The sequence below is a fragment of the Elephas maximus genome, chromosome 16, assembly GCF_024166365.1.
Source record: "Elephas maximus indicus isolate mEleMax1 chromosome 16, mEleMax1 primary haplotype, whole genome shotgun sequence".
In the NCBI taxonomy this organism is placed as follows: Eukaryota; Metazoa; Chordata; class Mammalia; order Proboscidea; family Elephantidae; genus Elephas; species Elephas maximus.
The window spans coordinates 26,488,235-26,560,323 of NC_064834.1; positions in this window are offsets into that span (position 1 = coordinate 26,488,235).

The following is a 72,089-nucleotide window of genomic DNA, read 5'->3' on the forward strand; positions in this document are numbered from 1 at the left end:
ATACTTTGGCTCTCGTGGACTTGTTCTAATTATCTTCAACTTCAACTAGCATATGTGCAATTGATGATCTATTCCACAGTCAGCCTCCAGCCTTATTCTGACTGATGATATTGGGTTTTCCATCTCTTTCCACAGAGGTAGTTGGTTTGATCCCTGTCTACTCCAACTGGCAAGGTCCACGTGTGTAGTCACCATTTATGTTGGTTAAAACAGCCCTTCGCAATGAAGAATTTATTGGTCTTGCAAAATTCTATCCCGTCATCTATACAAAGCCAGCAGCCAACATCATTCTAAATGGAGAGAGCCTGAAAGCATTTCCCTTGAGAACGGGAACCAGACAAGGATGCCCTTTATCACCGCTCTTATTCAACATTGTGCTAGAGGGCCTAGCCAGAACAATTAGGCTAGACAATGAAATAAAGGGCATCCGGATTGGCAAGGAAGAAGTAAAATTATCTCTATTTGCAGATGACATGATCTTATACACAGAAAACCCTAAGGAATCCTCCAGAAAACTGCTGAAACTAATAGAAGAGTTCCGCAGAGTCTCAGATTATAAGATAAACATACAAAAATCACTTGGATTCCTCTACATCAACAAAATGAATATCAAACAGGAAATCACCAAATCAGTACCATTCACAGTAGCCCCCAAGAAGATAAAATACTTAGGAATAAATCTTACCAAAGATGTAAAAGACCTATACAAAGAAAACTACAAAGTACTAGTGCAAGAAACTAAAAGGAACCTACATAAGTGGAAAAACATACCTTGTTCATGGATAGGAAGACTTAACATAGTAAAAATGTCTATTCTACCAAAAGCCATCTATACATACAATGCACTTCTGATCCAAATTCCAATGACATTTTTTAATGTGATGGAGAAACAAATCACCAACTTCATATGGAAGGGAAAGAAGCCTTGGATAAGTAAGCATTACTGAAAAAGAAAAAGAAAGTGGGAGACCTCACTCTACCTGATTTTAGAACCTATTATACAGCCACGGTAGTCAAAACAGCCTGGTACTGGTACAACAACAGGCACATAGACCAATGGAACAGAACTGAGAACCCAGATATAAATCCATCCACATATGAGCAGCTGATATTTGACAAAGGACCAGTGTCAGTTAATTGGGGAAAAGAGAGTCTTTTTAACAAATGGTGCTGGCATAACTGGATATCCATTTGCAAAAAAATGAAACAGGACCCATACCTCACACCAAGCACAAAAACTAACTCCAAGTGGATCAAAGACCTAAACATAAAGACTAAAGATCATGGAAGAAAAAATAGGGACAATGTTAGGAGCCCTAATACAAGGCATAAACAGAATATAAAACATTACTAAAAATGATGAAGAGAAACCAGATAACTGGGAGCTCCTAAAAATCAAATACCTATGCTCATCTAAAAACTTCACCAAAAGAGTAAAAAGACCACCTACAGATTGGGAAAAAATTTTCAGGTATGACATCTCCGACCAGCGCCTGATGTCTAAAATCTGTATGATTCTGTTAAAACTCAACCACAAAAAGACAAACAACCCAATCAAAAATTGGGAAAAGGATATGAAGACGCACTTCACTAAAGAAGATATTCAGGCAGCTAACAGATACATGAGAAAATGCTCTCGATCATTAGCCATTAGAGAAATGCTAATTAAAACTACGATGAGATTCCATCTCACTCCAACAAGGCTGGCATTAATCCAAAAAACACAAAATAATAAATGTTGGAGAGGCTGCGGAGAGATTGGAACTCCTATACACTGCTGGTGGAAATGTAAAATGGTACAACCACTTTGGAAATCTATCTGGCGTTTTCTTAAAAATTTAGAAATAGAACTACCATACAACCCAGAAATCCCACTCCTCGGAATATACCCTAGAGAAATAAGAGCCTTTACACAAACAGATATATGCACGCCCATGTTTATTTCAGCACTGTTTGCAATAGCAAAAAGCTGGAAGCAACCAAGGTGTGCATCAATGGATGAATGGTTAAATAAATTATAGTATATTCACACAATGGAATACTATGCATTAGTAAAGAATAGTGAGGAATCTGTGAAACATTTCATAACATGGAGGAACCTGGAAGGCATTATGCTGAGTGAAATTAGTCAGATGCAAAAGGACAAATATTGTATAAGACCACTATTATAAGATCTTGAGAAATAGTACAAACTGAAAAGAAAACATTCTTTTGTGGTTACGAGAGTGGGGGAGGGAGGGTGGGAGAGGGTTATTTACTGATTAGATAGTAGATAAGAAGTACTTTAGGTGAAGGGAAGGACAATACTCAATACAGGGAAGGCCAGCTCAACTGGACTGGACCAAAAGCAAAGAAGTTTCTGGGCTAAACTGAATGCTTTGAAGGTCAGCGGAGCAAGGGCGGGGGTTTAGGGACTATGGCTTAAGGGGACTTCTAAGTCAATTGGCAAAATAAATTCTATTAAGAAAACATTTTGCATCCCGCTTTGAAGTGTGGTGTCTGGGGTCTTAAATGCTAATAAGCGGCCTCTAAGATGCATCAATTGGTCTCAACCCACCTGGATCAAAGGAGAATGAAGAACACCAAGGTCACACGATAACTATGAGCCCAAGAGACAGAAAGGGCCACATGAACCAGAGACTTACATCATCCTGAGACCAGAAGAACTAGATGGTGCCCAGCCACAACTGATGACTGCCCTGACAGGGAGCACAACAGAGAACCCCTGAGGGAGCAAGAGAACAGTGGGATGCAGACCCCAAATTCTCATGAAAAGACCAGACTTAATGGTCTGACTGAGACTAGAAGAATCCCGGCGGTCATGGTCCCCAAACCTTCTGTTGGCCCGGGACAGGAACCATTCCCGAAGACAACTCATCAGACACGGAAGGGACTGGACAATGGGTTGGAGAGAGATGCTGATGAAGAGTGAGCTACTTGTATCAGGTGGACACTTGAGACTGTGTTGGCATCTCCTGTCTGGAGGGGAGATGGGAGGGTAGAGAGGGTTAGAAACTGGCAAAACGGTCATGAAAGAAGACTGGAAAGAGGGAGTGGACTGACTCACTAGGGGGAGAGTAAATGGGAGTATGTAATAAGGTGTATACAAGTTTATATGTGATAGACTGACTTGATTTGTAAACTTTCACTTAAAGCACAATAAAAATTACTTAAAAAAAAAAATTCTATCCTGTGATCTCGGCATGGTTTTTATCTCTAAGGCCATATTTTCCTTCTACTGATCCTTCTTTGTTTCCAACTTTTGTATCCCAATTGCCAGTGATTATCAATGCACACTGATTCCATGTTCAATCAATTTCAGACTGCAGAAGTTGGTAAAAATCTTCAATTTCTTCAACTTTGACATTAGTGGGTGGTGTGTAAATTTGAATCATAGTCACATTAATTGGTCTTCCTGGTAGGCATATGGATATTTTCCTATCATTGACAGCATTGTACTTCAGGATAGATCTTGAAATGTTCTTTTTTGATGATGAATGCAACACCATTCCTTCTAGTTATCATTCCTGGCATAGTAGACCATATGATTTTCAGATTCAAAATGGCCTGTACCAGTCCATTTCAGCTCACTAATGCCTAAGATATTGATGTTTGTGCACTCTACTTCATGTTTGACAATTCCCAATTTTCCTAGATTCATACTTCATATATTCCACATTCCCATTATTAATGGGTGTTTGCAGCTGTTTCTTCTCATTTTGAGTCATGCCACGTCAGCAAATTAAAGTCCTGAAAGCTTGACTCCATCCATTTCATTAAGGTGAACTCTACTTTTTTTTCTACTTTGAGGAGGCAGCTCTTCCCTAGTCGATATTTTGAGTGCCTACTAACTTGAGGGGCTCATCTTCTGGCACTATATCAGACAATGTTCCACTGCTATTCATAAGGTTTTCACTTGCTAATTCTTTTCTGAAGTAGGCTGATGGTTTCTTCTTCCTAGTCTGTCTTAGTCTGGAAGCTCAGCTGAAATCTGTCACTATAGGTGACCCTGCTGGCATTTGAATACTGGTAGCAGCAATACCAAGCCCCACAGTATGACAGACTGACAAATCCTCGGGGGAGAAACGACTAGAAATTTTCAAATATCCATCAATAGGGGATCAGTTGAATAAACTATTGTACAGCTGTAAAATAGAATGAGAAATATCTTTCAATATTCTTATAGAGCAATCTCCAGGATATATAGATAAGTGCAAAAATAGTGTGGTAAAATATGTTAATGTTTATCTAAGAAAGAGGAGACATGGACATTTATTGATAAAATCATGAAAATACAGCCATAAAGAAAAAGCTTACCTATAGTGGGAGGGAGAGAATAAGATGGAGACAAATAGACTTCTTTAAATATAACTTGTGTTATGGATTAAATTTTGTCCCTCCCCCCCAAAAAATGTGTACTGGAATCCTACTATTTATTCTTGAAGATGCAATCCTGTTTGGATTGAGGCCACGCCAGTGTAGGGTATGTCCTAAACCTAACCACTTCTGAGTTATTAAGAAAAAAAAAAGCAGATTAGGCACAGGGAAAAGCACATACTGAGGAAGAGAGATGCCATGTAAGGATTGCCAAGAAACAAGGAATGCCCAGGGGTACTGATATGGAAGGAATCAACATAGCCAAGACCCTGATTTGGACTTTTAGCCTCCAGAACTGTGAGAAAATAAAGTTCTGTTCTTTAAGAGACCGTTTGTAGTATTTGTATTACAGCAGCACTAGCTATCTTGTTTTGGAGATTTGACTTTGGAACCTTAAAATTTTTACATTTTTATAAAAGAAAATTAAATAAGAAAGCAATCTTACTTTTAGATCTTCGATCCATTTTGAGTTAGTGTTTGTAAATGGTGTGAGATATGGATCCAGGTTTACTATTTTGCTTATGGAAATCTAGTTGTTCCAGCACCACTTAGTAAAGATACTGTTCTTTCCCTGTTGAATGGACTAAACAATAAAACTCTTAGAAGAAAGTATAGAGGTAATGCTTAGGGACCTAATTCTTTTTTTTTTTTTAACTTTTCAGATAGTACATGTTTTATATATATTCTTTTTTTTTAGTATTGTGTTTTAGGTGAAAGTTTACAGCTCGTGTTAATTTCTTGTTCAAAATGTAGACACATATGATTTTGTGACATTAGTTGCAATCCCCACAATGTGACAGCACACTCCCCCTTTCCACCCCAGGTTCCCTGTGTCCATTCGACCAGTTCATGTCCCTTCCTGTCTTCTCATCCTGCTTTTGGACAGGAGCTGCCTATCTGGTCTCAAATATCTGATTGAACTAAGAAGCACGTTTCTCGTGTGTATTTTTTTTTTTTTTTATAGTCCAGTCGAATCTTTGTTTGAAGAGCGGACTTCAAGAATGATTTCAGTTCTGGGTTAACAGTGCATCTAGGGGCCATAGCTTTGGGGATTCCAGTCTCAATCAGACCATTAAGCCTGGTCTTTTTACATTAATTGAGTCCTGTTCTACATTTTTCTCCTGCTCTGTTTGGGATTCTCTGTTGTATACCGTCAGGGTGGTCACTGGTTGTAGCCGGGCACCATCTAGTTCTTCTGGCCTCAGGCTGGTGGAGTCTCTGGTTCAGTTGGTCCTTTAGTCCTTTAGGCTAGTATTTTCCTTGTGGTCTTTGGTTTTCTTCATTTTCCTTTGCTCCAAGTGGCATGGGACCAATTGATGCATTTTAGATGACTGCTCCCAAGCTTTTAAGACCCCAAACTCCGCTCACCAAAGTGGGATGTAGAACATTTTCTCTATAAACTATGTTATGCCAATTGACCTAAATATCCCTGAAACTATGGTTTAGGGACCCAGTTTTTTTTTTTTTTTTTTTTTAGGTTTTCTTTCTTTTTTTTTTTAATTGTACTTTAGATGAAGGTTTAAAGAACAAACTAATTTCTCATTAAACAGTTAGTACACATATTGTTTTATGACATTGGTTAACTACCCCACGACATGTCAACACTCTCCCATCTAGATCTTGGGTTTCCTTTTACCAGCTTTCCTGTTCCCTCCTGTCTTCTAGTCCTTGCCCCTGGGCTGGTGTGCCCTTTTAGTCTTGTTTTGTTTTATGGGCCTGTCCAATCTTTGGCTGAAGGGTAAATCTCAGGAATGACTTCATTACTGAGCTAAAATGGTGTCTGGGAGCCATAGTCTTGGGGTTTCTACAATCTGTCAGGCCAGTATGTCTTGTCTTTTTTTGTGAGTTAGAATTTAGTTCTACATTTTCCTCCAGCTCTGTCTGGGACCCTCTGTTGTGATCCCTGTCAGAGTAGTTGGTGGTGGTAGCCAGGCACCATCTAGTTAGCCAGGCACCATCTAGCTGTGTTGGACTCAGTCTTGTGGAGGCCATGGTAGATGTGGTCCATTAGTCCTTTGAACTAATTGTTCGCTCGTATCTTTAGTTTTCTTCATTCTCCTTTGCTTCCAAAGTTGTAAGACCAGTGTTGTATCTTAGATGGCCACTCACAGGCTTTTAAGACCCCAGACACTACTCACCAAAGTAGAATGTAGAACATTTTCTTAATAAACTATGTTATGCAAGTTGAGCTAGATGTTCCCTGAGACCATGGTCCCCATAGCCCTCAGCCCAGCAATTTGGTCCCTCAGGGAGTCTGGATGTGCCTATGGAGCTTCCATGACCTTGCCTTGTACAAGTTGTGCTGGCTTTAGGGACCTAAGTTTTGACAATGGAATTTCAGATATGACACTGAAAGCACAATATAGATAAATGGGACCTAATCAAAATAATAAATAAATAAAACTTTTGTTCATCAAAGAACATTATCAAAAAAGTGAAGAGACAACTTACCAATTGAAAGAAAAATTTTGGAAACCATATATCGAATAATGGTTTAATATGCAGAGTATGATAAAGAATACTTACTACTTAACAACAAAAGGACAAACAACCTAACTAAAAAAATGGGCAAAGGACTTAAATGTTTCACCAAAGAAGTAATTCAAATGGCTGATAAACTCATGAAAAGATGTTCACCATTATTAATCATTAGGTAAATGCAAATGAAAATCACAATGAGGTATCAATTCATAACCAATAGGGTGGCAATGATTTTAAAAAACAGAGAACAGCAGGTGTTGGCAAGGATGTGGAGAAATGGGAACCCTCATTGATTGCTGGTGGGATTGTAAAATGGTGCAGCTGCTATAGAAGACAATTTGGTAGTTCCTCAAACAGTTAAATATAGAATTGCCACCGTATGATCCAGCAATTCCACTTCTAGATGATTTGGGGTATTTTTGGACAAAACAATGAAAGTACAACCATTAAAAAAAAAAAAAACTTATCTATAGTGGGAGGGAGAGAAAAGAATAGAGGGGGACAACTAGATGCTTTTAAATATACCTTGTGTTATAGACTGAATTTTGCTCCCCCTCCCCAAATATGTATGGAATCCTAATACTTATTCCTGTACATGGAATCATGTTTGGAATTAAGGCTTGGAATATACAAAAGAATTAAAAACATGAACACAAACAGATACTTGTACACCAATGTTCGTTGCAGCACTGATTCACAATAGCCAAAAGGTGGAAACAGCCTAAATATGTAGCTACAGATGAATGGAGAAACAAAATGTGGGACATAAATACAGTGGAATATTACTCAGCTACAAAGAGAAATGAAGTCCTGATGTTACAATATGGATAAACCTTGAAAGCATTATGTTGAGTAAAATAAGTCACAAAAGGACAAATATTGTATGATCCTATTTATATGAAATATCTAGAACAGGCAAGTGTATCAGGTTCAAAGTTTATTAATCATTACCAGGGGTGGGCAGGAAGGAGGGGTGAAGGAAAACACAGTACTTAGGGGGACACTGAGCTTCTGCTCAAACCTAAAAAAGAAAAAAAAAAAAACCAAACCCGTTGACACTGAGTTGATTCTGACTCATAGCGACCCTACAGGACAGAGTAGAATTGCTCTGTAGGACTTCCAAGGAGCGGCTGGTGGGTTTGAACTGCCAACCTTTTGGTTAGCAGCTGAGCTCTTAATCACTGCACCACTGAGGCTAAAACTCAGTAACTTGACTATATATTATTGAGTAGGCTACACCCTAAGGAGAAAATGAACTGCAAAAATATTTTTAAACTCTTTTAAACAATCACATTGCTGTTAGTAGTGGTACTACAGTTTTCTGAGACCATTTTATGTATGGAGTGAGATAAAGTGAATAAGTAAATATTCATTTCATTGGCTGATTTTTTGGAAGTAGATTGCCAGGCCTTTCTTCCTAGTTTGTCTTAGTGTGAAAGCTCCACTGTAAACTGCTCAGCATCATAATAATATGCAAGCTTCCATTGACAGATGGAAAGTGGCTTTTTTTTTGAGGTATATTGGCTGAGAATCAAACCCAGGTCTCTTTCATGGAAGGCAAGAATTGTACTACTGAACTTCATAACCAGAAAACTCTAAAACCATTGCCGTTGAGTCGATTCTGACTCATAGCTGAACTTCATACTTACTGTCAAATTCCCCTGAGAAGTTGCATGGATTTCTACCCCTCCCAGCAGTATACAGTTCTAAATCTATTGCCATTGGGTCGATTCCGACTCATAGTGACCCCACAGGGTTTTCAAGGCTGTAAATCTCTACAGAAGCAGACTGCCACATCTTTCTCCTGTGGAGCTGCTGGTGGTTTCAAACCACAGACTTTTCAGTTAGCAGTCAATCAAACTCGCCATCTTTGCCAATTTGATATATGAGAAAGTGTCATCTCATTCTTGTATTAATTTGCACTTATTAAATTACAAGCAATTATATATGAACTTTTTTTTTTTACAGGTGTATTGGTGATTTGTAGTTCTTCATTTGCACATTTATTCACGTCCTTGGTCCATTTTTCTTTCAGGAAGATCTTTTTTTTTCATTTATTCAATATTAATTCTCTATCACATATGTTGCAAATATTTCTCAGTCATTTGTCTCAGGATATTTTGGCTGAAATTTTTCTGTCTTCAAACCTGTCAATCTTTTTATGTGGTTTCTACCTTTATATCATGTGAGAAAGTCATTCACCAAAATAGGTTGTACAAACATTCATCAATATTTTCTATTGTATTACTTTCATGGTCTCATTTTTAACATTTAAATATTTAATCCATATAGAATTAATTTTGGTATAAAATGTGAAATAAGGATACAATTTGATTGTTTTCCCAAATGGTTAGCCAATTAGAACAACGCATCAAATACACAAGCAATTCTTTGTTCGTTAACATGATTTTCCAACTTTATTATGCAAAAATAATTTCTTGATTACACATGTAAAGCATTCTTAGAAATGTGTAAAACATCAGAATGTCCAGATTGAATAATAAAGGTATATATTAAAAGGGAGAAGCACTGGCAGCCCAGTGGTTAAGAGCTCGGCTGTTAACCAAAAAGTCAGCAGTTCAAATCTACCAGCCACTCCTTAGAAACCCTACTGGGCAGTTCTACTCTGTCCTATAGGGTCACTATGAGTCAGAATCAACTCGATGGCAACGGGTTTGGTTTTTTGGTTTTATTAAAAGGGCAGTGATGATTCCTTAACAGAGATCTCAAAATAGTAGAAAATTCTAAATATGGTGCCTATGTCTAGTTTTTTCAAAACTTTGAGTGTTAGGCAATGTATATAAAATTGTTTTAACCCTAGATTAAAAGTGAAATTAAACCATAAAATTAAATTTTCAAAGTTTTTTCTTACCTCAAAATCGAGTTCAATTTACTTGAAATAATTTTCATGAAATAGAGGAAATTGGAAAGAAAATCTGCCAGTGTTAAGCTTGAGTGAGTAATTGTGTTTCTGACTTTAATGGCATCTTATTAACTACCTAGAAACATTAATCAAGAAAAGTTAAACATCAAAATTCTTCTCTTGATAAAGGAGTTCTCATTGTTGCTATTAGTAACTGCACAAACTTGAATTAATGGAAACATTTTTAACTTTTTATTAGGGAAATTTTCAAACACAAACAGAAGTAGAGAGAACGGTATAATAAACCAGATGCACACACCATCCACTTTCAACAATTCTTTAACTCCTGGTTAGAGCTCTTCGTTTACCATAAACACAAAACCATTATCGCTGTAACAGAATATAAAACGTTTTCCTAAAACCTTCAAGTACCCATCAATGTTCACATATCCCTAATTGCTTCTTTTTTTTTTTTTTTAAATTTACCTTTTGGATTGGCATTCAGATAAGATGTATATGTTGTGATTCATTGATATGTATTTTGTCTCTTTATAGAGTTTCCCTCAATATCCTGGATTTTTTCTCTTGCTGTCGTGGATTGAATCGTGTTCCCCCAAAATATCTGTCATCTTGGCTAGTTCGTGACTCCCAGTATTGTGTGATAGTCCACCATTTTGTAATCCGATGTGATTTTCCTATGCGTTGTAAATCCTACCTCTGCGGTGTTAATGAGGCAGGAATAGAGGTAGTTGCGTTAACGAGGCAGGACTCAAATCTATAAGATTAGGTTGTGTCTTAAATCAATCTGTTTTGAGATATAAAAGAGAGAAGCCAGCAGAGAGACAGGGGGACCTCATACCACCAAGAAGTAAGAGCCAGGAAAATAGCATGTCCTTTGGACCTAGGATCCCTGTGCTGAGAAGCTCTGGGGAAGATTGATCACAAGGAACTTCCAGAGCCGACAGAGAGAGAAAGCTTTCCCCTGGAGCTGGCACCCTGAATTCTGGCTCTCTGGCATCCTAGACTGTGAGAGAATAAATTTCTCTTTGTTAAAGCCATCCACTTGTGGTATTTCTGTTATAGCAGCATTAGATAACTAAGACATTTACATTTTTGTTATTGCTGTTATTGAACAACTCGTTTAGTTTAGTGTTTTGCTTTTAAATTTTCCCACAGTCTGGATTTTGTTGGTTGCATATCCATGATGAGACAAAAACAACAACAACAAAAAAATACAGAAGATTAATAAGATTCAATGTAATTTTTTTTTTTGTGGCACTACTTCTTGGGTAGTTTTGTGTATTTCCAACAGGTGAAGCGTTATATCTATTTTCTCTCATTTTGTATTATTAGTAGTCATTGATTATCAAGATCCACTAACTCAACACTGGTAATGTTCTAATTCTTCCATTTGTTTTTTCTTAGTTTATTAGCTGGAATAAACTAAGAGAAACTTGCCTTTGTCAGTCATTTGGATACTGTAAGATACTGGTCATACAGGAAAGCCAGGGTAAATACTTGGTTCTTTCCCCTTGGTTACTAGTTTTCGCAACCACCTGTATCTGTCAGCTTGTCTTACTGTGGTGGCTTGCATGTTGCTGTAATGCTGGAAGCTATACCACTGGTATTCCAAATACCAGCAGGGTCACGCATGGTGGGCAGGTTTCAGCAAAACTTCTAGACTAAGACAGACTAGGAAGAAAGGCCTGGCCATCTACTTCCAAAAGTTAGCCAGGTCGGATCCTGTTGTACACGGAGTCGCCATGAGTTCAGGCCAACTCACGGGCAGCTAAAAACAACAACATTAACAGCCTTAACACCTGTATAGCTTATAATGTGGCAAATTTTCCTCTAGGAATTTATTAAACAGTAACTAAGCAAGCAGAGAAACATTTAGCATAAATATTTATTGTAACATTCTGGATAATAGCAACATAAAAGCTGAAAGCAATCTGAAATCAAGGACAGGGTATTTGTTCATCCAATTAGATACACACAGTTCAGACATTAAAATGATGTTGAAGGAATGTCCTATTAACATAAAGATGGTGATAGGTATTGTTAGGGGAAAAGAGAAGGGTTCAGAGCAATGTATACTGTGTCATCCCGTTTTAAACATATATATTAATTTATTGGTATTTTATATAAGAAACATAACTTTTGTAATAAACAATTTTTTTTAAAGGCCTTATGTTTTCTATTTATACTTAAAAGTTTCTGATATGACCCTGTGTTGTCAAATATAACTATAGGAAAGACCATCCAGACATTGTAATGTTCGTTCTCATTGAGGCAGAGCGCCTGATGGGGCAGCTGTAGCCCCAGAGGCCAAGAAAAGAGTGGGCAGGAAACCGTAGGATATAAACTCACGTCTGCTTTTAAATGTCACAAAGAAAAGAAATACAATACTTTTTTTGTGTGTGGCTTTAAAGAAGTGGAACATGGATAGATTTTTAAGTCCAGAACACACACACACACACACGTATATATAAACCAAGTAAAAATTGCCTGCCAAGGAAGCTTGGGGCAGACAGTAAAGAAGGACTAATGCCTTCATATTGGTAAATACTAGCAGTTAATAATGAAGGGACTTGTAACTCAGTGCTGCACCAAGCCCAGAGGCACAATTGTTTTCCATGATCGGAAGTCTGTAAAATATCTAATATTTGAAATTGTTCCAGGAAAATACCACAGCTCAAATTAAGCAGATTCATTCATTCAATATTTATTAAGCACATGTTATATGCCAGGCCTCATTTCAGACTCTAGAATACTGCCTCTCATGAAGTTTACAGTAAAGATTATCAAACTGATCCTAGATAAATTATATTTTTGTAGAAAAAGCAATAAATACTTTTTTTTTTTAAACCAGGTCCCTAGTCATCTACACTCACTAAGGGTAGGTTCACAGGCAGTATATTTCATTAAACAAATAACACTACGACCTTAGCTCTCTTATAGCTCTGGTGGCTCAATGGTTAAGCATTAGCTTCTAACTAAAAGATCAAGGGTTCAAACCCACCAGCAGTATCTTGTGAGAAAAGACCTGGCAGTATACTTCTGTAAAGATTTCAGCCTAGGAAACCCTATGGGGCAGTTCTACTCTGTCTTACAGGGTCGCTATGAATCGGAATCAAGTCTACAGCACACAACAACAGTGTCTAGCAGAGACAAATAACCTCCAGACCAAGGCTTCTTAACACAGAGTGCCCTCGGCTTACTCTCTCCATTTTGCAAGTACAAAAAGAGAATCACACCCAGGTGCCCAGGTCACTTCCGTTTAGCTCATCCTCACATTTCTTAAAACCCGTCTTCCCCCACTTCCCCAATATCTAAAGAGTCACTAAATCCTGTTTATTGCAAATACTTCTTGAGCATGGGCCCATTTCTCACCATATACCCTGCTACTTCCCCCCCACCCCAACAAGTACTATCACGTTTTGCTGAGACCATTGCAATCTCTTCCTAACTGGTTTCACCACATTCCCTCCTATTCTGCTCTAATCCACAGTGTTGGTGTTGTTAGGTGCTGTCGAGTCAGTTCTGACTCATAGTGACCCTACGTGCCACAGAACGAAACATGCTCACAACTGCTGCTATCCTTGAGTACATTGTTGCAGCCACTGCGTCAATGCATCTCTTGAGGGTCTTCCTCTTTTCCGCTGACCCTGTACTTTACAAATCATGATATCCTTCTTCAGAGACTGATCCTTCCTGACAACATGTCCAAAGTATATAAGACGCAGTCCCACCATCCTTGCTTCTAAGGACCGTTCTGGTTGTACCTCTTCCAAGACAGATTTGTTCGTTCATGGCATAGCCAACATTCTTCACCAATACCACAATTCAAAAGCATCAATTCTTCTTCTGACTTCCTTATTCATTGTCCAGCTTTTGCCTGCATATAATGTGATTGAAAATTACATGACTTGGGTGAGGCGTACCTTAGTCTTTAAGGTGACATCTTTGCTTTTCAAAACCTTAAAGAGGTCCTTCGCAGCACATTTGCTCAGTGCAATACATCTTTTGATTTCCTGACTGCTGCTTCCATGGGTGTTGATTATAAACCCAAGTAAAATGAAATCCTTGAAAACTTCAATCTTTTCTCAGTTTATCATGATGTTGCTTATTGGTCCAGTTGTGAGGATTTTTGTTTACTTTACATTGAGGTTTAATCCATACTGAAGGCTGTGGTCTTTGATCTTCATCGATTAGTGCTTCAAGTCCTCTTCACCTTCAGCAAGCAGTGTTGTGTTATCTGCATATCACAGGTTGTTAATGAGTCTTCCTCCAATCCTAATGCTCTGTTCTTCTTCATATAGTCCAGCTCCTTGAATTATTTGCTCAGCATACAGGTTGAATAGGTATGGTAAAAGGATACAACCCTGACACACACCTTTCCTGACTTTAAACCATGAAGTATCCTCTTGTTCTGTCCAAACAACTGCCTCTTGAGCTATGTAAAGGTTCCTCATGAGCACAATTAAGTGTTCTGGAATTCCCATTCTTCACAATGTTATCCATAATTTGTTATGCTCCACACTGTCGAATGCCTTTGCATAGTCAATAAAATACAGGTAAACATCCTTCTGCTTTCAGCCAGAATCCATCTAACATCAGCAATGATACCCTTGGTTCCAAGTCCTCTTCTAAATCTGGCCTGAATATCTGGTAGTTCCCTGTTGATATACTGCTGCAGCCACTTTTGATGGTCTTCAGCAAAATTTTGCTTGCCTGTGATATTAATGATATTGTTCTATTATTTCCGCATTCATTTGGATCACGTTTCTTGGGAATGGACATAAATATGAATGTCTTCCAGTTGGTTGGCCAGGTAGGTGTCTTCCAAATTTCTTGGTATAGACCAGTGAGCACTTCCACTGCTGCATCCGTTTGTTGAAACATCTCAATTGATACTCCATCAATTCCTGGATTCTTGTTTTTCCCCAATGTCAGTACAGCTTGGACTTCTTCTTTCAGTACCATCAGTTCCTGATCATATGCTACTTCTTGAGATGGCTGAACACCAACCAATTCTTTGTAGTATATGACTCTGTGTATTACTTCCATCCCCCAAGTGTCTGTCAGTTTGTCATACTGTGGGGGCTTGTGTGTTCCTGTGATGCTGGAAGCTATGCCGCTGGAATTCAGATACCAGCAGGGTCACCCACGGAGGACAGGTTTCAGCTGAGCTTCCAGACTAAGACAGACTAGGAAGAAGGACCCGGCAGTCTACTTCTGAAAAGCATTAGCAAGTGAAAACCTTATGAATAGCAGCGGAACATTGTCTGATATATTGCTGGAAGATGAGCCTCCCAGGCTGGAAGGCACTCAAAAGATGGCTGGGGAAGAGCTTCCTCCTCAAAGTACAGTCGACCTTAAAGACATGATGGAGTCAAGCCTTCAGTACCTTCGTTTGCTGATGTGGCACAACTCAGAATGAGAAGAAACAGCTGCAAACATCCGTTAATAATTGGAACCTGGAAAGTACGAAGTATGAATCTTGGAAAATTAGAAATTGTCAAAAATGAAAGGGAACGCATAAACATCGATATCCTAGGCATTAGTGAACTGAAATGGACTGGTATTGGCCATTTTGAATAGGAGAATCATACAGTCTACTATGCCAGGAACGACAACTTGAAGAGGAATGGTGTTGCATTCATCATCAAAAAGAACATTTCAAGATCTATCCTGAAGTATAATGCTGTCAGTGATAGGATAATATCCATACACCTACAAGGAATACCAGTTAATACAACTATCATTCAAATATATGCACCAACCACTAGTGCCAAAGATGAAGAAATATAAGATTTTTATCAGCTGCTGCAGTCTGAAATTGATTGAACATGCCATCAAGGTGCATTGATAATAACTGGTGATTTTAATGGGAAAGTTGGAAGTAAAGATGGATCAGCAGTTGGAAAATATGGCCTTGGTGATAGAAACAATGCCTGAGACGGAATGATAGCATTTTGCAAGACCAACGACTTCTTCATTGCAAATACCTTCTTTCACCAACATAAATGGCGACTATACACAGGGACCTCGCCAGATGGAACACACAGAAATCAAATTGACTACATCTGTGGAAAGAGACGATGGAAAAGCTCAATATCATCAGTCAGAACAAGGCCAGTGGCTGACTGTGGAATGGACCATCAATTGCTCATATGCACGTTCAAGCTGAGACTGAAGAAAACCAGAGCAAGTCCACGAGAGCCAAAATATGACCTTGAGTATATGCCACCTGATTTTGGAGACCATTTGAAGAATAGATTTGACGCATTGAACACTGGTGACCAAAGACCAGACGAGTTGTGGAATGACATCAAGGACATCATACGTGAAGAAAGCAAGAGGTCATTGAAAAGACAGGAAAGAAAGAAAAGACCAAGATGGATGTCAGAGGAGACTCTGAAACTTGCTCTGGAATGTTGAGCAGCTCAAGCACAAGGAAGACTTGATGAAGTAAAAGAACTGAACAGAAGATTTCAAAGGGAGTCTCGAGAAGACAAAGTAGAGTATTATAATGTCATGTGCAAAGAGCTGGAAATGGAAAATTAAAAGGGGAGAACATGCTTGGTGTTTCTCAAGCTGAAAGAACTGAAGAAAAAATTCAAGCCTCGAGTTGCAATACTGAAGGATTCTATGGGGAAAATATTAAAGGATGCAGAAAGCATCAAAAGAAGATGGAAGGAATACACAGAGTCATTATACAAAAAAAAAAAAAATTAGTCAATATTCAACCATTTCAAGAGGTGGCATATGATCAGGAACCAATGGTGCTGAATGAAGAAGTCCAAGCTGCTCTGAAGGCACTGGCGAAAAACAAGGCTCCAGGAAATGATGGAATATCAATTGAGATGTTTCAACAAACAGATGCAGCGCTGGAGGTGCTCACTCATCTATGCCAAGAAATATGGAAGACAGCTTCCTGGCCAATTGACTGGAAGAGCTCCATATTTATGCCTATTCCCAAGAAAGGCGATCCAACCAAATGTGGAAATTATAGAACAATATCATTAATATCACACAAAAGCAAAATTCTGCTGAAGATCATTCAAAAACGGCTGGAGCAGTATATCAACAGGGAACTGCCAGAAATTTAGGCTGGTTTCAGAAGAGGATGTGGAACCAGGGATATCATTGCTGATGTCAGATGGATCCTGGCTGAAAGCAGAGAATACCAGAAGGGTGTTTACCTGTGTTTTATTGACCACACAGAGGCATTCGACTGTGCGGAGCATAACAAATTATGGATAACATTGTGAAGAATGGGAATTCCAAAATGCTTAATTGTGCTCATGAGGAACTTTTACATAGATCAAGAGGCAGTTGTTCGGACAGAACAAGGGGATACTGATCAGTTTAAAGTCAGGAAAGGTGTGCGCCAGGGTTGTATTCTTTCAACACACCTATTCAACTTGTATGCTAAGCAAATAATCCAAGAAGCTGGACTATATGAAGAACGGGGCATCAGGATTGGAGGAAGACTTATTAACAACCTGCATTATGCAGGTGACACAACCTTGCTTGCTGAAAGTGAAGAAGACTTGAAGCACTTACTAATGAATATCAAAGACCACAGCCTTCAGTATGGATTGCACCTGAACATAAAGAAAACAAAAATCCTCACACCTGGACCAATGAGCAACATCATGATAAATGGAGAAAAGATTGAAGTTGTCAAGGATTTCATTTTACTTGGATCCACAATCAACAGCCATGGAAGCAGCAGTCAAGAAATCAAAAGACACATTGCACTGGGTAAATCTGCTGCAAAGGACCTCTTTAAAGTGTTGAAGAGCAAAGATGTCACCTTGAAGACTAAGGTGCGCCTGACCCAAGCCATGGTATTTTGAATCGCATCATATGCACGTGAAAGCTGGACAATGAATAAGGAAGACCGAAGAAGAATTGATGCCTTTGAATTGTGGTGTTAGCGAAGAATATTGAATATACCATGGACTGCCAGAAGAACGAATAAATCTGTCTTAGAAGAAGTACAACCAGAATGCTCCTTAGAAGCAAGGATGGCGAGACTGTGTCTTACATACTTTGGACGTGTTGTCAGGAGGGATCAGTCTCTGGAGCAGGACATCACGCTAGGCAGAGTACAGGGTCAGCGGAAAAGAGGAAGACCCTCAATGAGGTGGACTGACACAGTGGCTGCAACGATGGGCTCAAGCATAGCAACGATTGTAAGGATGGCCCAGGACTGGGCAGTGTTTCGTTCTGTTGTGCATAAGGTCGCTATGAGTCGGAACCGACTCCACGGCACATAACAACAACAATTCCTTCCATCTTCTTTTGTTGCTTCCTGTGTCTAATACTTTCTCCATAGAATCCTTCACTATTGCAACTCAAGGCTTGAATTTTTTCTTCAGTTCTTTCAGCTTGAGAAATGCAGAACATGTTCTTCCCTTTTGGTATTCTACCTCCAGCTCTTTGCACACGTCATTATAGTACTTTATTTTCTCTTCTCGAGCTGCCCTTTGAAATCTGTTCAGCTCCTTTTGTTCGTCATGTCTTCCTTCTGCTTTAGCTGCTCAATGTTCAAGAGCAAGTTTCAGAGTCTCTTCTGACATCCATTTTGGTCTTTTCTTTCTTTCTGTCTTTGTAATGACCTCTTGCTTTCTTCATGGATGATGTCCCTGATGTCATTCCACAACTCGTCTGGTCTTCGGTCATTAGCGTTCTGCATGTCAAGTCTATTCTTGATATGGTCTCTAAATTCAGGTGGGATATGCTCAAGGTTATACTTTGGCTCTTGTGGACTTGTTCTAATTTTCTTCAGTTTCAGCTTGAACTTGCATATAAGCAGTTGATGGCCTATTCCACAGTTGGCCCCTGGCCTTATTCTGACTGATAATATCGAGCTTTTCCATCACGTTTTCCCACAGATGTAGTCGATTTGATTCCTGTGTATTCCATCTGGCAAGGTCCATGTATATAGTTGCCGTTTATGTTGGTGAAAAAGTGCTTGCGATGAATAAGTCGTTGGTCTTGCAAAATTCTATCATGCAATCTCCGGCATTGTTTCTATCACCAAGGCCATATTTTCTAGCTACCTATCCTTCTTCTTTGTTTCCAACTTTTGCATTCCAATCACCAGTAATAATCAATGCATCTTGATTGCATGTTTGATCAATTTCAGACTGCAGAATCTGGTAAAAATATTCAATTTCTTCACCTTTGGCCTTAGTGGTTGTTGCATAAATTTGAATAATAGTCATATTAACTGGTCTTTCTTGTAGGTGTATGGATATTATCCTATAACTGACAGCATTGTACATCAGGATAGATCTTGAAATGTTCTTTTTGGTGATGAGTGTAATGCCATTCCTCTTCAAGTCGTCATTCCCGGCATAGTAGACCATATGATAACCCGATTCAAAATGGCCAATACTGGTCCATTTCTGATCACTAATGCCTAGGATATCGATGTTTATGTATTCCATTTCATTTTTGATGATTTCCAATTTTCCTAGATTCATAGTTCATACATTCCACGTTCCAATTACTAATGGATGTTTGCAGCTGTTTTCTCCCATTTTGAGTCTTGCCACATCAGCAGACGAAGGTCCTGAAAGTTTGACTCCATCCACATCATTAAGGTTGACTCTACTTTGAGGAGGTAGGTCTTCCCCAGTCACTTTTGAGTGCCTTCCAACCTAGGGGCTCATCTTTTGACACTGTATCAGACAATGTTCTGCTGCTATTCATAAGGTTTTCATTGGCTAATTCTTTTCAGAACTAGACTGCCGGGTCCTTCTTCCTAGTCTGTCTATACTCTGTACTTGGGCTATTCAATATGCATTTCCACCACTAGCCACAAGGGGCAAATCCCAAATGAAACGGAGTGTAACTGTAAAATATATACCAGATTTCAAGCAGTTAGTATGAAAAAAGAATGCACAATATACCATTAATAATGGTTACATTGACTACATGTTGAAATGATATTTTGGATAATCTGAGTTAATTAAAATAAATTATTAAAACTAATATACCTATTTCTTTTTACTTTTTTGTCATGTAGCTACTAGAAAATTTAAAAGTGGATATGTGGCTCACATATTTCTGATGGACAGTGGTCCTCTATACTGTAATAAAATACCTAATAATTATGTCATCCCTCTGTTTAAAATGTTTCAATGTCTTCTTTTTACTCTTAGGACAAAGACCAAAATCTTCATCAAGGGCTATTAGTCCCAGAGGCATCTTCCTTCTGCCTGCCACCCCATTTCTACCACTTCCTATTCTTCCCCTGGATTTCAGAGTCCAGCCAGACACCTTACTCCAGGTCCTCCAGCACAACGACTGTCTAAATAGATTGGGAACTTATAGAGTGCCATGAAATACATATAGTGAAATAGGACCAGCAGTAAAAAAAAAAACGTAATAGAATAGAATAAAAAATATCAGAATGTATCACAAGCAAAAGAGTAAACATCATTTAATTAAAATGTTTGTGTGTGTGTGTGTGTATTTACTGGATTATGTTGTAAAATACATTTCTTACTGAACTAAGAAGTGTTTGAGAAACATTAGTCTAACACAGGCACTATTAGTATTTCAGTTGGATAATTCTATATTGTGGCACTACTATCCTGTGCATCGTAGGAGGTTTGGGAGCATCCTGGTCTGTACACACTAGAGCACCCTCTCCCCGCCCCCCAATTGTTGCAATCAAAAATATCCACAGACATTGCCAAATGCCCTCCCTAGACAACCATTGTTCTAACCCATAAAGTTTGATCTCACTGCAAAGCTTTTTCATAAGCTGTTCTCCCTTTCAGAAAGACACAGTCTATCTCTCCTTTCCTGAGTACCTTGTGCTCATCCTTCAGTTCTCAGCTCCATTTTCCCCACCTTGGAAAAATCTTTTCTGAGTCCTCCAGGTAGGTCTTATTCTTCTATTATGCTGTCATACAATCACGTGCCTCTACTTCAAGTACATGTCTACTTCAAGCACATTGGTATGATTATTTGATTAATATTTGTCTCCCCACTAGGCTATTAGTTCCATGATGTCAGAAATAGTGTCTGGTTTTTCTCACAATACACCATTAAACAAATATTTATTAAATGTCTATTATGTTTATATAACCCTATGCCTGTTGCCATCAAGTTGATTCCGACTCATAGCAACCCTATAGGACACAGTAGAACTGCCCCCTCCCATAGGGTTTCTGAAGTGTGGCTGGTGGATTTGAACTACCAATCTTTTGGTTAGCAGCCGAGCTCTTTACCACTGCGCCACCAGGGCTCCATATAACCCTGTACTAGGTGTTAAGTGTACATGGATAGCCAGATAACAGAAGTCCCAGGTGGTAGTCTTGAGTAGCTGACTGTCTTGTTGGGAAGAAGCAAAACACAGAAAGCAAATAGACCAATATTTAAGTACAAATTAGAAATGGAAATGGTGCTAAAATAAAGAATCATGTTTGAGGTTAGAGAGACCAATTTAGATAGAGTGGTCAGGGGAAAGAACTCACTGAGTATGTGAACATTAAGTAATATGGAAGGATACAGCCATATTAAAAGGAGGAAAAGAACAGCCCCCCAAATATATATGTGTGTGTGTGTATATATATATATATCATCTTGCTCAAAAATTTTATAACATGTTTCAATTAGGTTTATAAAATATGACTCTGCTATGAAGGCGCTCCTTGGAAACTCTATGGGGCAGTTCTGCTCTGTCCTGTAGGGTTGTTATAAGTTGGAATCGATGGCAGTGGATGAAGAGAATGCATTGAAGGAAACTAACAGAAAAGAAGCAGAAGCTACTCAGGGAGTCATATCGTTCAGGCAAAGTGTACCTGGATGGAGCAAAAGATTAACCACTTGACTACCAGTTAAAAGTTTGGTTGTTCAAAACCACCCAGAGGTGCCTTGGAAGACAGGCTGGCGATCTGCTTCTGAAAAAAAAGTTGACTTTCGGCAACTAACAACAGCAGTAACAATTGTTCAGGCAAGGCTGATGGTATCTTGGGCTAAGGAGGTAGTAGGTTTACAGAAAGAAGTATATGGAAAAAAAGGTATATATATATATTTTTTTTATATGAAATACATGTGATATATACTGTATTTTTACACAAATAATAGGCGTACTGTGCATTTTTTTGAGAAGTATTTTCATAAGCGTGCTGTTACTTTTTTTCTTACATGTTGCTTTAAAAAAATTAGTATAATGTGTTTAGGCAAGTATCTCTCTGAGGGGGAGGGATTGGTTGGCAACAAAACGTATAACACACGTTTTATTTGTGTAAAAATACTGTATATGCATACCAGAAATAGATATATGCTCTACTCTGCACACATGGGGTTGCCGTGAATTGGAATTGACTCCATGACAACTAACAACAACATATGCACACTTGGTACAGATACATGAAATACATATGTATATCAGAAATATATGTATGTACACACAGTGTATACACACTTAGTAATATTGAGTAAATGAATTCAACATTTACTAACGTAAGTTGAGGGGCTATCTTTTATTTTTGTCACTATATCTCACTCTTAAATCTCAGTTGAAATTTTGTATTGTCTGAGAAAAATTTCCCTATTCTCCCAGATAAAATTAATCTGTTTCCTCAGCTATACTCTCATAGCAAATTCATTCTAGCATTTATCACTGTCTGCCTTAGATAAGATATTTATGTGTTCATCTGCCCAACTCTGTTATGGGTGCAGTGAAGGCTGATAATTTTTTTTTTAATCATTTTGAACTCTGATACAAATAGACTGTGTATAGGAGACATTAAATAATGTTGGTTAAATGGAATGAAACCCATGAAAAATTACTTGGGAAAAATTCAGTCTTTTAAAACTTTGCTTTGATGACTCTTTAAGGCAAAAATAATTTCCCAATGGACAGCAAATTGCTTGCTCTTCTTATTTCAAGTTAGAGTTTATTTTGAAAAATCAGTGTTTTAAAACATGTGTGAATTCCAGAAATACCAAAGATTAGTTTCACTAATCTAAGCAGCTTTTAATAATGCATTTTGCTGTGGAAGCTAAGGGAACATGTATTTTCATTTAACTTAGATAAATGCAATGAATTTAATTGTTGGGTCATAGGTGTATGTTTAACTCTGTAAGAAACAACCTAATATCTTCCATAGAGATTTACCATTTTATATTCCCACCAGCTATGTATAAAAGTTCCTGTTGTGCCACATCCTTGCCAACTTTTGATATGTTAGTCATTTAAATTTTAGCCATTTTAGTAGGTGTGAAATCGTATCTGATTGAAATTTAGTTTTCATTTTCCTAATGATGTTGAAAACTCCATATTCTTATTGGCCATTCATTTATCTTCCATTGTGAAGGGTCTGTTCAAACGTACACACATTTTTTAATTGTTTTAAAGCAAATCAGATCAGAAATTCTAGATTATCTCTTTATTATTGAATTGTAGGTGTTTTTTATATATTATGTATATTAGTCCTTTGTCAGACTTAAGTATTATTACCACGTTCTCCCAGTATGTAGCTTGTCTCTTCGTTTTCTTAATGGAGGCTTTTGATGAACCAAAAACCAAACCCAGTGCCTGAGTCAATTCTGACTCAGCAACCCTGTAAGTGCAGAATAGAACTGCCCCATAGGGTCTCCAAGGCTGCAAATCCTTACGAAGCTGACTGCTAGATCTTTGTCCCCTGGAGCAGCTGGTGGGTTCGAACTGCTGACATTTTTGGTTAGCAGCCAAGCACTACCAGGGTTCCTTTTTGATGAACAGAAGTTTTTAATTTTGTTTACGTTCAATTTGACAGTTTTTTTCTTTTTATGGTTAGTGTTTTCTGTGACCTATGTAGGAAATATTTGCTGACTCCAACTCATGGAGATATTATTCTGTTTTCTTCTAGAAGCTTTGTAATCTAGCTTTTATGTTTGGGTCTATGATTCACATAGTTATTTCTGTGTGTGTGTGTGTGTGTGTGTGTGGTGTGAGGTAGAGATGATGGCTTATTTTTATTTCCACACAGATACTCAAATTTCTCAGAACTATTTGTTGAGAAGCCATTCCTTTCCCTATTTAACTGCTGTGCTGTTTTTGAAAAACATTAATTGACTACAAAAAGGTGAATCAATTTCTGGACTCCAGATCCTGTTATTTTAATCTATTTGTCTATCCTAAGCCAATAACATACTGACTTGATTTCTTTGACATTACATTAAGTCTTGAAATCAGGCATTTAAAATTCCTTCAATTTTGTTCTTATTTTTCAGAATTATTCTGGCTGTTTTAGGTCTTTTGAATTTTCATAACATTTTAGAATCTGCTTTACAATATCTAAAAGAAAAAAAATTCTATTGGAATTTTAAATGGGATTATATTAAATCTTTAGATTAAGTTGGGATAAATTGCCATTTTACTCTACTGAGTCTTCTGATCCATAAACATGGATTATTATTCGTCTATTTCATTTATCTCTGCTATTATCTTTTAAATTTGCTTTCTTTTACTAACTTTTGGTTAAATTTTGATAAGGTCTAATTTAACAGTTTTGTCTCCCACATTCTCTTCCATTAGATGAGAAGCTGTTTGGGGCAGGAATAACATCTAATACTTGGTATGTAAAACCTCAACAAATATTTATTAAATGAGTTATGGGAGACAGAATTGGGAAGGTTCTGGTTCTCCAGCACTTCACATAGTTAACATTTGTGTTATTTATCTACTACTGCATAACAAACTATCCCAAAGTGTCTCATCTAATATGTGTGTGTGTGTGTGTGTGTGTGAGGGGGTAAGAACTATAAGAATATAATTAGAAGCAAAAATAAAAAGCACTGTGGAGCCTGGTACTGGTACAACAACAGATACATAGACCAATGGAACAGAATTGAGAATCCAGACATAAATCCATTCACATATGAGCAGCTGATGTTTGACAAAGGCCTCAAAACAGTTAAATGGGGGAAAAGACAGTCTTTTTAACAAATGGTGCTGGCATAACTGGATATCCATCTGCAAAAACATGAAACAAGACCCATACCTCACTCCATGCACAAAACCTAACTCAAAATGAATCAAAGACATAAATAAAAAATCTAAAACGATAAAGATCATGGAAGAAAAAATAGGGACAACGTTAGGAGCCCTAATACATGGCATAAACAGTATAGAAAACATTATAAAGAATGTAGAAGAAAAACTAGATAACTGGGAGCTCCTAAAAATCAAACACCTATGCTCATCCAAAGACTTCACCAAAAGAGTAAAAAGACTACCTACAGACTGGGAAAAAGTTTTTAGCTATGACATTTCTGATCAGCACCTGATCTCTAAAATCTACATGATACTGCAAAAACTCAACTGCAAAAAGACAAATAACCCAATTAAAAAATGGGCAAAAGATATGAATAGACACTACACTAAAGAAGACATTCAGGTAGCTGACAGATATATGAGGAAATGTTCAAGATCATTAGCCATTAGAGAAATGCAGATCAAAACTACAATGAGATTTCATCTCACTCCAACAAGGCTGGCATTCATCCAAAAAACACAAAAGAATAAATGTTGGAGAGGCTGTGGAGAGATTGGAACACTTATACACTGCTGGTGGGAATATAAAATGGTACAACCACTTTGGGAATTGATTTGGTGCTTCCTTAAAAAGCTAGAAAGAGAACTACCATACATACAATCCAGCAATCCCACTCCTCAGAATATATCCTAGAGAAATAAGAGCCTTTACACGGATAGATATATGCACACCCATGTTTATTTCAGCACTGTTTACAATAGCAAAAAGATGGCAGCAACCAAGGTGCCCATCAACGGATGAATGGATAAATAAATTATGGTATATTCACACAATGGAATACTATGCATCAATAAAGAACAGTGACGAATCTGTGAAACATTTCATAACATGGAGGAACCTGGAAGGCATTATGCTGAGTGAAATTAGTCAGTGGCAAAAGGACAAATATTGTATAAGACCAGTATTAAAAGATCTGGAGAAATAGTTTAAACTGAGAAAAAAACATTCTTTTGTGGTTACAAGAGGGGGGAGGGAGGGTGGGAGGGGGCATTCACTAATTAGATAGTAGATAAGAACTACTTTAGGTGAAGGGAAAGACAGTACACAATACAGGAGAGGTCAGCACAATTAGACTAAGCCAAAAGCAAAGACGTTTCCTGAATAAACTGAATGCTTTGAAGGCCAGCGTAGCAGGGGCAGGGGTCTGGGGATCATGGTTTCAGGGGACATCTAAGTCAATTGGCATAATAAAATCTATTAAGAAAACATTCTGCATCCCACTTTGAAGAGTGGCGTCTGGGGTCTTAAATGCTAGCAAGCAGCCATCCAAGATGCATCAATTGGTCTCAACCCACCTGGATCAAAGGAGAATGAAGAACACCAAGGACACAAGGCGATCACGAGCCCAAGAGACAGAAAGGGCCACATGAACCAGTGAGTACATCATCCTGAGACCAGAAGAACTAGATGGTGTCCAGCTACAACTGATGACTACCCTGACAGGGAACACAACAGAGAACCCCTGAGGGAGCAGGAAAGCAGCGGGATGCAGATCCCAAATTCTCAGAAGACTAGACTTAATGGTCTGACTGAGACTAGAGGGACCCCAGTGGTCATGGCCCCCAGACCTTCTGTTGGCCCAGGACAGGAACCATTCCCAACATGGATTGGACTGGACAATGGGTTGGACAGGGATGCTGGTGAGGAGTGAGCTTCTTGGATCAGGTGGACACTTGAGACTATGTTGGCATCTCCTGCCTGGAGGGGAGATGAGAGGGTGGAGGGGGTTAGAAGCTGGCGAAAGGGACATGAAAAAAGAGAGTGGAGGGAGAGAGTGGGCTGTCTCATTAGGGGGAGAGTAATTGGGAGTGTGTAATTTTTTTATTTAGCAAGGTGTATATGGGTTTTTGTGTGAGAGACTGACTTGATTTGTAAACTTGCACTTAAAGCACAATAAAAATTATTTAAAAAAAAATGCTGTGGAATGTAGTAACGTAGAAAGAGCAGAAATATGGAGCTGGCCAGAGTAGATCCAATTCTGGTCTCCAGATGCGTGATTTGGGTACAATAACTTCTCTGAGCTATAGTTTCGTCATCTGAAAATATGGCAGCACTACCTCTGAAAAATTTGTAGGATTAAGTGAAACAGTGTATGTAAAACACCTGCCATGTTGCGTGTCATATATTAGGAGTTCAATGAAGGCCATTTCTATCAGTCTCAATATTTTTTAAAAAATATGTGGTAACTACTCTTGTTTGCAGAGTAGGAATGTCGAATGTCTGGAAAGTGATACATAAATAAAATACTTAGCACGGGACATAGTCAGTTTTAGAAGCAACCAGAATGTAAACTCCTGTTAACCAAAAACTAGTTGTTGTCGATTTCAACTCATGGCGACCCCATGTGTTTCTGAGTAGAACTGTGTTTCATAAGGTTTTTAATCGTTATGACCTTTCCAAAGTAGATTACCAGGTCTTTCCTCCAAGGACCTAGGTGGATTTGAACTACCAATCTCAGTTAATAGCTGAGTGCTTAATTGTTTGTGCCACCCAGGGAATCTTAAACCCCTTTGAGTGTCCACAAAGTTTACAAATCATGTTATGGCTGTAGAAGGTAAAAAGAAATCCATAGAAAATGTTTTGGAGTTATAATTTTTGTTTAAAATCTACATCTTGCTTCTCCAATTAATGATTTGATTATTTTTGCACAAAGCCTAGCTGTGAACCAGTACTATATTAAAGAAAGATGGAAAAGAAATGAAGGATGGGCATCTAAATCAATCTTTGGACAGCCTTACTGAATAAAGTAGGGTGAAAGCTGATAATTGAAGATCAGGCATTCTAGATGCTCTCTTTCCTTCTGAGTAGCCACCAAATAGGGTGATCAACTAGTTTCATTTTCTTAGGAGTTTTATATCTTCAATAATTGGTTCCTTAGCAGATTGTTGTTTATAAAACAATCACATGACATTTCTATTACAACGTGAAGGGTTCGTATTAATCATGATTTTACTAGCATCTGACCAATTTGCATCACCATGAACATAGCCAAAGAAAAGTCTGTGATTGGAAGGACATGCCCTCACACTATTCACTTCTGCTCACTTATTATTGGCCAAAAATCTCATGACTATGGATAGCTTCAAGTGGGTAAAGAAGTACAATCCTCCTGTGAGTAGTAGTAATATCCACTACGAATTTAAAAATCTATTTCTCGTAGAAAAACAGAGCCGCTTACTAAAGGGCTTGTTCATTCTCTTTACTTCTCAGCCTTAAAAGCGCTTCCAGCTTCAAAATTCAAGCTGAAAGCTGATTGGTGTAAATTCACACAACACGTAATGTAGCTAACACTTCTATTGTCCTAGCTATGCCATAGCATTTCTAAGTGCTTTTCACATATTAATGTATTTATTCCTTAAGACAGTCTTAAGAGGTGGCTATTGTTATCTCTATCTCACAGACTGGAGAGTTAACGCACAGGGAGGGTAAATGTTAGGCCAAAGTCACATAACTGGGACTCAAACCTAGACAGTATGACTCCAGAATCTACCCTCTTAACCAGGTCAACATGTTGCCTCTCAGAATAGGCCCTTAGCAAACATTTATTAAGAAACACATATGTGCCAGGCTGAGTTGGGTGTTCTATCTATTCTCTTGGTCCTCATAGAGTTTACGTATTAGAACTAGACATTAAAAAAAAAAAAAAAATTAAGACATTAGGCAGGAAGAAATGTGATGGGCTTGAGAAAATTCTTCACACTGCATCACAATGTTTCAATACTGAACACTTTAGGAAAAAGTGTCCTATATATTTAATGATTTCTTTGGGGCAGGGGCAACTTTTCTACATAGGGCCCTATCGTAGACACAACTTCTGCTGCTCAGTATTTTTGACCTTTGTGTCAAAAACACAAAAATGCATTTTTTTTTTTTCCCATTAGGGAAGAGAAAAATGTTAACTTTACATGGTGGCATAGAACAAAAATAATGAAAACAAATCAGTAATATGTGTTAAGTTGACTCATCTGCCCTATACAAAACCCACTGCCGTCAAGTCAATTCCAACTCATGGTAACCCTATAGAATGGGGAAGAACTGCCCTATAGGGTTTCAAAGGCTATAATCTTTATGGAAGCAGGCTACCTCATCTGTATCCCAGGGAGATGCTGGTGGGTTCAAACTGCCAACCTTTCGGTTAGCAGCCCAGCGCTTAACCACCACACCACCAGGGCTCCTTTTGTCCTATCCAACCTCCTATTTTTTGACCTTATGCCCCGTCATACTAATGGCAAATAATAATTACCAGATAAAAGGAGACAAAATGGGAAATCATAAACAACTCCTTATTCTCTGAAAATAATTTATCTTCCTCATTTCTAAATTTTAGGAGCCAAATTCTACATCTGGTGCTGTATGTTAAATAAATAATTTGATTGTCTATGGCAGGGGTGGCAAACTACAACCCATAGCCAAATCTGACCTGTTTCTTGATCTTGTAAATACAGTTTTATTGGGGCAGAGCCACACTTGTTTTACATGAGAAGTCATGTATGAATTGCCCATGGCTGCTCCTGCACTACAATGGTAGAATTGAGTAGTTGCATCAGACTGTCTGGCCCACAAAGCCTAAAATCTTTACTATCTGGCCTTTAAAAAAAATTGCCAACCAAACTCTGGTCTATAAATATGAAACCAGTTGCTGAACCACTGATAGGAAGTCAGGTATTTTGAGTGCTCCTTATCCTATAGTCGGTATTGATGTAGCCACTTTTTTTGCTTTACCTTGCAAATCACTACTAACTCGTGCTCAAAGAAGGGCCCACTAAAAATACAATGAACAGAGCTCTAGTCCCATCAGATCATTAAACCCACATCCCTGCTATGATTGACCTTATTTTCAAATGTTGGCTGTTAGTATTAAATTTACTATTAAGCATCTTTGTTTTTGGTGCTGTGCCAAGCACTAGACTTATTTCTATTTATCACCATTTTACATGTTATAATCTAAATATCTAAACTAATAATGAAAGAAGACATCAGAACTCTTTTTCTGCTAGAAATTTAATTTCTCTTTGCTCTGAATATTTTGATAGAAATGACAAATAGACAAACTTCAAGAAAGAGAATTATAATGAAACTTGCATTCCAGGAAGTTATGTCAAAGAGCTTTTTAAAAAAGACTTCCTGTTTAATTTTGGGGGGAAGGAAAAGGAGTGAGTAATTTCAGATATTCTTTTCTTTATAACAACAAACCAAGCTTAATTAAGGGAGACAAAATATTGATTTGCAAAGGCAAGCAGAGATGAATGCCTAATATAATCATTTTCTTAGCTTTGAGTTAACATACCAGCTGGCTTGAACTGTGGGTGATATAGACAATTAAAACTGAATAAAAGGCTTGAGAATCTTACTTATCTGGCTTCCTATTCCTTTTGATGTTGCCCAAATCACAACCCTGCCGTGTTCTCTGAATAATAAATCAAGTAGAAATTCCCGTTGATTTAATGAATGTTTTTTTTTTTTTTCAGATATGACCATTGCAGTATGCCGTATCTTCTACAGGCATTAAGTGTAAATTGATGAAGCAAGTTACTAAAAATAGTAACATTCTATTAACTAATTATATGATAAGAAAATTCAATAGCTAAAGGTGGTACGCTATCATTTTAGCCACTTTGACTGAATTAATAAATTTCCAATCAAGGCTGTTGAACAACTGTCTTTCATTTCTCTAACTTTTTTTTCTAAAAAATTTCAAACACGCAGAAAAATTGAACAAAACTAAATATTCACCGTCAAGATTCAGCAATAGATAATACTATATTTGCATTTGTCTGCTTTATCTCTAGTATTTTAAAATCTACAACAGTCTCCCCAGCTTTTAAATTTGTGCATTTAATTACACTGCCTTTCAAAAAAAGCAAGACTTGAGGCGGAGCCAAGATGGCGGACTAGGCAGACGCTACCTCGGATCCCTCTTACAACAAAGACACGGAAAAACAAGTGAATCGATCACATACATAACAATCTACGAACCCTGAACAACAAACACAGATTTAGAGACGGAGAACGAACTAATACGGGGAAGCAGCGATTGTTTCCAGAGCCTGGAGCCAGCATACCAGTCAGGTACGGCACAAGCACAGAGACCTGCTCCACCCCCCTGAACTAACCCCGGGAGGGGGACTAGCCGGTTCCACGGGCGGCGTGGGACGCAGCCGTTAGGAGAAGTCCCCGGGAGGCAGTGACTGATCTTGGAGCAGAAAGAGCAGCACCCGAGCCGGGGAACCGTCCCACAGGGATTTGGACTGCACGCAGGTACGCCATAAACACGGAGAGTTGCTCCACCCCCTGAACTAACCCCGGGAAGGTGACCATCCGGGTCGCGCGGGCGGCGTGGGACGCAGCCGGTAGGAGAAGTCCCCGGGAGGCAGCGACTGGTATTGGAGCGGGGAGAACAGCGTTCCAGCCGGGACACTCGGTCGCGGCACAAGCACGGGGAGCTACTCCACCCATCTGAACTAACCCCGGGAGGGGGCCCACCTGGTTCACGGGGGCGGCACGGCCAGGCGGCTGGAGGGACGAGAAGTCCCCGGGAGGCAGCGACTGATTTTGGAGTCGAGAGTGCACCGTCCCAGTAGGGGAGCCTTGACGCTGGGCGTGGGGCTGGAAGCGGAGGATCTGACCGTGACTCCAGCGGGCCAGACCCCCCGGGGGCAATCTCCACACAGACAGCACACATAGGCGACGCGCCCGCGGGAATCTCAGATATAATAGTCTTTCCAAGCAAGACAAGCAACTCTGGCTATATTCTGAGGTGCTACTCTCCTATCTCTCTGTTCCCTCCCCCACCCTCCCCAGGCGGCTTCATTAACATCTGAATAGCCTGAGCCAGAGGGAGAACTCTGATAGGGATCTGACTGCAGTTTTTTTTTAGCGGATTTTCTGGAAAAACTAGTTTCCCAGTGATGGCTCGGAGACAACAATCCATATCAAACCACTTAAAGAAGCAGACCGTGACAGCTTCTCCAACTCCCCAAACAAAAGAATCAAAATCTTTCCCAAATGAAGATACAATTTTGGAATTATCAGATACAGAATATAAAAAACTAATTTACAGAATGCTTAATGATATCACAAATGAAATTAGGATATCTGCAGAAAAAGCCAAGGAACACACTGATAAAACTGTTGAAGAACTCAAAAAGATTATTCAAGAACATACTGGAAAAATTAATAAGTTGCAAGAATCCATAGAGAGACAACATGTAGAAATCCAAAAGATTAACAATAAAATAACAGAATTAGACAACACACTAGGAAGTCAGAGGAGCAGACTCGAGCAATTAGAATGCAGACTGGGACATCTGGAGGACCAGGGAATCAACACCAACATAGCTGAAAAAAAATCAGATAAAAGAATTAAAAAAAATGAAGAAACCCTAAGAATTATGTGGGACTCTATCAAGAAGGATAACCTGCGGGTGATTGGAGTCCCAGAACAGGGAGGGGGGACAGAAAACACAGAGAAAATAGTTGAAGAACTTCTGACAGAAAACTTCCCTGACATCATGAAAGATGAAAGGATATCTATCCAAGATGCTCATCGAACCCCATTTAAGATTGATCCAAAAAGAAAAACACCAAGACATATTATCATCAAACTCACCAAAACCAAAGATAAACAGAAAATTTTAAAAGCAGCCAGGGAGAAAAGAAAGGTTTCCTTCAAGGGAGAATCAATAAGAATATGTTCTGACTACTCAGCAGAAACCATGCAGGCAAGAAGGGAATGGGACGACATATACAGAACACTGAAGGAGAAGAACTGCCAACCAAGGATCATATATCCAGCAAAACTCTCTCTGAAATATGAAGGCGAAATTAAGATATTTACAGACAAACACAAGTTTAGAGAATTTGCAAAAACCAAACCAAAGCTACAAGAAATACTAAAGGATATTGTTTGGTCAGAGAACCAATAATATCAGATATCAGCACAACACAAGGTCACAAAACAGAACGTCCTGATATCAACTCAAATAGGGAAATCACAAAAACAAACAAATTAAGATTAATTAAAAAAAAATACACATAACAGGGAATCATGGAAGTCAATAGGTAAAAGATCACAATAATCAAAAAGAGGGACTAAATACAGGAGGCATTGAACTGCCATATGGAGAGTGATACAAGGCGATATAGAACAATACAAGTTAGGTTTTTAATTAGAAAAATAGGGGTATATAATGAGGTAACCACAAAAAGGTATAACAACTCTATAACTCAAGACAAAAACCAAGAAAAACGTAACGACTCAACTAACATAAAGTCAAACACTATGAAAGTGAGGATCTCACAATTTACTAAGAAAAACGCCTCAGCACAAAAAAGTATGTGGAAAAATGAAATTGTCAACAACACACATAAAAAGGCATCAAAATGACAGCACTAAAAACTTATTTATCTATAATTACCCTGAATGTAAATGGACTAAATGCACCAATAAAGAGACAGAGAGTCACAGACTGGATAAAGAAACACGATCCATCTATATGCTGCCTACAAGAGACACACCTTAGACTTAGAGACACAAACAAACTAAAACTCAAAGGATGGAAAAAAGTATATCAAGCAAACAATAAGCAAAAAAGAAGAGGAGTAGCAATATTAATTTCTGACAAAATAGACTTTAGACTTAAATCCACCACAAAGGATAAAGAAGGACACTATATAATGATAAAAGGGACAATTGATCAGGAAGACATAACCATATTAAATATTTACGCACCCAATGACAGGGCTGCAAGATATATAAATCAAATTTTAACAGAACTGAAAAGCGAGATAGATACCTCCACAATTATAGTAGGAGACTTCAACACACCCCTTTCGGAGAAGGACAGGACATCCAGTAAGAAGCTCAACAGAGACACGGAAGATCTAATTACAACAATCAACCAACTTGACCTCATTGACTTATACAGAACTCTCCACCCAACTGCTGCAAAATATACTTTTTTTTCTAGCGCACATGGAACATTCTCTAGAATAGACCACATATTAGGTCATAAAACAAACCTTTGCAGAGTCCAAAACATCGAATTATTACAAAGCATCTTCTCAGACCACAAGGCAATAAAACTAGAGATCAATAACAGAAGAACGAGGGAAAGGAAATCAAATACTTGGAAAATGAACAATACCCTCCTGAAAAAAGACTGGGTTATAGAAGACATCAAGGAGGGAATAAGGAAATTCATAGAAAGCAACGAGAATGAAAATACTTCCTATCTAAACCTCTGGGACACAGCAAAAGCAGTGCTCAGAGGTCAATTTATATCAATAAATGCACACATACAAAAAGAAGAAAGAGCCAAAATCAGAGAACTGTCCCTACAACTTGAACAAATAGAAAGTGAGCAACAAAAGAATCCATCAGGCACCAGAAGAAAACAAATAATAAAAATTAGAGCTGAACTAAATGAATTAGAGAACAGAAAAACAATTGAAAGAATTAACAAAGCCAAAAGCTGGTTCTTTGAAAAAATTAACAAAATTGATAAACCATTGGCTAGACTGACTAAAGAAATACAGGAAAGGAAACAAATAACCCGAATAAGAAATGAGAAGGACCACATCACAACAGAACCAAATGAAATTAAAAGAATCATTTCAGATTATTATGAAAAATTGTACTCTAACAAATTTGAAAACCTAGAAGAAATGGATGAATTCCTTGAAAAACACTACCTACCTAAACTAACACATTCAGAAGCAGAACAACTAAATAGACCCATAACAAAAAAAGAGATTGAAACGGTAATCAAAAAACTCCCAACAAAAAAAAGTCCTGGCCCGGACGGCTTCACTGCAGAGTTCTACCAAATTTTCAGAGAAGAGTTAACACCACTACTACTAAAGGTATTCCAAAGCATAGAAAATGACGGAATACTACCCAACTCATTCTATGAAGCCACCATCTCCCTGATACCAAAACCAGGTAAAGACATTACAAAAAAAGAAAATTATAGACCTATATCCCTCATGAACATTGATGCAAAAATCCTCAACAAAATTCTAGCCAATAGAATCCAACAACACATCAAAAAAATAATTCACCCTGATCAAGTGGGATTTATACCAGGTATGCAAGGCTGGTTTAATATCAGAAAAACCATTAATGTAATCCATCACATAAATAAAACAAAAGACAAAAACCACATGATCTTATCAATTGATGCAGAAAAGGCATTTGACAAAGTCCAACACCCATTTATGATAAAAACTCTTACCAAAATAGGAATTGAAGGAAAATTCCTCAACATAATAAAGGGCATCTATGCAAAGCCAACAGCCAATATCACTCTAAATGGAGAGAACCTGAAAGCATTTCCCTTGAGAACGGGAACCAGACAAGGATGCCCTTTATCACCGCTCTTATTCAACATCGTGTTGGAAGTCTTAGCCAGGGCAATCAGGCTAGACAAAGAAATAAAAGGTATCCGGATTGGCAAGGAAGAAGTAAAGTTATCACTATTTGCAGATGACATGATTATATACACAGAAAACCCTAAGGAATCCTCCAGAAAACTACTGAAACTAATAGAAGAGTTTGGCAGAGTCTCAGGTTATAAAATAAACATACAAAAATCACTTGGATTCCTCTACATCAACAAAAAGAACACCGAAGAGGAAATAACCAAATCAATACCATTCACGGTAGCCCCCAAGAAGATAAGATACTTAGGAATAAATCTTACCAAGGATGTAAAAGACCTATACAAAGAAAACTACAAAGCTCTACTACAAGAAATTCAAAAGGACATACTTAAGTGGAAAAACATACCTTGCTCATGGATAGGAAGACTTAACATAGTAAAAATGTCTATTCTACCAAAAGCCATCTATACATTTAACGCACTTCCGATCCAAATTCCAATGTCATATTTTAAGGGGATAGAGAAACAAATCACCAATTTCATATGGAAGGGAAAAAAGCCCCGGATAAGCAAAGCACTACTGAAAAAGAAGAAGAAAGTGGGAGGCCTCACCTTACCTGACTTCAGAACCTATTATACAGCCACAGTAGTCAAAACAGCCTGGTATTGGTACAACAACAGACACATAGACCAATGGAACAGAATTGAGAACCCAGACATAGATCCATCCACGTATGAGCAGCTGATATTTGACAAAGGACCAGTGTCAATTAACTGGGGAAAAGACAGCCTTTTTAACAAATGGTGCTGGCATAACTGGATATCCATTTGCAAAAAAATGAAACAGGACCCATACCTCACACCATGCACAAAAACTAACTCCAAGTGGATCAAAGACCTAAACATAAAGACTAAAACGATAAAGATCATGGAAGAAAAAATTGGGACAACCCTAGGAGCCCTAATACAAGGTATAAACAGAATACAAAACATTACCAAAAATGATGAAGAGAAACCCGATAACTGGGAGCTCCTAAAAATCAAACACCTATGCTCATCTAAAGACTTCACCAAAAGAGTAAAAAGACCACCTACAGATTGGGAAAGAATTTTCAGCTATGACATCTCCGACCAGCGCCTGATCTCTAAAATCTACATGATTCTGTCAAAACTCAACCACAAAAAGACAAACAACCCAATCAAGAAGTGGGCAAAGGATATGAACACACATTTCTCTAAAGAAGATATTCAGGCAGCCAACAGATACATGAGAAAATGCTCTCGATCATTAGCCATTAGAGAAATGCAAATTAAAACTACGATGAGATTCCATCTCACACCAGCAAGGCTGGCATTAATCCAAAAAACACAAAATAATAAATGTTGGAGAGGCTGCGGAGAGATTGGAACTCTCATACACTGCTGGTGGGAATGTAAAATGGTACAACCACTTTGGAAATCTATCTGGCGTTATCTTAAACAGTTAGAAATAGAACTACCATACAACCCAGAAATCCCACTCCTCGGAATATACCCTAGAGATACAAGAGCCTTCATACAAACAGATATATGCACACCCATGTTTATTGCAGCTCTGTTTACAATAGCAAAAAGTTGGAAGCAACCAAGGTGTCCATCAACGGATGAATGGGTAAATAAATTGTGGTATATTCACACAATGGAATACTACGCATCGATAAAGAACAGTGACGAATCTCTGAAACATTTCATAACATGGAGGAACCTGGAAGGCATTATGCTGAGCGAAATGAGTCAGAGGCAAAAGGACAAATACTGTATAAGACCACTATTATAAGATCTTGAGAAATAGTAAACCTGAGAAGAACACATACTTTTGTGGTTACGAGGGGGGGAGGGAGGGAGGGTGGGAGAGGGTTTTTTTATTGATTAATCAGTAGATAAGAACTGCTTTAGGTGAAGGGAAAGACAACACTCAATACATGGAAGGTCAGCTCAATTGGACTGGACCAAAAGCAAAGAAGTTTCCGGGATAAAATGAATGCTTCAAAGCTCAGCGGAGCAAGCGCGGGGGTCTGGGGAACATGGTTTGCGGGGACTTCTAAGTCAATTGGCAAAATAATTCTATTATGAAATCATTCTGCATCCCACTTTGAAATGTGGCGTCTGGGGTCTTAAATGCTAACAAGCAGCCATCTAAGATGCAGCAATTGGTCTCAACCCACCTGGAGCAAAGGAAAATGAAGAACACCAAGCCCACATGACAACTAAGAGCCCAAGAGACAGAAAGGGCCACATGAACCAGAGACCTACATCATCCTGAGACCAGAAGAACTAGTTGGTGCCCGGCCACAATCGATGACTGCCCTGACAGGGAGCTCAGCAGAGGACCCCTGAGGGAGCAGGAGAGCAGTGGGATGCAGACCCCAAATTCTCATAAGAAGACCAAACTTAATGGTCTGACTGAGACTGGAGGAATCCCGGCGGTCATGCTCTCCAGACCTTCTGTTGACACAGGACAGGAACCATCCCTGAAGACAACTCATCAGACATGAAAGGGACTGGTCAGCGGGTGGGAGAGAGACGCTGATGAAGAGTGAGCTAATTATATCAGGTGTACACTTGAGATTGTGTTGGCAACTCTTGTCTGGAGGGGGGATGGGAGGATAGAGAGAGAGGGAAGCCGGCAAAATTGTCAAGAAAGGAGAGACTGAAAGGGCTGACTCAAGACGGGGAGAGTAAGTGGGAGTAGGGAGTGAGATGTATGTAAACTTATATGTGACAGACTGATTGGATTTGTAAACGTTCACTTGAAGCTTAATAAAAGTTATTATAAAAAAAAAAAAAAAAAAAAAGCAAGACTTTTTTCATAGACTGTCCCACCTTCTGTAGGTATTTGATTGTTCTTTCTTGGTGTTGTTTAGCTTTTTTCTCTATGACCTATTTCTGGAAAACTGGAAGTTTGATCTAAAGACTTGATTAGATTAAAAATAAACATTTTGAGCAAAGATATTTTATAAGCAATGTCGTGAACTTCATTTTGCCTCATATCAAGAGGCACACAATGTCCGGATATCCCAACTTCAGTGATGTTAAGTTTGATCACATACTATAGTTTATATGATGACCAGCAGATCTCTCCATTGTAAAGGTATGTTTTTCTTTGGCAATGTGTGTATATCTTATACTCTATCAAGATTTTACCTAATGGTTATAACCTCCATATATCACCTATACCTGAATTAGTTATTTCATTTGGAAGATTATGAAACTGTGATTTCGTAATTCTATTATTTTTTCTATATATACCAACTGACATTATTTTGTGAAGAAAGTGCTTTTTCTCCTAAAAAATAGCTCAGCACCTCCTCATTAATTGCCAGTTGTCAGAGTAAGGAATTGGTGTAATAGTAGGATGACTGTATGCTCTAGTTTGTCCAGGACAGTCCTGGTTATGCCAGTTGCCCCAGCTTAAATATTATCATGCTCCCAGTCACTCAAAAATTTTTACCAGATTGGTCAATAAATTATAAAATTATTCTGTGTATTGATGCTGTTAGTTGTAGTTGAATTGATTTCGACTCATGGTGACCCCATGTGTGCAGGGTAGAACTACTCCATAGGGTTTTCAAAGCCGTGACCTTTTGGAAGCAGATTGCGAGTCCTCTCTTCCAAAATGGCTCTGGGTGTGTTCACACTGACAAGTTTTTAGCTAGTAGTCAAGTCTTTAACCTCTTTCTCTCTCTCTTTCACTTTCAGAATCGTTATGGATGTCTGTTTATCTATTCAGTGCTTTGCAATCAGTTATGCCTTTTGTAGTGAAATGAGTTCCTTTCTGTGGTCTTTTGCCTTGGTTCTCTGGAAAAACAGCTTGAGAGATTTTCCCCCTAACCTTTGCCCTAGTTTTCTACCCCACAGGGTTCATTACTTTTGTCCAGGTTGATTGATATTTCCTGGATAAATTGTAAACAACTTGGTTTGATACTTTCTGCCTGGCCCTGGGCTGCAGCCTGCCCTGTTATTTGTATGCACCTTGCAGGGTTTGGTCAATAGATGATGCAAATGAAGTGAGTTGTAGCCCAGCTGCACCTACTATGCAGATGATGTGTCTGTAGCCTACTAATAGAAAATTGGTCAGTTTGTGGCCCCCACTGGAAGAGGCTGTGCCTTGAAATTGAAAAGGAGTTGTATATATATATATATGCAGCCACCCCCACAGAAGTTGAGCAGATAGAAAGAAGCTGGAAGAGAATCAGCAGGAAAAAGGAGAAGGAAGAAAGAAAAGAGAAGAAGGCGGGAGAGAGGAGGCCAAGGGCCAAGGGCTGTAACACTGTAGACAGCTCAGGCCTGGAAGAGGCCCAGGAGCAGATCCAGCAGCAACAGTGACAGGGCCAAGAGGAGCCTGTCCTGAGGAGGCTGAGAGGAGCCCATCATGATGGGGCTAAGAGGAGCCCTGTCCTGAGAGCGAGCGAGCGAGAGAGAGAGAGAGAGAGAGAGAGAGAGATGCATGGCTGAAGGAGCTGTCCTCCACTGAAGAAGGGAGAATTTACTTGCATGCTTGTTGATCCTGATCCCAAGCTGTATCCTGTTACTTCCTTAATAAACTACTTAACTTTAAGAATGGTCTGTGAGTTCTGTGTAGCCATTGCAATGGATTATCGAACCCAGAAGAAAAGTAGAGAGTGTCATAGGAGGGATTACTGGTGTCAGAATTGGTAAACAGGTTGGAGCATGGAGTTATGTCCTACTTCTACCTCATAGGGATCAGTCTTGGGCTGATCTTAATTCACATTATCCCTCACGAAGTTAGATAGGTTCTGATGATGCAATTACTGCTACTTCAATCATTTTACACCTTTTGATACCAAAATCTTTTATATTCAAGAAATTATAGCAAGTACCCTTTTTGATACTGAAATCTCAATACTCAAGTACTCAAGTTTCAAATTTGGCTTTTGTGAATCTCTTAAACCTGGTTTCTGTGTCCTTTTGACAAACTCTAGTGCTATTTGAATGAATTACTGCTTTCCAGAATAACAAGATGTTACAGTTTCACTTTGTATTTTCTATGCTCCAGGTCTGAATTTAGCCATTTCCTCAAGAACATCTGATTTCTTTTAGAAGGAAATAGTAGTTAGAATTTTTTCAGAATATTTCTGAAGTTGTCAAGAATTTCATTTTATTTGGATCCACAATCAACACCCATGGGAGCAGTGGTCAAGAAATCAACATATGGCATTGGGCAAATCTGCTGCCAAAGAACCCTTTAAAGTGTTGAAAAGCAAAGATGTCACTTTGAGGACTAAGGTGCACCTGAACAAAGCCATGGTATTTTCAATCACCTCATACGCATGCAAAAGCTAGACTACAAATAACGAAGACCGAAGAAGAATTGATGCCTTCGAATTATGGTGTTGGCGAAGAATAGAACTAACAAGTATGTCTTGGAAGAAGTATAGCCAGAGTGCTCCTTGGAAGCTAGGATGGCAAGACTGTCTCAGGTACTTTGGACATGTTATCAGGAGGGTCCTGTCCCTGGAGAAGGACATCATGCTTGATAAAGTAGAGGTCCAGCAAAAAAGAGGAAGACCCTCATTGAGATGGATTGATACAGGGGCTATAACAATGGACTCAAACATAGAAATGATTGTGAGGATGGCACAGGACTGGGCAGTATTTTGTTCTGTTTACACAGGGTCGCTATGAGTTGGAACCAACTCGACAGCACCTAACAACAACAACAGTAGTTAGAAACCAAGAGCTAAGTATCAGGAGTAGGCAATTTTACCAGGTGTTACTGCTCCAAGGCCATTTCAGCACATAAAGCTAGGATATATCTAAAAAAAAAAAAACCCACTGCCGTCGACTGCCGTCGAGTCAATTCTGACTCATAGCAACCCTATAGGACAGAGTAGAACTGCCCCATGGAGTTTCCAAGGAGCGCCTGGCAGATTTGAACTGCCGACCTCTTGGTTAACAGCCGTAGCAATTAATCACTACACCACCAGGGTTTCCATTAAAAAAAAAAAAAAAAACTAAATATAAATATATTTAAATATATTTTTATATTATAGTTTCCAATTAAAATTTAACATTATGGTGTTTTTCTTAATTTCTTTGGCTTTGTATTTATACTGTTTGCCTTATACTGAAAAAGTTGGTGTCTAATAAAAACATCTACCTTATCCTACAATATGCATAAAATGGTTACAAAATAAAAATACCAAAATATTTATTAACAATGGAACTCTGAGTATGGTTTATGATTTTTGTTTCAGTTTCTTTTTCTTCTTAGACTATGTTCTACTAAGGATATGCAGCCTAAATACTGGGTCCAAAGTCATTTGAACATTTGTCTGGTAAAAAACACCACAAACAAATTAAAGAGCCAAATGACAAACTGGAAAAATGTTTTTAGTTTATATCATACACAGTTAATATTTCAAACACAAAAAGAGGTACTATGAAACAGAAAAATATAAAAAACAACAAAAATATGGTAAAGATATAAGCAAATATTCACCAAAAAAAGAAATGCAAGTGACTGTTAACATATAAAAATGAGCTTAACCTTTAATCATAGTAAGGTGAGTGAAATTAAAACTTTATTGAGGTACAAATTTTACTGTCATGCTGGCAAAAATCCAAAGAAGAAAAGATAACTGAAAAATCTTCAAATATTTGGAAATTAGTCAACATGCTTTTAAATCACCCTTATGCAAAAGAAGTTACAACAGAAATTAAAAAGTATTTTGGACTGAATTGACTCGACAGCAACTTGTTTTTGTGTTTTTTTTAAATAATTTTTATTGTGCTTTAAGTGAAAGTTTACAAATCAAGTCAGTCTCTCACACAAAAACCCATATACACCTTGCTACACACTCCCAATTACTCGCCCCCTAATGAAACAGCCCGCTATCTCCCCCCACTCTCTCTTTTCTTGTCCATTTCGCCAGCTTCTAACCTCCTCTACCCTCTCATCTCCCCTCCAGGCAGGAGATGCCAACATAGTCTCAAGTGTCCACCTGATCCAAGAAGCTCACTCCTCACCAGCATCCCTGTCCAACCCATTGTCCAGTCCAATCCGTGTTGAAGAGTTGGCTTCTGGAATGGTTCCTGTCCTGGGCCAACAGAAGGTCTGGGGGCCATGACCACTGGTGTCCCCCTAGTCTCAGTCAGACCATTAAGTCTGGTCTTATGAGAATTTGGGGTCTGCATCCCACTGCTTTCCTGCTCCCTCAGGGGTTCTCTGTTGTGTTCCCTGTCAGGGCAGTCATCGGTTGTAGCCAGGCACCGTCTAGTTCTTCTGGTCTCAGGATGATGTAATCTCTGGTCCATGTGGCCCTTTCTGTCTCATGGGCTCATAATCACCTTGTGTCCTTGGTGTTCTTCATTCTCCTTTGATCCAGGTGGGTTGAGACCAATTGATGCATCTTAGATGGCTGCTTGCTAGCATTTAAGACCCCAGACGCCACTCTTCCCAAAGTGGGATGCAGAATGTTTTCTTAATAGATTTTATTATGCCAATTGACTTAGATGTCCCCTGAAACCATGATCCCCAGACCCCTGCCCCTGCTACACTGGCCTTCAAAGCATTCAGTTTATTCAGGAAACTTCTTTGCTTTTGGTTTAGTCCAATTGTGCTGACCTCCCCTGTATTGTATGCTGTCTTTCCCTTCACCTAATGTAGGTCTTATCTACTATCTAATTAGTGAATGCCCCTCTCCCACCCTCCCTCCTCTCATAACCACAAAAGAATGTTTTCTTCTCAGTCTGAACTGTTTCTCAGGTTCTTATAATAGTGGTCTTATACAATATTTGTCCTTTTGCAACTGACTAACTTCACTCAGCATAATGCCTTCCAGGTTCCTCCATGTTATGAAATGTTTCACAGATTCGTCACTGTTCTTTATCGATGCATACTATTCCATTGTGTGGATACACCATAATTTATTTATCCATTCATCCGTTGATGGGCCCCTTGGTTGCTGCCATCTTTTTGCTACTGTAAACAGTGCTGCAATAAACATGGGTGTGCATATATCTATTCGTGTAAAGGTTCTTATTTCTCTAGGATATATTCCAAAGAATGGGATTGCTGGATTGTATGGTAGTTCTATTTCTAGCTTTTTAAGGAAGCGCCAAATCGATTTCCAAAGTAGTTCATAAATATTTAATATGGTTATATCTTCTTGGTGTATTGTCCCTTTAATCATTATATAGTGTCCTTCCTTATCCTTTCTGATGGATTTAACTTTAAAGTCTATTTCGTCAGAAATTAATATTGCCACTCCTGCTCTTTTTTGATTGTTTGCTTGATACATTTTTCCCATCCTTTGAGTTTTAGTTTGTTTGTGTCTCTAAGTCTGTGGTGTGTCTCTTATAGGCAGCATATAGATGGATCTTGTTTTTTAATCCATTCTGCCACTCTCTATCTCTTTATTGGTGCAATTAGTCCATTTACATTCAGCGTAATTATGGATAGGTATGAATTTAGTGCTATCATTTTGATGTCTTTTTTTGTGTGTTGACAGCTTCTTTTTCCCACTTGATTTTATGTGCTGAGTAGATTTTCTTTGTATATTGTTCTTTCCTCATATTTGTTGTTGATTTTGTTTCTGCTGAGTCTGTATTTTTCCCTTGTATTTTAATTTGATGAGTAGGATAGTTTGTCTCCTTTGTGGTTACCTTATTATTTACCCTATCTTTTTAAATTTAAAACTAACTTTTATTTCTTTGTATCGCCGTATCTTCTTCTCCATATGGAAGATGTATGATTACATTTCTTAGTCCCTCTTTATTATTTTAATGTTGTCTTCTTTTATATAATAACATCGCTGTTACCCTGTGTTGGGCTTCTTTTTTTTTTTTTTTTTAATCTTGCTTTGTTTTTTTGGATTTCCCTGTCTGGGTTGACTTCTGGTTGCTGTGCCCAGTGTTCTAGTCTTGGGTTGATACCTGATATTATTGGTTTTCTAACCAAAGAACTCCCTTTAGTATTACCTGTAGTTTTGGTTTGGTTTTTATGAATTCCCTCAGCTTGTGTTTATCTGGAAATGTCTTAATTTCATCTTCATATTTAAGAGACAGTTTTGATGGATATATGATTCTTGGTAGGCAATTTTTTTCCTTCGATTTTTTAAATATGTCATCCCATTGCCTTCTTGCCTGCATGGTTTCTGCTGAGTAGTCCGTGCTTATTCTTATTGGTTCTCCTTTGTAGGTGACTTTTCGTTTATCCCTCGCTGCTCTTATAATTCTCTCTTTATCTTTGGTTTTGGCAAGCTTGGTTATAATATGTATTGGTAACTTTCTTTTCAGATCTACCTTCTGTGGAGTTTGATGAGCATCTTGCATAGATATCTTCTCATCTTTCACAATATCAGGAAAGTTTGCTGCCAACAAATCTTCAACAGTTTTCTCCATATTTTCTGTTATCTCTGCCTGTTCTGGTACTCTAATTACTCATAGGTTATTTCTCTTGATAGAGTCCTACACGATTCTTAAGGTTTCTTCATTTTTTAAAATTCTTTTATCTGATTGTTCTTCAAATGTATTAGTGCCAAGTGATTTATCTTCGAGTTCAGAAATTCTAGCTTCTACTTGCTCAATTCTGCTCATCTGACTTTCTGTTGAGTTGTCTACTTCTGTAATTTTATTGTTAATCTTCTGAATTTCTGATTGCTGTCTGTCTATGGATTTTTCCAGCTTATTAAACTTTTCATTATGTTCCTGAATAATCTTTCTAATTTCTTCAGTTGCATTACCTGTGTGTTCCTTGGCTTGTTCTGCATATTGCCTCATTTCCTTCCCGATGTCTTGAAGGGTTCTGTATATTAAACTTTTGTATTCTGCATCTGGTTATTCCAGGCATGCATTTTCATCTAGAAGATCCCTGGATTCTTTGTTTTGAGAACCTGTTTAGGTGATCATGGTCTGTTTCTTTATGTGACTTGATATTGAGTATTGCCTCCGAGCCATCAATAAGTTATTTTATTAGTTTATGCTTGCGTACTGTGTTGTAGCTGCTTTCTTTTTTTGTTTTGATATACCCCTATGGGTTGCTTGTGTGAGCTAGCTTGATTATTTTCACCTTTAAAGCTCTGACATCCTATCCCCAGCTGGCTAGAGCTGTTACCAGGTATATCAGTCTAGGAGTCCATTCAGTTTTCTTGTATGAATTCAGCTCAGGTTTCCAGGTAGCTGATCATCAAGTGTGTGGTACAGGCTCTGTCCTACAGTCTTAGAGGGGCAGGGGTGATTGGTGTATATACTGGTATCTGATTGCAGTAGGGGGTCACACTCTGAACAAGGCAGGGAGCTGAGAACCCACCCCCAAGTGTCTCTGAGGAAAATGTGTCTCTGTTCCCTAGAGCGCGCTGGCGGGTGGGTTCTGCAGAGGGACCATGGGCACGCAAAATTTTTGGTTGTAAAGACTGGGAGGTACCAATTATCTTTGGACCCCTGTCGCGGGTAGCTGGGTGACCTGAGTGAAGCTACCAGTCCTTAGGTCCCTGATGTGGGTAGGTGAGGACCTTGTTTAATAGGCAAAGGAATGTCAAACGTCAAACACCCACCTCTCCACTGCACAGTTGAAAGCGTTGGAGTTTGCCAACAAGGGCCTATTCTCCTGAAATAGGCCCACACAGGTCCATGCAGAAGGGAAAGGTGCTCAAGGTCCACAGATGGTTTATGCCTGAACAGGAGCCACTTCTGTCCTGAGCTCCCCTGGTTAATGGAGGTAGCAAACTATCTTTTCCCCCCATTTGCAAATTTTTTCCTTCCCCAAGGCTGGGAGGATGGCTCTAGGTGCTCACCAGGGTCTATCTCAGGCCCAGGGATTCAGCCGCTGAAGCCAGCTTGCGGGGGAGGGAGGTGTTAAAATATACTCAAGTACTTAGCTTTTGCCCAGAGCACCACTCTCCTCAGGTTCCAGAGGTGTGAGTGGGCTGTGTGGCTGGCTGCTTCTGCCTAAGGAAACTGTGGCCAAACCCTAGGGCCAGCCCTCTGCTGCCACCTCTGCCACTCCGGGACTGGTGCCTGAGAGCTCCACACGATTCAGGCCCGGTAACTCCTCTCCACTTCTGAATGGCCTCTTCCTCCCCCTGCCCCTCAGTTCGTTGTCTAAGCTTGCCTTTGATGCTCAGGGCTCCCAGCTTGTCACAAATATACTTGTTTCACTTGTTTTTTGGGGCCTTTGTTATAAAGAGGGCTGGATGGAAGCGACTGTCTATTCTGCCATCTTGGCTCCCAAGTCAGCAACTTGTTTTTTGTTTAAGTATAAAGAAAACTAATATATTTCAAAATTTGTGGGATGCAGTTAAAGCAGTGTTTACAGAGAAATGTGTATGCTTAAATGCTTATTTTACTAAAATAGAAGGGTATACAATCAATGATCTTAACTTGTATCTTAATAAGTTAAAAAAAAAAAAAAAGAGAGCAAATAAAACCCAAGAAAGTTGAAGGAAGTAAATAATATTAGAATAAACAGAAGTAAAACAGGAAATGGATAAATAATGAAGATCAATTAAATTAACAGCTGGTTCTTTAAAAAGCTCAACTAAAGTGATAAACTTCAAGCAGCTGGATCAAGGAAAAAAAGAGAGAAGATACAAATTATCATTATCAAGAATGAAATAAGAGATGTCACTATGGATCTGACAGTCACTGAAAGGATAATAACAGCATAGACAAACAACTCTATTCAAACAAATTTGAGTTCTTAAATGAATTGTGCAAATTCCTTGAAAGGCATAAAATACCAAAAGTGAATCATGGAGAAACAAATACCTGAATATATTTATATCTATTAATTAAAAAGCTCACCAAAAAGAAAACTCCAGGCCCAGATGACTTCATTAGAGAATTCTAATGAATGTTGAAGGAAGAAATAAAACCAATCTTAAGCAAACTCTTTTAGAAAAAAGAGGAGGCGGCAACATTTTCTAAAGAATTTTATTAGTCCAGCATTAGCTTGACACCATATCCAGAAAAAGACATTACAAGAAAACAAAGCGAAAGACTAATACCCCCCAAAAAACTGGACGCAGAAATCCTTAACAAAATATCAGCAAATCAAATCAAGCAACATAAAAACAAATACACCTACTCCTCACTTATTGACTATCTCATTATTCAACATTCCACATTTATGACAATAATAAAAAATCCACTATCCAACTATTTTTCTCACTAAAGATATATATTTTTCTCAGTAATGAATACTGAGGTGTGAGGCAAGAGTAATGCTGGCTGTGATGGTTAAGGTTATGTGTCAACTTGGCTGGGCCATCAATCTTAGTGGTTTGGCAGTTGTGCAATGATAGAATTTGGCAGCTGTGTAATGATGTAGTCATCCTTCATTTGAGGATCTGATGTGGTCATCCTCTATATTCGCATAACTCTGATTTTCGCACAATAACCTGGTCTTTGGAGCCAAACCACGTCGATAAGTAAGGAGTTGGCGTAATACATAATGACCAAGTGGGATCATCCCAGGATTTTATAAATGGTTTAAATTACAAACTCAGTCAAAGTAATTCTCTATGTAAAGTGAATAATGAAGAAAAACATATGATCATCTCAGTAGTTGCAGTAAAAGCATTTTATAAAGTACATCATCCATTCATTATAAAAGTTTTCATCAAAATATAAATATTAGGGTATAGAAAAAACATTCAGTCAATATCATACTTAATGATGAAAGACTGAATGTTTTCCTGCTAAGATACAGAACAAGGCAAGAATGCCTGCTCTTACATGCTCTATTCCCTTTCTACTGGAAGTCCTAGCCTGTGCAATAAATAAGGAAAAGAAATAAAGCATATTTATTGGAAAGGGAGTTGTGAAACTGTTTTTATTTTTTGTATATCCTGATCATATACACAGGAATTCCTAAAGTACCAAAAATGTTCCTCTAACTAGTAAATGAATGCAACAACATCACATGACACGAGATATACTTTGCCAAAAACAATATTTATCTTGTTGTTGTTAGGTGCCTTCGAGTCAGCTCCAGCTCAAAGAGACCTAAATTTGAATACCTGTAACAAATTGAAATGTTGCCTAGTCCTGTGCCATCCTTACAACTGTTGTAATGTTTGAGTCCCCACTATGTCAATCTATTTCATTGAGGGTCTCCCTCTTTTTTGCTGACCCTCTACTTTACCAAACATGATGTCTTTCTTCATCTATTGGTTCCTCCTTATGACATGTCCAAAGTAAGTGAAACAAAGACTCACTATCCTCACTTCTAAAGGGTATCTGGCTGTACGTCGTCCAAGACAGATTCGTTTATTCTTATGGCAGTCCATGGTATATTCAATATTCTTCACCAACATCAATTCTTTGTTGTTTAGTCTACTGTTTTCATTGTCCAGCTTTTATATGCATAAGAAAAAAGCGTAAGAAGGGATTGAAAATACCACAGCTTGGGTCAGGTGCACCTTGTCATTAGAGTGATACCTTTGCTTTTTAATACTTTAAAGAGGTATTTTGCAGCAGATTTGCCCAATGCAATACATTTTTTGATTTCATCAAAAAACAAAGTGATGAGACAGTTTTAACAAAATATGTGCAATACCTATACACTGAAAACTACAATACATTGTTGAATAAAATTAAAGGAGATCTAAACAATTTGGGAGACATACAATGTCCATAAATTGGAAGGCTGAATATTGTTAAGGTACCAATTTTCTCTAAATTTGTTTATAGATTTAACACTATCCCAATAAAATCCCAGATTTTTCTGAAAAAATTGTTAAACAATTGTAACATTTATATAGAAATACAAAGAATATAGAATTTTGAAAAATAAGAATACATTTGGAGAACCTATACTCTCTAAAGGAGTCCTGGTGGCACCGTAGTTAAGCACTCAATTGCTAACTGAAAGGTCAGCGGTTCAAATCCACCTGCCACTCCATGGAAGAAAGGTGTGGCAGTTTGCTTCTATAAAGATTTACAACCTTGGAAACCCTATGGCGCAGTTCTTCTCTGCCCTACAGGTCATTATGAGTCAGAATTGACTAGATGGGATTGGGTTTTGGGGTTTTTCTACTCCCTGAAATCTACAGTAATCAAGACAGTATGATATTGGTATAGTGTAGACATATAGACCAATGGAACAGAATTGAAGAGTGAAAAATAAAACCATGTCTATATGGTCAACTATTTTGTTTTACAAATTTCTAAGATAATTCAGTGGTTAAAAAATTTCTTTCAATAAATGGTGCTAGAATAACTGGGTAGTTGTATGAAAAAAGAAAAAAAAGAAAGAAACTCAGCACTTTCCTTACATCATACACAAAATTTGATTCAAAATGGGTCATAGACCTAAAACATAAGAAACATAGACCTAAAACTTCTAAAAAATAACATATGAGACTATTGTCTAGCTAATTATTTTCTGCATATACTTAGCATTGATTTTTGTTAATTTTATATCTTGATGCCTCATGGAATAATATTTTTGTTTGTCATCGCATTTTCATTGATACTTTTGGGACTTTCAAGCACATTGTCATAATTGGTACATACACAATGTTCCCTTTTCTTTCATAATAATTATATTCTTAATTTTTTTCTGTATTATTACATTAAACAATAAGAGTAAACAGTAACGGAAATAATAGGCTTCCTTGTCTTGTTCCTGTCTTAGTGAGAATTTATCTAGCATTTCTTCATAAATAAATGCTAGCTTTTGGTTTGAGGAACACACACATACATACACACATGTAATCTTGTTGAGGAAGGATTCGTTGAATCTTACTTCATAAGTATTTTTTAAATTAAAAATTGAATTTTCAAATGCCTCTTAAGCATCTAGGGAGAAAGATATGTCATTTCATTTCCTTAAATCTATTAATGTGCTGAATTATATTAATGGATTTTTCAAATGTTGAACCATTCTTGTATAATGCATTCTTACATTAAGGGAATAAACCCTACTTGGTCAGGATATATTACTTCTTAATGTGCTGTTTAATTTTGTTTGCTAATATTTTGAGATTTTTTTCATTGATATTCATAAATAAAATTGGTCTGTAGTTTCCATTGCTTTGGGTTCCTTCCTTATAGTTTAAATATTATACTCAGTTCATAAAATTAATTTGGATGCTTTCCTTCTTCCAGTATCCTCTGTGATATTATTATTTGTCATTTGCTTCTCTTCTTGATCTGTATGTTTTTTGGGAGGACATATATGGAGACATTAGAATTTACTAATGGCCCTTATACAATAGAATCCTGTATTATTTTTTTATCATTACATAACCAATGCATACTTAGTGAAGAAAACTTATAAAGTACAAATAAGAAAAAATACAATAAAATGATAAAGTTAATAAAAGCAACAATCTTTTGTTATTTTCAGTAATTTTTTCACCTGATGATAACAAATGCAATGGTACTCTGCATCAAAAAAATTGTGTTTTAAAAGTGTCTTCTTTCAGTGTAAGTCGTCCTGAGAAACCTAGCTTTCAATTTATTAATACATTTTTATTGCCTTTATGTTGAAATATTTTGAGGTACATGGTTCTTATAACAAGCTAATTCTATAATGTTGTAAAGGTAAAAGGTGGCCCTTTAAGCCATTGGAAAGATCTAACCAACCACATGGCGTCATGATTATAAAATTACTTATAGGAGCAGCGATTGGCTAAAATGAAGGCTGCCATTCTGAGAGCAGGGAACTTTCCTTAAATGCTTATTTTAACCTCCCCCTTTTAAAGAATCATCTACACACTCACTGAACTTACACAGTAGGTACTAATGTCCAGATTCTGCTTTATGCCTGGTTCAGACTCCCAGTTACAGGTACCATCACATGGATACCTGATAAGTATTTTTTTTTCTCATTAAACAGTTGGCACCCATATTGTTTTATGACATTGGTTAACAACCCCACAACATGTTAACACTCTCCCTTCTCGACCTTGGGTTCCCTATTACCAGCTTTCCTGTCACCTCGTGCCTTCTAGTCCTTGCCCCTGGGCTGTTATGCCCCTTTAGTCTCCTGATACATATTTTTTAAGACAGGAGAAAAAAAGCTTTCTATTTTTTTCCTCTGTTTCTCTTTTAGTATCTTCCTACGGGTTGTTTGAACGTTTTGTTTTTTTTTGATGATTCCATCTTGATTTATTTATGGTTCCGTTCAATGTTTCCTTCTGCATAGCTTTCATAGTGGTTGTTCTGGGCATTAGACTATGTGTACATGACTTATCACAGCCTACTGATAGCAGTGTTTTACTACTTCGAGTGAAGTTTAGAGAGCTTACTTTTTTTTACATGCCTGCTCCCTTCCCACTTTTAAGTATAGTTGTCTTAAATATTTCCTCCATATACATAGAGCACCACATTAGATGGTGTTAAAATTTTTGCTTCAGTTATCGGGTATGATTTAAGAAACTCAAGTGAACTAGGATCGCCTATTATATTTACCCCTATTATAACCCATCCTGATGTTCTTCATTCCTTTATGAAGTTCCAAGCTTTCTCCCATTTTTATTTCTTTTCCATTTAGAGAATGTTCTTTAGTCATTCTTTTAGGTAGGTTTCCCAGAAACAAGTTCTCTTACTTTTTCTTTCATCTAAGAATGTCTTTATTTTTCCTTCATTCCTGAAGAATATTTTCACTGGATATAGAATTTGTGGTTGAGTTCCTTTTTTTTTTTTTTTTTTTTTCCTTTTCTTTAGCACTTGACAAACATTGTGCCACTTCGTCCTGGCCTTCATGGTTTCAGATGAGAAATTTATTGTCATTTGGATTGGTGTTTCGCTATAAGTAATATGTAATTTCTGCCTGGATGCTTTCAAGATTTTTTTTTTTTTTGTCTTTAGTCTTAGAAGTTTAATTATGATGCGTTTTGGCATGGATTTTTTGGGTTTATTCTGTTCAAGATTTGCTCAGTTTTTTGAATCTAGGTTTAAGCCTTTCACCAAATCTGGGGATTTTTTTAGCCATTATTTCTTTGAATATGTTTTCAGTATCTTTCTCTCCTCTTCTTTTGAGACTTTAATGATGTGAAAGTTTGCTCTTTTGTAATGTCCCACAGATTCCCTGAGGATTTGTTTAAATTATCTTCAGTCTGTTATTTCTCTATTGTTCATAATGGGTAAATTCTATTGTTCCGGCCTCAAGTTTACTAATCTATCCTCGGTCATTTCCACCCTACTATTAAGCTCATCCAGGGAATTTTTTTTTTCCCTTTCCAGTTATTGTATTTTTCAGTTCTATAATTTATACTTGGTTCTTTTGTTCTAATTTTTATTTCTGTGCTAGGGTTTTATATTTTTTATATTTTTCAAGAGAATTTGTAATTGCTCATTAAAGCACTTTTTTATGATGTTGTTGTGTGCTGTCGAGTCAATTCTAGCTCATAGAGACCCCATAGGACAGAGTAGAACTGGGTTCCAAGGAGCAGCCAGTGGATTTGAACTGCTGATCTTTTGGTTAACAGCCAAATGCTTAACCACTGTGCCACTGGGGCTCCTTTTTTATGACAGTAGCTTTAAAAAATCCTTGTCAAATTGTTCCAACATCTGATTCATCCTAGTGCTACTTTCTTGGTGAAAATGTGCATGGCTCAGTTCCTGGTCTTCTCTGAGGAGTGGAGTGGAAGCACAGCTCCCCATTGGGCCTGCTGACACTAGGGGAGGTGTAGGGGAAATGGAGTTTTAATTTTCCCTACCTCTTACCACCTCTGTCTTTTTGATGCCAGGGGAGGGCGGAAGCTCAGCTCCTCACTGGGCCCTGGGGAGGGGATGAGTGAGACAAGTAGACTGTAGAATACCCTGCATTATATGACTACCCTGCCTGGTATCATCTCATTCCACCTCCTTGATGCTGGGTGAGCATGGAGGTTAAGTTCTCCAGTGGGCCTCAGTGACATAGGGTGTCTCAGTTATCTAGTGCTATTTTATTCTCTCACAGTTTAGGAGGCTAGAAATCTGAATTCAGGACACCAGCTCCAGGGGAAGGCTTTCTCTCTCTGTCAGCCCTGCGAGAAAGCCCTTGTCATCAGTCTTCCCCTGGTCTAGGAGCTCTCAGCATACAGACCCTGGTTCAAAAGACACTCTCTGCTCCTGGTTCTTCTTGCTGGTGGTAATGGGGTCCCTCACCTCTCTGCCCAATTCTCTCTTTTATACCTCAAAAAAAAAAAAAAAAAATGATTCCAGGTACAATTCTTAGTTATCTAGTGCTGCTATAACAGAAATACCACAAGTAGATAACTTTAACAAAGAGAAATTTATTCTCTCACAGTTTAGGAAGCTCAAAGTCTGAATTCAGGGCACCAGCTCCAGGGGAAGGATTTCTCTCTCTGTTGGCTCTGGGAGAAGGTCCTTGTCATCAGTGTTCCCCCAATCTAGGAGGTTCTCTGTGCAGGAACCCCAGGTCCAAAGAATGCATTCTGCCCCTGGTGCTGCTTTCTTGGCGGTATGAGGCCCCCCATGTCTCTTTGCTTGTTTCTCTCTTTATATCTCAAAAGAGATTGACTTAAAACACAACCTAATCTTGTAGATTGAGTCCTGACTCATTAACTAACTGCCACTAATCCTGTCTCATTAACATCATCATAGAGGTAGGATTTAAAACACATAGGAAAATTGCATCAGATGACAAAACGGTGGACAATCACACAATACTGGGAATCATGGCATAGCCAAGTTGGTACACATTTTTGGGGAACACGATTCAATCCAGACCATTACCTAATCCTGTAGATTGAGTCTTGCCTCAACATAACTGCCTCTAATCCTGCCTCATTAATATCATTAAAAAAAAGCAACCAAACCCATTGCCATCAAGTTGATTCAGACTCACAGTGACCCTACTGGACAAAGTAGAACTGCCCGTAGGGTTTCAAAGGATCAGCTGGTGGATTCAAACTGCCACCCTTTTGGTTAGCAGCCATAGCTCTTAACCACTGCACCACTAGAGGTTAGGATTTACAACACATAGGATAATCACATCAGATCACAAAATGGTGGACAAACACAAGATACTTTGAATCATTGGCCTACCCAAGTTGGTACATATTTTTGGGTGAGACATTCTACCCTTTGGTCTCCCAAAACCCTAAATTCATGCCCTTGCCACATGTAAAACATTTACCCCGTCATATCACCCCGTCCAAAAGTCTTAAGTCAACTCCAGGTCCAAATTCTCATCTTCTGCAAAATCCTTCTTTATCTGTGAAATCTAGGATACAAGTTATATATTTCCAAAGCAAAGTGGTGAAACAGGCACAAGGCAAACATTTCCATTACAAAAGGGAGAAATTGAAGGGAAAAAAATAAATAATGACTACTAAGCAAGTCAAAAATCCAGCGGAATAATTTATATTAGCTTTCAAGTCTTGGAAATAATCCTCGGTATGCCCTCCAGACTCTGGGTGTTGGCCACACTGCCTGGATTGTGGGTGGAGGTCCCTAAGCCCTGGGCTTCAGCTCTGCCTTCCAGACTTACTGGGATAGCAACTCTGCTCCCTCATCTTTGGGCAGCCACATTTTCCTAGTCTGCCTGAGTGACAACCCTACCCCCTTGGCCAAGGCAGGCCCTGTTTTTCTGCCTCTTGGGCATAGTAGCCCTGCCCCCTCAGCTTTGGGCAGTGGATCTGGCCCCATTCACTGGTGCTTAAGGATGGAAGACCCACATTCCAGAATCAAGTTGGTGAAGATCTGACTCTTTGCAACCTAGGAGGCTGTGGTCCCACCCTTTGAGATCAAGCAGGCCATGGTTCCACCCTTTGAGACCCCAGAGCTCATGGCCCCACCCTTTGAGACTGAGGCAGCTCTACTTCCTGTGCTCCTCATTTCTTTAGCTTCTGCTTCCTGGTTCCTTGGCCTCCCAGCCCCTCCGGCCTCTTGGGCCTCTAGAGTGGGCTTGGCCTCTGCCCTGCTCAGGCAAGTGTTACAAAGTTCTTTAGCTCTACTGATAAGTGTCTGGAGGCATCCCACTTTGACAGAAAACCTAGTGCCTGAAGGCACTCAGCTGTCTTGCTCCATGGGTCAGCTCCTTCACTGTTTAATGCCAGTCTCTGGTTCTGCTGCTGCCATTTCTCTGCTGCTGCTTCTCACCATCTGCACCATCTCTGGTGTTACATCTCTCCTCACTTCCTTCTGAGCCCTCAGCAAAATTACCTTTGACATCCATAATTCCATCAACAACCTCTTCAAGGCAATCTAGAATTTTACTAGCAGGCACTTGAAAACTCTTCCAGCCTCTACCCACTCACAGTTTCAAAACTGCTTCCACATTATAGGTATCAGTTAAACTAGCACGCCACTCTTGATCTTAGATATCCAGTGGTGCTGTAACAGAAATTTATTCTCTCACATTTTAAAAAAGGCTAGAAATCCAAATTCAGGGTGCCAACTCTAGGGGAAGGCTTTCTCTCTCTTTTGGATCTTGGAAAATTCTTGTCATCAATCTTCCCCTGGTCTAGGAGCTTCTCAGTGATGGGACCCTAGTCCAAAGGATATGTTCCACTCCTGGTTCTTCTTGTTTGGTGGTAATGAGGTCCCTCTCCTCTCTGCTCAATTCTCTCTTTTATTTCTCAAAAGCTATTCAATCAAGATACAACCTAATCCTGTAGATTGAGTCCTCCCTTATTAACATAAATGCCTCTAATCTTGCTTCATTAACATCATAGAAGTTACGATTTACAACATGTAGGGTAATCACATCAGAGCACAAAATGGTGGACGACCACACAATACTAGGAATCATGGCCTAGCCAAGTTGATACACATTTTGGGGGATAAAATTAAATCCATAACAAGAGGGTTAAGGGGAAAGTAGAGTGCTTATTAGCCCCAACTGGTACTACCTCATTCAGCCTCATTGATGCTGGGTGGGAGAGGAGGCTAAGCTCCTGTCTGGGCTCCAGTGCTGCTACCTTGTTTTGGGAATTAGGCCACTGCTTCCACCAGGCACCAGCTGGAAAATCAGCTCCTTGTTCAGTTCCTCTGACATCAACCAGTGGTTTGGGAATTGGAGTACAGCGTGTTTTTGCCTGGGCAGAGGGTTGAGGTGGAACATAAACTTTCCACTCAGTGGCTGAAACTCTGGTGGCACAGGGTGTGATTTTTTTCCTATGGTGTTTGGCTAGAGTAGAGCAGGTATTACCAAGAAGTTTTTCTGTTGTTAGGCCATCCTTTTGCTGGCCCTTTGGCTTGGGGAAAACAGGCTTTTCTTGGAACTTTTTTGGTCTGTTTCTTTTGGCACTTCTGGTTTGGCAGCTTCTGTAGCATCCTGCCCAAGCTATATGAAAGATTTATAAGGAAATCCAGCAAACTCACCACAATGGTGTTCCTCAAATCTCAAGATACCTACAAAACAAGGCTTCTTTTTTCCTTCTTACAAAGAATTTTGATGCTTGTTTGTTGTGTTATGTCCAGATATCTTAGCAGATATCATAAAAATATTTAAAATTTGTAAAAAAAAATCTACTTGGTCTTTTATTTTTTCTTTTACTTCACATATTCCCATATGAATTCCTAGCCAGGGGTTCATTTGGCTGCCCAATTCTCCTTGTCAAATCAGATGCTAAAAGATCAAGGGCAGACTAGTTTTAAGTCATCATTAATCTGTTGAAAGAAGGTGAAAGGAAAACCTTTTCCCTGAGTAACTAAGGCAGAATTTCTTTAAAATGTCTTCAGATGATAAATGATAAGTGAGAATATTTGATCTAGGGACAAGTGTAATATTTCCTCAGGATTTATATCTACCATTTAGCTCTACCAAGTTGAGTTCATGAACACATTTAATGATAAATATCCCTTTTAGGTTAATTTTTCTATATCTAAAAAATTGTCCCAACAGGAAGCAATGGCCACTCCATTCCCCAATGTCTTCTGGTAGGGAAATACTGGGCTCATCATCAGTCTTGTGCTTTGGTCCTTTAGGGAAGATTATCTTTGTAGAAGGTTGTAAAGCTAAATAAATTTAAATGGTTATCAAAGAGCGATTATAAATCTAAGCAGAAGCTCTCCATTCTGGGCACCCATTAGAATCACCTGGGGAATTAGAAAAATTAATACTAATGGCTTATATGGTCCCCAGACCAATTAAATCAGAATATCTTGGGTGGGACCTGGGCATTGGTATTTTTAATGCTCTCTAGTTGATTTTAATGTGCAGTCAAGACTGAAAATAATTCATACAGGTTGGTGTTGTTTTCCTTGGCAAGAAAATTTACACCCCACAACAAATTTCATCTACCACACCAGATAAAAACTCAAGACTGAATGCAAGACATCCTGATGATATGAGATCCACAGCTCAAAGGCTGTCCCTTTAAGGTTGCCCCTCCCAAGTTTGCTAGTGATTTATTTTGCTACCAGAAAGTCCTTTTCAAGCCAGGAGAAAAAGTGGACACTTCTCTACAAATATTTTTCCCCACTAGAAAAAATAATCAAATGCCACAAATATGGAGAGATGGATGTTCAAAAATTTATTTCTGTTGTAGAGAAATCGTGTTAGTATCCATTGAGTTCAGTCCATTAGGTTTCTCAACTTGGGGGCCCACACATGTTACAAAATGACTAATGTTACAAAAGCTTTAGCTTATGCGACGTACACAGCAGTGAGCCTGTTGTTAGGTGTTATTGAGTTGGTTCCAACTCTTAGCGACCCTATATACAATAGAACGTAACACTGTCTGGTCCTGTGTCATCCTCACAAATGTTGCTATGTTTGAGCCCCCTGTTTCAACCACTGTGTCAGTTCATCTCACTGAGGGTCTTCCTCTTTTGCTGACCCTCTACCAAGTATGATGTCCTTCTCCAGGGACTGGTCCCTCTTGATAACCTGTCCAAAGTATATGAGACAAAATCTCGCCATCCTCACTTCTAAGGAGCATTCTGGCTGTACTTCCTCCAAGACAGGTTTGTTCATTCTTTTGGCAGTCCATGATATAGTCAATACCCTTCACCAACATCATAATTCAAAGGTATCAATTCTTTGTTCTTCCTTATTCATTCAGTGAGCCTATCAGGAGTAAAGCATTGAAACTGTTAGATTCACTGTGTGGTGAGCATTTCCTTAACACACTGATCCTGGTAGAGAACTCACCTTGGACCTGGCAAACCAAGTTCATTTAGTTCATGAAGAACATTTTTAAACAGGAGTTGCCATTTTTGAAACTTCAGGGCTTGTGGTCTGATTACCTCTACTGGTGAGTTAACTCACCTGGAAAATGATGAAGGACTCTCGCCTAAGGCAGTGCTGTGAGGCTAAGAGGGAAGACAGCAAGACTACTCAGTCCCTTAATGTGGAAACATCTAGGGGAGGGTGTCAGTTCCTGAAGCTGGGTACAGGTACAGGCCCACAGGTTATATAATGTGGCAAGGCTGGTGTAGTGGAATCTCACAAGGAGACATGGTAGAAAATTGTGGTGGGAGAACAAACACTACATAAAGAGAGAGATGTTGTTATTAGAGGAGTCTCCGGTGATGCAATGGTTAACGTGCTCTCCCGCTAACCGAAATGTTGGTAGTTTGAGTCCACCCAGAGGCCCCTTGGAAGAAAGGCTGGGTGATCTATTTCTGGAAAATCAGCCATTGAAAACCTTCTGGAACACAGTTCTACTCCGACACACATGGGGTTGTCATAGGTCAGAGTTAACTCTAAGGCAACTGTTTGTTTTATCATCTGGGCTGAGACAACAAAGACTGTCTAAACCACCCTTTAGGAAATGCAACTTCTACAGATCATCGTCGTATTCTCCCTCAGGGATATGTACGAAGGATTGGAGAACATCAGCCATAGCCATCTCCTTTTCGTAAAAGAGAAGAAAATCTGTGGATTTTGATAGAATGGATCTCCCCTTCACGTTAAGTTCCAATAGTCTATATTTGCCTCAGTGGTCTAGCATACCCTCTGACGAATTAAGATGACTTCCACAACTGACGTCATTTATAAAATTCTACTAGTAGTTCACTCTGCCCAGGCCCTCAATTCTTACAGATACTGCCAAGGCACCTGCATCAACTGGCCCAGGTGTCTAGGTATTCTTAAGAACACCATGCTTCTGTTAATTTTAGGTTTAAGGTTTGGGATTTTATATTTTAATAGCCCATTTTCTCGGCTTACAAAAATGGTAAGACGGCTCAAGAGTGGCATAAGAATTATCCAGTTTATCATCTAGAAACTTTAAAGGTAAATTTAGAAATCACTTAGCATCCACTTAGTCCTGCATCTAGATACAACCAGAGAATTCCATGGGAGCTGTGCCATCCCCCGATTTCAGGGAAGGACTAGCGGCTAACTTAATTTTCCAAAAACAGTGTTGGTTCAGTTTAACAAAAATCTGTTGAATGCCTACACATGCTAATATGCAGAAATGGATAAAATGTGGTCTCTGCCCTTGAGAAGTTTACAGCTGGCCACAGTCTATTTTTAGCCAAACTTGGCCCCGGGAATTGCCTCTAGTTTCAGAAAATGTTAGAATAAAGTTTAACTTTACTTTATAGTCCACCAATGATCACATAACTAACTAACATCCTTAATTCTAGTCTTGAATATAATTATTGCTGGTTGACTTAACTCTCATTTTACATTTCATATTTATTCTATATTCACCTTTCATTTTACATATTTCTGTATAAAGAATTATATGAAGACGACTCACCAGATCAACTGTATAGAAAGTATATTTGGTGGCTCTTTCAGGTCTTAGCAGCCAGTCACTAACATTCTCAATACTTATTGGCCACCTCTGGCATGTCTGTGTCCAAAAAAGTAAGAGCTTCATTGTCTAAATCTATGAGGAGCTACATCACACATGCATTACCTAGAGATCATTGCATGATTGATTAAGTCTCCAAATAGATCAAGTGAGAGTGAAATAAAAATGAAAGCTCATGATGGATACACATAATGCATGAGAGTATTTAATTCATTTTCACTTAATGATAGTTGCAAACAAATTAATAAAGACTATTACCTCAATGTATGTCAGATATTAGAGCAGAAATTGAGGAGAAAGATATTCCATTTGGACTTCATAAGCAAATGGCTGGTAAAGAGATGTCAGCTGCATTCCATTACTACTTTCCATAGTGGCTAACTAAATTATGTGCTCATTAGTTTATTGGGTTAATAAATGAAAGGCTCAAAAATGTATATGTTCTTACAAGTGAAATATTTTCACAGAGGCAAAGAAGCCTGACTAATTTGAGTTAGATTTAGATCCTGTGTCTTTTGTAATGATTAATCCCATAAGGGGTTGAAAGAATAATTAGCTCCTAATTCTGACTTGGCCAGTGACTCACGAAGGGAACTTGGGAAATTTTCTTAACTCATCAGGGCTGCATCTCCTCACCTGTAAAAGGGTAAGACTGAACTGATTCTTGGGGTTCCTCTCAGCTCTGTGATTCTATGTCACCAAAAAATTATTCTAAGTGGTTTTAGATTTATAGCTTAATTTTATATGTAATAAAACCAGTCTGGTGTTTTTAAAGCATATTCCTATAGGGTCATGGTCATTTAAGGATTAAGGCATATCCCAGGCTGAGAAACATTCAAGGGCCAAGACTCATGATATAGCTGCAGTAATTAAATTGCTCAGCTCTCAAAGGAGAATGAGGCTGGTGATACTTTATTATGAGACATGATGATGTAAATGAAAATGCTTTGCAAACTATTTGGGGCTATATAAATGTCATGTATTAGGCATGATTACTGTCTTTTCTATTTACTGAGGGCCTAAGCAGAATTGACTCAATGGCAGTGGGTTTGGAACTTATAGAACTGACTTCTACCAGGCTGTGTATTAAGTTAGGGGCAATTTGGAGGAAAATCTATTCTTTATTTTTACATTCCTTCTACTCCTTTATCCCATCAATATTTATTGAGCTTCTTCTACTTGTAAAATACCAGTGGGGGAATTAAGCTGTGTAAGACGCTATCACTATCCTCAAAGAGTTTGCAATCTACTAAACATATATCAAACAGCACCGTCTATTTTTCTTTAATGGTGTTATGTGTAGAGGGATTATTTTCCCTGATTTGGTTTTAAGTTCTTTGAAGGCCTAAACTAGAGTTTTTATTTGTTTTGAAATCCTTTACAATGTTCAGTAAACTACCGGGCACATTGATCTTAAAAAACATTTTCGGTGGAAAAATAAAAAGTAATCTCTAGTGGTAGAGTTTAGATCTTCTAAAGTGCCGTATAAATATAAATTACTATCATTATGTGTATTTGAAACTTTCTCTAGTGAAGCTCAAGGAGACATCTAGACACTTAGGATTCCATAGACTTGTAAATGATAGTGGACCAATAACGACTAATAATAATAATACAAAGAATAACAACTAACTGTTATTGAAGACTAATAATGTACCATGCACTAAGTCATGTGTTTATATTCATTATCTTATTTACTCTCCACAACAATTTTATTAAGTTGGAACTGTCATTATTCTCATTTTACAGATGAAGAGACGAAGGTGTAGGGATGATAACCAAAGTCACATGGTTAGTGAGTGGCAGAAGTAGAAACTGAATCTAGGCAGTATAGATGCCAATACACCAAAAGGGATACCATTGCTGGGAGTTATCTATCTGACTTAACACATTAAATAATATCTGGAAATTTAGATCAATCTACAACAGTAGTTCTCAGTGGAAGGCAATTTTGGCACCCACAATATCTAGAGATTTTTGTGGTTGTCTCAGCTGCAGGGATGCTGTGGAATCTAGTGGGTAGAAGCCAGGGATGCCTTTTACTGTCCTCCACTCCAGAGGCGAGCTCCCCACAACAAAGGATCATCCAGCCCAAAATGTCAAGAGAACTAATCATGACCTCTGTATACACGCCAGGATACCACTGTTGTAAATCAATGACTTCCTACTTATGACTCAGACTGCCAAGAACAAACATAGCCTAACAGTCTAGCATAAGAGCTCAGATAAGCATGGAGGTGCAGTTTATGATCTTGGAGCTGCAATAGAAGGCAAAATGAATGGGGTAGTTTTTTTTTCCAAAAATGAGAACAACATCCACCGTTGATATTTATCATTTTTTGTTTGAATTTGGAATTTGTAAAGTTTTGCCTAATAAATCATCCTCCCACTCTTGTCGTTATTGTTAGGTGCTGTTGAGTCAGTTCCCACTCATAGCAACCCTATCTACAACACAAAGAAACACCATCTGGTTCTGCTCCATCTTTACAGTCTTTGCTGTGTTTGAGCCCATTGTTGCGGCTACTGTGTCAATCCATCTCATTGAGGGTCTTCCTCTTTTTCTCTGACCCTCCACTTTACCAAGCATAATGTCCTTCTCCAGGGACTGGTTCTCCCTGATAATATATCCAAAGTATGAGAGAAGAAGTCTCGCCAACCTTGCTTCTAAGGAGCATTCTGGATGTAACTTATCCAAGATAGATTTGTTTGTTCTTCTAGTGGTTCAGGTGTATTCAATATCCTTTGCCAACATCATAATGCAAAGGCATGAATTCTTCTTTGGCTTTCCTTATTCATTGTTCAACTTTCCCATTCATATAAGGTGATTGAAAATATCATGGCTTGGATCAGGTGCACCTTAGTCCTCAAAGTGATATCCTTGCTTTTCAACATTTTAAAGAGGTCTTTTGCAGCATATCTCCCCAACGCTATACATCGTCTGATTTCTTGACTGCTGTTTTCATGGGCATTGATTGTGGATCCAAGTAAAATGAAATCCTTGACAATGTCAATATTTTTTCTGTTTAACACAATGTTGCTTATTGGTCCAGTTATGAGGACTTTTGTTTTCTTTATGTTGAGGTGTAATCCACACTGAAAACTGTAGTCTCTGATCTTCATCAGTAAGTGCTTCATGTCCTATTCATTTTCAGCAAGCAAGGTTGTGTCCTCTGTCTATAGCAGAAGTTAATGCATCTTACTCCAATCCTGATGCTGTTCTTCTTTATATAGTTCAGTTTCTCCGTTTATTTACTCAGCATACCGATTAAATAAGTATGGTGAAAGGATACAACCTGACACAAACCTTTTCTGACTTTAAACCATGCAGTATCCCCTCATTCAGTTTGAACGACTGCCTTTTGATCTATGTACAGTTTCCTCATGAGCATGATTAAGTGTTCTGGAATTTCCATTCTTCACAATGTTACCCATAATTCATTATGATCCACACAGTCAAATGCTTTTGCATAGTCGATGAAACACAGATAAGCATCTTTCTGGTATTCTCTGCTTCCAGCCAAGATCCTTCTGACATCAGCAATGATATCCCTTGTTCCACATCCTGTTGTGAATCCTGCTTGAACTTCTGGCAGTACCCTGTTGATGCACTGCTGTGACTGCTTTTGAATGATCTTCAGCAAAATTTTACTTGTGTGTGATATTAATGATATTTTTTGATAATTTCCGTATTCTGTTGGGTCACCTTTCTTTGAAATGGGCACAAATATGGATCTCTTCCAGTTGGTTGGTCGGAAGTTCTGTTTGTTGAAACATCTCAATTGGTATTCTGTCAGTTCCTGCAGCCTTGTTTTTCACCAATTCCTTCAGCGTAGCTTTAATTTCTTCCTTCAATACCAATGGTTCTTGATCACATGTTACCTCCTGAAATGGTTCAACATCGACCAATTCTTTTTGGTACAGTGATTCTATTTATTCGTTACACTTTCTTTTGATGTTTCCGTTGTCGTTCAATATTTTCTTCCCCATAGAACCCTTCAACATTGCAACTCGAGGCTTGAGTTTTTCCTTCAGTTCTTTCAGCTCGAGAAATGCTGTCTTGTCCCCTTTTGGTTTTTTAATTCCAGGTCTTTACACATTTCATTATAATACTTCACTTTGTCTTTTCGAGTTGCCCTTGGACATATTCTATTCAGCTCTTTTACTTCATCATTTCTTCCATCCACTTTAGCTACTCTACATTCAAGAGCACATTTCAGTCTCTTCTGACATTCATTTTGGTCTTTTCTTTCTTTCCTGTGTTTTTAATGACCTTTTGCTTTCTTCATGCATAATGTCCTTGATGTCATCCTAAAACTCGTTTGGTCTTTGGCCGAATGTTCAATGTGTCAAATCTATTCTTGAAATGGTCTCTAAATTCAAGTCAGATATATTCAAGGTCATATTTTGGCTCTTACAGACCTGTTTTAAATTTCTTCCACTTAATTTGAACTTGGATATGTGCATACAAGCAATTGATGGTCTGTTCTGCAGTCAGCCCCTGGCCTTGTTCTGTCTCTTCCTCTCTTTTCACAGATGTAGTCAATGTAGTCGATTTGATTCCTGTGTATTCCATCTGGCGAGCTCCACATGTATAGCTGCCGTTCATGTTGTTGAAAAAGGTATTTGCAATGAGTAAGTCATTGGTCTTACAAAATTCTATCATGCGACCTCTTGCATTGTTTCTGTCAATGAGGCCCTATTTTCCAACTACCCAGCCTCCCACTACTTCTGGCTAATTTAGATCAATGTTCCATAATTTTTTAAATATAAAACAGAGACAGAGTCTTTCTTATACTTGAGACTCTTTCTATCTAACAGTTATGTGGCTTTACCTATGAACAGCTAAGATAAATAGCTATAGCAATTTCCTGGTACTTAAAGTCACATTTCTTGATAATCTCTGGATTTTTCAGGGACCATTAGAGATCCCTGTGTGAATCTTGAAATAATGAAAAGTATATTCTAGCAAGTACTTTAAGTACTCTGCTATTGCTGCATTGATTTAGAAACACATTTCTAAATCAATTTCTTTTTTTGCATTTTTAACTTGTAATAAAATAAGTCTTAACATAAGTGCCCTTTGCAATCTAAATGCTTAGGTTTGAGAGCAGCAGGCCAAATTGAGAATTAATTAACATTTCAAAGACAGAGTGCTATATTGCTTAATCCTAAATTGTACTTCAAATAGGGATTGATTTCTACACCACAGAAAAACATCTTTTCCCTCTTTCCATGGCCTTTTTAATAAAAAATATGGATAGTGTATATTTAGAGAATAAGGCTAAATAATGTAATCGTTAAATTTTTTGATGAAGCCATAATAATATGCTATTACAGAATCCATGTTCTTCAGTCATCTTTATAACTTCGAGAAAACAATTATTACCAAATAAGTGAGACAGAAAACCAACCAAAGCTGAGTGCATTAGTATAATTTATATATTCATAAAACTGATAATAGACATTTATTTCTAAAAATCTTTAAAACACAGGTAATAATGGAACCAGTCAGCAATTTGCCACTTGCAATTAATCACTCTCTTCATATTCACAACATTCAATTTTTCTTGCTATTTGAGAGAGTAATGATTAATTGATAAAAGTTTAACAAGTGCACTAATAGCAGGTGCTCCTAATTGCAAAGTCTTCAGAATGATTCTCCCCAAACCTACGTTATGCTAATTTGTACAGCATTAGTCATAACACTTTATGATTTTACTTTTAAAACGACTTTTCTTTTAGTCACCCTAATTTAATTAAGAATTTTAACTAGTTACATGTATCAAGAACACCAGAGATTTTAAATTTGTGAGTTTGATTACCATAAGAGATTAACAAGAAGTCTCATAAAAATGCACTGCTGCCAATTAGAAGCATCAACACTGTGTAAATTAGAATTTGCTAATTGGTTTAGCAAATGTAAATTCAATTTTTTGAAATTTTATGAACTGAAAAATTGATTATATTTTTGTGAGCCTCCAGAAGTATCTTATTAGTGCTGATATTTCTTTCAATGGTTCCTGAGGTTATACTTGTATTTTAGCTACACATTTCTGTTCCATTTATGTCAAAAATACCTGATTTTAGCATTCATTTTTCATCCACACATGTTTGCCCCTCACCATCCGCGCTGTTAAATGAATATGTAAGTACACATTTTTCTTTCATCTGTCTTTCCTCTCAGCAAGACAGATAAAATATGCATTCTAGGTAAGATTTGTTATTTTGTACTTCCCATATTAAAGTGCATGTAATTAATTTAAACACTGTGAGTTTATGACAAAACCTACAGACACTTTTACAAAGATGTCTATTGAATAAAGCATTTCAGGTATGCAGATTAATACTGTTTGCCCCTAGGAAATAGACCCAGTAGTCTTGCATTTTATAATTATAAGAACAGAGCTATACTTTAGTATATACCGTGGAATGGGGAGGCCTCTTAGCAATGTCAGATCAAAATCTGTTCTTGAGGAGGTGCGTGCGCAGTTGGAGCACTAGCCTTCCAGCAGTTGCTCCCATGCTGAGCTTCAGCCAAGAAATGGAGGGCAGAATTTAGGAAAGGCCTAAAATATTCTTATGGCTTAGTCTGCATAATCTAAGTGAGGAGGTGGGGTAAGAATAGGGCATTGAATTATCTGTGAACTCAGCCTTCTCTATTTTCCAGATAATTTGACTCATTTGGTGGTACAGTCATGAACACTCACACTCTGCCACCTATTCTCAATTGAAAATCACCATGCCAGATAATCTCTCCTAAAGACTCAGCAAGTAGTTATTTGGACCTTCAAAGCCTCCTGCATGAATTTGTTATTCTAAATTAGTTACTTAGATTACTCTATCCATGATAAGGAATGCTGGGGTGGTGCAGTTACCCAGCTCTGCTGCTAACTGAAAGTTTGGAGGGTCCTGTTTACCTAGCAGCAGGTGCTTCAGAAGAAAGGCCTGGCAATCTCCTGAAAAATCGACCATTGAAAAATCTGTGCAGCACAGCTCTACTCTACACACATGAGTAGAGTCATCATAAGTAGGAGTCAACTCCACGGCAATTGGTTGTCCATGATTAGACCCCAGAGGGATGAGATGCAGAACAAGATCAAAGAGTAAAGGAAGCGTGATCTTAGTGATCAATGGGCATAGAAAGGGAGTTAGCTTTAGGGAGAACATGCTACCTGCATATATAATTCTGTACATTGTCTTGTTTAAGCAGATACTGAGGCACACACAACTAGACTTGGGAGCCAAGTAGCAGCAGAAAGGAATTTGATCAGGGAGGGCAGCTGTAGGAACTCTGGGTTAAAAGAGATGTAGTAGCTAGAAATCAACTAAGTGGTAGGAAACAGAGCAGCAGCCCCCGCCACCACCACTACTAAGATACAGGATGGGTTTGTTTTTTAGCCTGAAACCTGCCTCCTTGCTTTACTCTTCATCCTCTACTTTATCTTCATGTTATGCAAGTTTTTTAAAAAAGTGGAAACATCAACTTCCAAAAACAAAAGCTTGCTTAGATAAATATGGATATCAATGGAACAGTATGCCTCTATTAAAATAGTGATTCCAATATATACTTATTGAGATGACAATATGTTTGCCATATATTAATTCATTGAGTCACCAAGTATCATTGCATAACTACTATGTGTTAAGCTCTGGTCTAGGTGTTGGAGATTCAGCTTACATTCTACTGGGAGATTCAGACAATTAAAAACTAGACAAATATATAATGTAACTTCAGTAGCTGTAATTATTATGAAGAAATATAAGCCAGGGTAAGAAATCAGAGGGGGATGGGAATGACATTTGAGTAGAGACTGGAATGGCATGAGGGAGATTTGTGCAGATATTAGAACAATCCCAATGGAGGTTAAGTCATAGGGATAGAAAGAAAGGCTGAGGCTGAAAAGGAAGGAAAACAGGAGAAGGGAGAAAGAATAGAGAGAATGACAGCAATCGTGGCAGTGAGTTGGGGATATTCTTGCACCCTCACGAAGCTACCCTTTTCAAGGATGATTCTTTGAGAAAGGAAATATTTATCACCTGCCCTGAGCTAGTGGTGGCTCTGGGTGTAGGAAGGCCTTCCTCAATGGTGTGCTCTAAAAGTGTTCATAACCAGGGTGTCAAATGTATTGTCTCATATTCCATAGAGAGTGGGCAAATGTGCCTACAGCCTAAATATGTTCAATGAAAATTAAAAAAATATATGTAGGCAAAACTGAAATATATGTGGGCTTTATGGCGCCTTTGGGCTGGGTGTTTTTACTGTCATTTTAAAGCCATTTAGTGATTATTCCAGGGCTGCATGTACCTGAGGAATGGGGAGAACACACATTGTGGTCAAAGGACGCTATGAGCAGGAGGCTTTCTCTGGGAGTATATCCACTTTCCTTCAAATCCTTCAACATTTCCCTCTTCTCTACATGTACTCCAGGACATTTTCTCTAGTAATAGGAAATAAAATAAAAATAAAACCCTTCTCACAAGGCAGCACTGGGAACTTTCATGGTTTGCTTCTGGTCTCTAAATGGACTCTGATTCCCTAATCTCCGGTTGGGGAAGTTTGGGGGAATCCTGGGCAAAACACTCCACATCTTGAAGTCACAATTTCTTAGGCTATTAATGAGGGGAATAATATTTATCTTTCCTACAGGATGGTGTGCTGGTTGATTAATAAATGCTTAAAGAGTGTTTGGAAGATTACAAGTGTCGGCTATTATTGTGATTATTACTAACTGATCCTACAATCCAAAATTAGAGTCAGCACCAGGTCACGGCTGACACTTTCATATTTTGTACATATGTTCTATCCATTGGAGGAATTAAATTTAAGCCAGGCATAATTAATTAACGTTTATGAAGCATATTGTTAGTCTCAACTGTTCTCAAGTGCCAAGTGCAGAGATGAGAAACACTATAGCTTTGGCTTGAACCTTGTAGTATATTAAATTCTGATTGGCTTTATTTAGATTATAGATCAAGTCCTCAGGATCTCATTTCTATATTCTGTGCAGTGTCTGGTAGCCTGCTGGCATATCATAACTGTCCAATAAAAGCAGTAATAAAGTTGCAATCTCTTTTCCTTTTCTTTTTATTTGCCTCCATACTTAAAAATAATGGGCTAGACAGAAAGAAAGATGGTTTTTTATTTTTGGCAAAAGATAATTCAAAATCCTTGCTAATGGGAATATGGAATCTTCTTTCTCCTGCTTACCAATCAGGAAAATGGAAACTATTTACTCAGGGAAGTCTGGTTGTCTCACTCTTAAATCATTTATAGTCCACTAAGTGCTTTGAATAATGGAGGAGCTAGGAGAGCCCTTGATTTAATTTTGTCTCCTGTGTTTCTTTAGTACGTTTGTACTTTCTTGCATTTAGGAGAATAGCACAGAAGAGAGAGTTAAGGATTTTTTTTTTTTTAAAGAAAGCTATTAAAAGCTTTTACAAAGGACTTGAGCTTTAATAAAACCTCTCTGTATACAGAAAGGCCAAATCTCCAAAGATGTGGAAAGGGGAAACCTCAAAGTTAAACATATGAAAAGCAAACTAAATTCATGACTTTAACATTGCTTCTTTTCTTCTCTCACCCTTATCATCGTTTTATAGATACAGCAGTGTTTCAGAGCATTCTTTAACCCAAAAGTCTCCAGTAGGTCACTGTATCAAATAGTAAGGGCACATATTTGCCTTCTATTTTAGTTTTAAAAAATGCTACTTTACATATGTATTAGTTTGCTATTGCTGCTGTAAAAATTTACCATACATTTAGCAGCTTGAAACAATACCCATGTATTTTTTCACAGTTCTGTAGGTCAGAAGTCCAGGCATGGGTTGTCTCAGCTGGCTCCTGCTCCACGTTTCCTAAGGCTGAAATGAAGGTGTTGGCAGGCTGTGTTGCTTTCTCTTTTCTTTCTTTTTGTGATATATATATATATATTTGTGGTATATATATGTATGTATGTATATAACAAAACATTTGATATTTCTACAATGTCATATTACATTTCAGTGACATTAATTATGTTGATCGTGTTGTTAAGGGTGATGGTATAATTTGGGAACAATTAAGGGTAATAGTTGCATTGCTTTCTTAAGACTTTAGGGATTAATTCGCTGCCAAATTCATTCAGGTTGTTGGCAAAATTCAGTTCCATGAGTTTGTAGGACTGAGGTCCAGTTTAACGCTGGCTGTTGGCTGAACATCGTTCTCAGCTTTCAGAGGCTGCCTGCATTCCTTGCTTGTGACTCCCTTTCTCCATCTGTGAAGCCAATTATTGTGACTCATCATTCTCATGCTGCAAGCTTCTCTGACATCCCCTTCTGGCACATTTCTCCTCTTCCTTCCTCTTCTGCCTCATCTCTCTTCTACTTCCAGACAGAGAATAGTCTCTTTTTTTTAAGGGCTCATGCGATTATACTGAAACAAGTTGGATAATCCAGAATATTATCACCATCTCCAGGACTTTTATTTGTATCCGCAAACTCTCTTTTGCCATGCAGTGTGACATGTTCATAGATTCGAGGGATGTACGTACAGACATCATTAAAGGATCATTTTTCTGCTCATTATCATATGGGCAGAATTATCATACTAGGCAAAGTGGATACTATTATCCCAGTTTTATAGGTGAAGAAACTCAGGATCTCAGTAGGATAAGTGATTTAATGCAGGTCACAGTGTAAGACATGATCCCAAGGATAATGACTACAATCCTTTTTTTATTTCAGTTATGTCTTGTTTTTAGTAAACATTTACAGAGTGCTTAGTAAGCGTAAGGTTCTGTACTAAGCCTAGGAATACAAGGATGAAAGATGAAGATTCTACATTCAAGAGCATTCTCAGCCTTGCAGGCTAAATTGACAAATACGCAAGCAATGTTAATATAATTTTTGAAGGCTTGATAAAGGACACAGAAAACATACAGTGTCAGAGAGGGGAATGAGTGGGCTTTGGGAAAGGCTTCCCAGAGGAGTTAATATTTGAAAAGACTCTTTGAGAACAAGTAGGAGTTCTTCAGTTAGATATGTGGGCTATGATGGGAACAGTAGGAGCAAAGGCCTCGTGGCAAGAAAGGCTAAGACAAGATGGAGAAACAAATCGCCAACTTCATATGGAAAGGGAAGAGGCTCCAGATAAGTAAAGCATTACTGAAGAAGAAGAACAAAGTGGGAGATCTCACACGACCTGATTTTAGAAACTGTTATATCACCACTGTAGTCAAAACAGCCTGGTACTGGTACAACAACAGAATCTTAGACCAAGGGAACACAGTTGAGAACCCAGACGTAAATTCATCCACCTATGAGCAGCTGATATCTGACAAAGGCTCAAAGTCTGTTAAATGGGAAAAAGACTGTCTCTTTAACAAATGGTGCTGGCATAGCTGTATACCCATCTGCAAAAAAATGAAACAAGACACATACCTCACACCATGTACAAAAACTAACTCAAGATGGATCAAAGACCTAAATATAAAATCTAAGACAATAAAGGTCATGGAAGAAAAAATAGGGACAATGCTAGAAGCCCTAATACATGGCATAAATAGAATACAAACCGTAACTAACAATGCACAAATACCAGAAGAGAAAGGGAGTTCCTAAAAATCAAATACTTACGCTCATCAAAAGAGAAAAAAGGACCTACAGAATGGGAAAAATATTTTGGCTACGGCATATTCAATAAGGGTCTAATCTGTAAAACCTACAAGATACTGCAAAACCTCAACAAAAAAAAAACAATAACAATTAAAAAATGGGCAAAGGATATGAACAGACACATCATCAAAGAATATATTCAGGCAGCTAGCAGACATATGAAGAAATGCTCATGATCATCAGCCATTAGAGAAATGCAAACCACAACTACAATGAGAGACCATCTTACCCCAACAAGGCTAGTACTAATCCAAAAAACACAAAATAATAAATGTTGGAGAAGTTGAAGAGAGACTGGAACACTTATACACTGCTAGTGGGAATGTAAAGTGATACAAATACTTTGGAAAATGATTTGGCGCTTCCTTAAAAAGCTAGAAATAGAAGTACCATACCATACGATCCAGCAATCCCACTCCTTGGAATATATCCTAGAGAAATAACAGCCATCACATGAATAGACATATGCACACCCATTTTCACTGCAGCATCATTCACAATAGCAAAAAGATGGTAACAACCTAGGTGCTCATCTACAGACCAAATGGACAAACAAATTATGGTACATACACACAATGGAATA